Below are 72,089 nucleotides of genomic sequence, written 5' to 3' on the forward strand. Positions count from 1 at the left end.
CAGAAATTCCAGTCCCAGGTAAGAGTTATGTTAGGAACCGGGTGGTAGGGCTTGGAAAATGCCTTACTAATTACACCTCTATATCAGCAAGTGGTCGGTTTTGCTTTTCTTTCTCTCTCCTGGGGTGAAGTGGAGCCAGGTCCTGATTACAGCACAATCAGCTAATTTATAGGGTTAGGTTATAGACCTCCATCAGCCAGCCAGGTGTAAAAGGTTCCTAGGCAGGTCTTGACTAGGATAGATGTCTAGAGAAGAAATACATTTTTTGCCATCGCTTTGGAGTTGAACTTGACATTCTTGGGACACATTCAGGATTAATTTGTAACTGAAGGATTTTTGTTCTGTTCAAGGATTTCATCCTCCTCCTCCTCCCCTGTGCTCAAACTCTACCGATCTCTCATTTCATGAAGATGATTTGGTGGAAGAAGAAACTCTGTCACCAGTATTACCTGTGGGCCCTGGGCTTCTATTTGCTGCTGGCCATTGTTGGTCTGAGACTTTCTCTCAGACTGAAGTGTGACTTTGATTTCCTCGATCTGGAGTCCAAGCACTTTCAAAGCAAGCACTGTAGGGACATCTTGTATAAGTCCCTGAAGTTGCCAGCAAAGAGATCTATCAACTGTTCTGGAATCATACAAGGGGACCAGGAAGCAGTGACCAAGGCTCTCCTGGACAAGCTGGAGGTCAAGAAGAAGCGGGAGCCTTACACAGACATTGACTACCTCAACATGACCAGAGACTGTGTGCACTTTAAGGCCAAAAGGAAGTTCATACAGTACACACTCAGCAAAGAAGAGTTAGACTTCCCTATTGCGTACTCTATGGTGGTCCATGAGAAAATTGAAAACTTTGAAAGGCTGCTAAGGGCCGTGTATGCCCCTCAGAACATATATTGTGTCCATGTGGATGAGAAGTCCCCAGAAACTTTCAAAGAGGCAATCAAGGCAATTATTTCATGCTTCCAAAATGTCTTCATGGCCAGTAAGTTGGTTCGGGTGGTTTATGCCTCCTGGTCCAGGGTGCAGGCTGATCTCAACTGTATGGAAGACTTGCTCCAGAGCTCAGTGCCATGGAAATACGTCCTGAATACCTGTGGAACAGACTTTCCTATTAAGACCAATGCTGAGATAGTCCTGGCCCTCAAGATGTTGAAGGGGAAGAACAGTATGGAGTCAGAGATACCTACTGAGTTGAAAAAATCTCGCTGGAGATATCACTATGAGGTGACAGATACCATACGCATGACCAGCAAGATGAAGGACCCTCCTCCTGATAATTTACCTATATTCACTGGGAATGCCTATATTGTGGCTTCTCGAGGCTTTGTCCAGCAGGTCCTAGAGAACCCCAAATCCCAACGACTGATCAAATGGGCAAAAGACACTTATAGCCCCGATGAACACCTTTGGGCCACCCTTCAGCGTGCACCCTGGATGCCTGGCTCTGTTCCCTACCACCCTAAATATCACTTCTCAGACATGGCTGCCATTGCCAGGCTGGTCAAGTGGGAGGGCCATGAAGGAGATGTCAGCATGGGGGCACCTTATGCCCCTTGCTCCGGGATCCACCAGCGGGCTATCTGTATTTATGGGGCTGGGGACCTGCATTGGATTCTTCAGAACCATCATCTGTTGGCCAACAAGTTTGACCCTAAGGTAGATGATAATGTTCTTCAGTGCTTAGAAGAATACTTACGTTATAAGGCCATCTACGGGACTGAACTCTGAGATACATTGTGAGGGAATTGCTACCTGCGGGGCAGGAACACGTACAAACATGCCCAGAGCGTGCTGGGACAGCGTAGGGTGGGAGATCAGGGTTCAAATCCGTGGCACCCACTGGGGGAAGGGGCTGCTGCTGGAGTGGGGGTAAGTGGATCTGCTTGCCTTGCAAATTAGTGCCCTGGACAAACACTGACTCTTTCTCACCCCACTCCCAACAGCCCCTTTGCTGACTTTCTCACAGAGAATGAAAACTAGTTATTTAGAGGCAGGGAGGGAAGTATGTATGGCAGGGGCCCCTGGATTTTATTAGTTAAATGCTCGGTGTCCAGCTTTCCCGTTCTGGGGAGATGCTGTTCCTAATAATTCCAGGCTTGGTAACATGGTGGGGGTAGAGAGTTTGATGGAAAGAGGACCTTCTTGTTTGTAATTTTAAAATAAATAGCTCCTGATTCAAAGCCCTACCTCTGCTTTTTGTCTGGTAAACCAGAAGTAAAAGTGTGAGCCTTTTTCTCATAACTATTGGTGACATTTAAAAATCCCTGGTGGATGGTAAGACATTCCTGATTATTCTTGAATGATCATGGATGGCATGCTATATAAAGAGCGAATTTAAAAGAATATAGAGGAACAGAGCTGATGCTTTTATTATTGAAAACCTTCCTCATTTTGTTTACATTGCCAGATTCATGATTTTTCTGTGTGGGAAAAGGCAGGGGAATTTAACTAATTTGACCACCCTATCCTTAAGAGAAAATTACTGCCCTAATTTTGCAGCTTCACAGCTAAAGCTTAACATTCCATAACAAAGATAATAGCTCTTTTAGGTAACCACATAATTTATTGTTCAAACTGGAACATACTTGGGGTGTGTGTGTGTGTGTGTGTGTGTGTGTGTGTGTGTGTGTGTGTGTTTGGGGGGGGTGGCAAGTGGCAAGATTAAACTAGGACTGCTTAGCTAAACCAGAAAGTCTGGTTATTCCACATTTAGGTCTATTGAGAGTCAAAACTCTTAAGTATGTGAATGGAAGGGTCACTATTTGTGGTTCTTTGACTTATAGTTTCTTAGAGGGGAAGACTCGAAGAAACTATGTGTATATTTACCTCTCCTCCCTCCAAACGTTACCCAGTGAGACTTGAAGCTCCAGAGATAATTGTGAGACAATTGGAAGGCAATTGCTATTAGTAGCACTCTTCTGTGATAGGCATAGGATACTGTATAAAAAGATAGGCATACCTTGTATCTAGTATAATTTATCTTCTGCACATAATCATGCTTTGGAAAAGTGATTTATATACAAATTCATGTAATTTGAATGCTGTTCTCATTAATGTTATAATGTGTTTCTTCGCTTCTGATTATGATTCAATTAGGTTTTGTCTCACTATCAGCTTTTTCTGCAACCCATGTACTCTGACATAGTTATCATTATGTCTGACACAGCGAATTTTCCATTTACAAGTTAGTGTTGCTTTTTGTACAATATTCCTTTGGTAATGGGCATTGCCACCACCAACTTCCCTGTGTCATAATATGGAGTCCTGTTCACCTCACTCTCAGCCCCACCATGGAGATGACCGATGAATAGTCACATGCTTCGCAGATGAGCCCTTGGAAAGACTGTTCCCAGCAACAGTGATCATGGACCTCTCCATCTACTAGCCTTTGTGATTGTCCTTGGACTTCCTCTGAGGGGACTGGATGGGTGAGTGGGGGGAACATGGCCGCTGTGGGAAGTGGGCAGAGAAGCTTCCTTGAATGTCGGTGCTCTGAGAAAAGAACTCTGATCTTTGGCCTCATACTGAACTTCCTCTGTAAGTTATAATGTGAAATAAGTTTCATTTTTTTTTAATATAAATAAACAACAAATTAAAATGTGAACTTGTCATTTTGGGGGAACAAGCTTGAATTTCCCAAGCACTGAAATCGTCTCTAGAAATACATTCTAGTGAGTGGAAGGTGCTCTTTATTCAATAACATAAAGTTTTCATATCAGAAGGGTCAAATTTCTCCCTCATTTGCGTAGTGCATTTTAGAAATCATATAATTTAATCACCACATCTGTTGATTTTTCCTTCCCTCTGACTCATATCTGTTTCTTTAACCTTTCTCTGGAGAGGTAAAATCTTATAAAAGATTGAGCAACTGTATTTGTATTACCTCTCAATGTTTGAATGACCTTTTTTGATTTGCGGACTATTGGTAAACATTGTTTTAATAACTATATTTTGCACACTTTGCCTATGATCTTTGATCTCTGAGTGAAATTTCTTTAAGAAAAGAAGAAAAGGCAGTTGATAATTTTGTTGAGGGAGATTATGTATTTGGATTAAAAATGAAGAAAAAAAACCCCCCACTAAATACATTGCCTGCCCTAAGTACCTTAATTGAACTGAAGATTTGTTCTTCCATTTAGTCAATCATTTATTACAAAGATGTTGAAAATTTGACTCCTGTCTCTATGTAGCTACAAACACACGATAAGCCCTGAAATAACTCATTAATTCATTCCGCAATTATTAACTAAGCTCTTACTATTTACCAGGTATTGATCTTGACACTCGGGATATATAGCAATCACCAAAACAGAAATCCCCATGCTCATGTTGTTTGCATAGAAGCAGGGAAAGGACTATAAAGAAATAAGTAATACATATGTATATTAGAAGAGAAATTGAAGGGATAGGGACTATAGCAGAGCAGGGCGGGAAGGGAGGATGCTTAGTATTTTAGGTAGTGTGGTCAGGGAGACCATTAATGAAAAGGTGACATTTGAGTTAAGATCTGAAGGGGATGAAGGAATGATCCCTGAGGATCAATGTAGGGAAGAGCATTCTAGGCCAAGACTTGCAAGGCTCTGCAGCAGGAACACACCTGCCATGTTTGAGGAGCAGCAAGGAAGCAAGTGTAAAGGGAGCAGGGTCAAGGAGGGGAGGAAAAATTAAGAGTACGAGAGAGGGTTATTATGAAGGTCCTTGTAATGCATTACATGGACTTGTCTTCTCTGAGTGATGGGCTGGTGGAAGTATCTGACCAGGGGACTGACATGGTCTGATTAACATTTTCATACTGTGTTGAGAACAGACCGAGAGGAGGGCCAGTTAGGAGGCTATGGCGGGCATCTTGGTACTACCAATAATGGACCAAGGTAGCTGTAGTAAAAAATGGTGTTTTGAAGGTTCAGTTTGAGGCTTTGCTGACAGATTAAGCTTATATGTGAGAGAAATGGAGGAGCCAAGAATAACTCCAAGGTTTTTGTCCTGATGATCAGTCAGAAGGATGGTTACCTTTAACCAAGACAGGAAACCCATGAAAGAGTGGGTTTTTAAGGGGAAGATCAAGAGTTTGATTCCAAACATAAAAATAGAGATGTCTGTTAGACATCTGAGTAGAGATGTTGAGGAGACAAATGTGACAGGAATAGGAGTTCAGGAGACAACTGGAGACATATCTGGTGTTCATCACCTTATAAATTGTATAAAGCCATGAAATGGGAGAATTCCAAAGGAGTGAACATAGAAAAGAGGCCCTCCAAATAAGTTCTAGGGCTCTCCAAAATGCAGAGGCCACAGAAGTAAAGGGGAACCAACAAAAGAAAGTTGGAAAGGAGCCACTAGTAGTATGGTAGAAGGAAACTGAATGTGTAGTGTTCTGGAAGCCTAGAGGAGGAAGTGCTTCAGGAAAGAAGAACTTGGTGGCTGTGCCTAAAGCTTCCGAGAATCACTTAAGATGAATATAACTGCAGAACCAGCTCAAAATGGTCCTGTCTTTCTAACAAGATCCTGAGTTGCCTTTCAGAAACAACAGGAGAAGGTATAAGACCAAAGCTGCAAGTCATGGTGCAGAAACACGTGCAGAGAGAGGAATAAACTAATCTCCAGCTACATCCAGAATCAAAGTTTCACATGCCACCTCACCATGGAAGTAAAGGACCTTGAACATTGGCACCCTTTCAGAAGAAAACAATCCATTGTTTAGGAAGATCTGCGGCTTCAGCCCCTTATCTTATGCGGAAAGGCCAAGTTCCAAAGCTCTCCAATTAAAACCTGCATTACCAGCACTTCCACATCCCTGCCTGTTTCCCCTAACGGTCAATCTTTGCCTTTAAAAATCTTTGATTGTTTCCCATTCTCCTTGCTTGGTATCTTGCAAGTAGAATGGCTCTAGTCGCTCCATTGCAAACAAATCTCAATGTTCAGAGTTTGGCTTTGCTGCACATTGGGCAGGCGAACCCCTCTTTCAGTCTGGTAACATGAGGATGAAGTGACACTTGGATTTAACAATGTGGAGGTGACCTCGGTGACATCAGTTTTGTGGAATGTGGAGATAACTTGATTGGAGGTGGCTCAAAGAATGTTAGAATAAATCTAAGAAAATGTTAGAAGCAAGTATAGATAAGTCTTTTGAGTTTTGCTTTAAGCCAGGAGGAGGAGGAAAAAAATATAGTACATGAACGTTAAGAGAAGGTCGACTCAAAAATGAGAAAAGTGATAGCATGTTTGTAGGTTGTTGGAAAAGATCTAGTCAAGAGGAAAAGATAAGGGAATGAGATGAGACTTGCCAGAGTGATACCCTTCCAAAGAACGAGAGTGATTATGTAGTGCACAGGAGGAAAGGTGTATCTTTGATGGAAGCGTGAACTTCAGACAGTTTAACCACAGTAACAGAAGTGAAAGCAGGGTTGGTGGGCCTAGATGTACATAGAACACGCAGTGTGTTGGTGGGAGTTGGTGAGGTTTTATCTTTCTCTTAACATTTTCTCTGGGGTACATATGTATCCCAAATAGCTCAGTAATTTTTACAGACTGAACACGCCTTTGTAACTAGGACCTTATCAGCAACCAAGGGCTGCAAAGATAACCACTCTCGTTATGCCATAGATTATTTTGCCTGTGTTTAAATTTTTTATAGTACAATATGTTAAACAACAACTTTCAATGCCGAAAGCTTTGCTGAAAGAAAGGGTTTACTGAGCCATATGCTAACCAAAGGAAAGGACTAGGTCCTGGAACATGCAGTCTAAATCACCAGCCGCAGGGCTAGATGGAGAATCAGATATGTCTGCTGTCCCGGGGCTGACGGGGCTCTTTCATACAACCAGTTTTGGGAAGAAAGATGTAAACCGTTTTTGAAAGAATTTGCACAGCTATAGATAAGAGTCAGGAGAAGATGAAGTTGGGGATATTCTAGAATAGGTGCATAGTTCATAAGGAAGAGTTTGGTTGTGGGCAACAGTCCAGAAAGTTCATGCATAAGCAGGATGTGGTGGCGTCCGGTGGTCAGCTATTTTCTCTAGATGATCGCGGAAATAGCCGCCTGGAACTTAATTCAAAGTTCCCGCATACATTCAGGAATGTAAGCAGCCTTTCTGGTTTTTGTCCCACAACTGTTAACTCTTGTTTCTTCTTCCACCCTCTAGCCTGCTGTAATTTACCTTAGGACATCTCAGAATTTTCCCTTGTCCAGTACTATGTTCTGTTTTGTTTATGAGTTTCATTTATGTTGCCATGTGTAGCAGTAGTTCAATGATTCTCACTGCTGTGTAATATTACATTATACGAATATATTATAGTTTATTATGTCATTGATGAATACCTGAGTTGTTTCCAGCTTTTGTCTATTATCAGTTGTGCTCCTATGAACCTTCTTGAACATGCATTATCATAGGGGACATATGTATATGCTACAGTTGGGTATGTATCTATGAGTGAAATTGCCAGGCTGTGAAGTATACATATGTTCACATTTGGTGAATATTGTCATATAGTATTGGTTGTGGTGATTGTGGTTTTAATTTGCGTTTCACTGAGGACTAATGATGTATAGTTTTCATATGCTTATTAGCCATTTGGATATCGTGGAAGTTCTCTTGATTACCATAATTTTGTTCATAACGAGCAAGATAACTTTATGAGATGAGAATGGGGAGGTGATATTGGAGATTTGAAAAGAGGAGAAAGTATAAAATAATTTCAGACTGTAAAATGGAAAAGAAACTAGACCAAGAAAAAGAAAAAATATGATGCCAGGCAGCATTAAGGACCCAGTAACATTAGGGAAACTGAGTTTAAAAAGTAATCGACCATGCATCCACAGAGAATAGGATTGACCCATGTTTGTGATTTAGCCAAGCAAGTATGAGAGGGGCAAAGATGTTGAGGTTATGTGCAAGGGAGTGATCATAATGATGGGCCATGAGAAATTTAATCTGGGTAAGGTGGGGAGGGGAAGGGGTGATGATGGGGTGATTGATATACAGAGTGTCCTGTCCACATTGCGCTGGGACTGCTTTGAAGTGAGGGATTAGTTCTATTTCAAGGAGTCAGTTAAAAGGTTTACAGAAACTGATCCATGGAGTTAACCAAATAATAAAAGTGACAAATGGTTTTCCAGACAGGCAAATGGGATTACCAAGTGTATGAAAATACAGAGTATGTTCAGGGGAACTGAATGTAGCTTCTTGTGAGAAGGGCAGGTGACCTGCCTAGTGTTCTGTTTCTGTCAAGGAGTTTGGACTTTATCTGTAAGCAATGAGGATCAGTAGAAGGTCGTTTCAGAGAAACCCTTTAATTTGAAAATCTTCAAATATATACACAAGCAGAATGGCATAATGATACTTCCATGTACCCATGTACTGAGCTACAATCATGATCAACCCCTGACCAATCTTCTTTAGGATATACTTTCACTACCTTTCCAACCTCAACTGGCTATTTTGAAGTAAATCCCAAACATCATATTATATTATTCATTTATTCTTCAGCATCTCGTAAGACAGGTAACAGATATTTTTTAAACTCAACCAACTATATCATACCTAAAACAGTAATAATAATCCCCTAATTAATACTAAACAAGTTTTTAAGTTCCTCTACTGTGTCATGTCATAATTATCTTTTACAGTTTGGTTATTTTGAATCACGACCTGTAGGGTTGAAAAATCTGTTAAAAGTTGTTTATATATTTCTCCTTTCATCTTTTGTTGTTGTTGTTGTTGTTGTTGTTCTGGCAATTTATTTGCTAGGTCTCTTTCCTCTAATAGTTACCCATATTTTGGATTCTGATGATAGAATCCCAGCAGTCTAATTTAACATATTCCTCTGTCCCTAATATTTATTGTAAACTGGTACTTAGATTTAGAAGCTTGATCTGATTCAGGTTTGAATTTTCATTAAGAAAATTTCATAGTTGGTATTTTGTATTTCTTATTGCTTCATATCAGGAGGTACATATTTCTGTTTTATTGTTTTTAATGTAGGGATCATTGAACTGTGGGGTTTGGAAGTTGTCAACTTGATTATAAATTTCCCATAATCTTTTCACCTAATTGTTTTAGTAGCCATTGATGATCATTATTTAGTTCTATTACTTCATAATAATTTGCAAAATGGTGATACCCTAATTCTACAGTGAAACTTTTTTCTATAATGAAACCTTTCCTTATCAACTGCATTGTTACTCTAGAGTAGTTATTTTCCTGTATCAGTTTTCAGAACAATGAATTACCTAATAAATGAAATTGTGTGTGTAGAAGGGGCATTGATATCATCTTGAACTCATGAATTGTTTGAAAACAGAATTTATATGCTATGATTCAGTGCAATTATTTTGGTGATGCTAAAAATGGTCCATCTTCGAGTTTTATTTCTATGACTACTGTACCAAATTACAACAAACTTGGTCTTAAAACAACAGAAATGTATTGCTTACAATTCTGGAGGCCAAAAGTTCAAAATAACCAAATAATAAAAGTGACAAACGGTTTTCCAGACCAAAATCAAGGTGTTGGCAGGGCCACGCTCCCTCCAGAGGCTGTAAAGGAGAATCTGTTCCTTGCTTTCCATAGCTTCTGGTGGCTGCCAGCATTCCTTGACTTAGAGCTGCATCACTCCAGTCTCTACCTCCATGGTCACATTGCCTTTCTCCTGTGTTCCACATTCCTCGTATAAAAACGCAGGGACGGCATTTAGGACCTATTCTTATTATCCTATACTCTCCTCATCTCATGATCCTTAATCACACTTGCAAAATCTTTGCCATATAAGGAAACATGTACGTATTCCAGGGATTAGGACCTGATATCTTTGGAGGCCATTATTCAGCCTATTACAGCTAATAAGAGCCCTTTCAAGTTGGCTTCTGTGTCCTTTTGACATGATTCCAGTAATTTTGGATAACTTCCTTACTTTCTGATACAAGAAGCCTGACCAAGATTATATTTCTCATTCCTTACCCTTAATCAGCTATTCTCACAGGAGTTTTTTATTTTCAAAACGCAGATGGCATTTATACACCACAATTTGGGCACTGGGGATGCTAATGGGTTGTCATTGAATCAAAGGTCCAGGAATCAAAGTAGTGGGGGAGAGTGAGAATGACTCTTCTTGGTGTAATATCTAATCACCCATTCACGGAATTTGCGCTTCCTGTACCTGCAACTTTGAGCTCTGCTCGGTTGGATTCCAAGGGAGGAATGTATCCACTGAGAAACCAACAATGCTCTCACAGAACTGGAAATAGAGGCTCCCATTCAGGCATTTTGGGTTCCGGCGCTACTGGACCAATGGGAAAAGGGGGTTATTGTATTGATTGGGGTACTTGGTTCCAATTATTGAGGGAAATATGGCTGCTGAAACAATGGAGGGCTCTCTGGAGTGACTTCATGTTCAGTTGTAAAAATTAATGGGAGGCTATAATGGCTCACTAAAGGAAGATTCACTAAGGACTTAGATAACTTCAGGAATAAAGTTTAGCGTCTCCCCACCAGGTGAAGAACCCTAATAGCTAAGGTGGTAACTGGAAGCAATGGGAAAATATGGGCTGTGAAAAAAAATTAGTGATGGCCAGCTGATTTATAAAAATAAGGACTATGCCAGCTGTTTATTCTTTTCTCAAATACTTATTTTTATATGTTAATCATTTCCCTCTTTATTCTAGTGTTACATATAAAAGTTCCAGTGATGACTAATTTGCAATTTAGTCTTAAGATTATAAACGATCCGGGGGTGGGTCTGACTTAACTTGAAGGGAAATTAACATCATCCAGATGCTCATAGTAACTGGTGGAACTTTGTGTCTTTCTTTTGGGGGAGAAATGAAGCATATTTTGTACAAGAGATAGTTCGTTGTTGTGTGTATCAGGATGGGCAAACGAATGGGTGTCTATGCCGAATAGTCAAAGGGGAATGCCAGATGCCATGTTATTTCAGTGTCACATTAACTTCTGTATTTCCTTCTTCACTGTGCTGCCAGGAGATCCACAAGCTACATTTCCCAGATCCCTTGCAGCTGGATTTCTGTTTAGTTCTACCTTGGAAAAGCTATAATGGAAGGTGAGAGGCAGAAACCATTTTTCTTATACCTTCTGGTAGTGTCACAAGCAGTGGCAATGACAACAGTAGGTGCAGTGGGAGCTAAAGTGGCAGCAACAGCTGTGTAGTATAAGCCAATTGGCTTCTGATCAGGCAGCTTGGTTCAACAGTAACAGCCTCAACGGCATAGTGAATCATACTCTTTTCCTTTTTGCTCCCTCCAGCAGTAGGGATCTTAGCTGCTTCCTTAGCTACTATTCTTTAGATACCTAACCTTTCCTCTTTTGCTTCCCCAGCCCTTTTAACATCTTGGTGACAAACTCCCTGTATTAAATTCCTTCTGTTTGAAATATTTAGTGTGGTCTACGGCTATACTCCTTTGAATGTGTCCGACCTCGTCTGAAATATTTAGTGTGGTTTCTATTACATATTGGACACTGATATACTTCCTCTAAGGTAGGCACAATAGGGGCCTCCAAACACACTGAAGGCATAGTTCTTTTCTTCAAGCGTCTACAGACTATCAAGACAGGTAGATAATTCAGTGCTAAGTAGGTGATACAAGAGCTCCGGGAAGATTGAGGGACATGGGAAATAGAAGGGTGAGGAAAGTTTCACAGAAGTGATGGAGAATGAGTATAGCAGACATCTGAGAGAGGCAGGGAGAAGACAGCATTTTTCCCTTAGCATTTTTTTTAAAGATTAAAAAAATTGTAAATATAATTGTAAAATATAATTAACCATTTTTAAGCATACAGTTCATTCACACTGTGTGCAACCAAACTCCAGATTGGTTTCCGTCTTGCAAAGTCAAAACTCCATACCCATTAAACAACCCCTTAATCCTTCTACCCCAGTCCCTGGCAACCACCATTCTTTCTGTCTCTGTAAAATCTGACTGTTCCAGTTACCTTACATAAGTGGAATCATACAAATTTGCCTCTTTTTGATTGGCTTATTAATGTCCTAAATGTTCATCCATGCTGAAGCATATCTGAATTCCTCTTATTAAGGCTGAATATTTCACTGTATGTATATATAACATTTTGTTTATCCATTCGTTCATTGATACGAACTCAGGTTGCTTCTACTTTTCAGCTATTGTGGACAACACTGAACGTGGGTGTACAAATATTTGAGTCTCTGCTTTCACTTCTCTTGGGTACATACTCAGAAGTGGAATTGCTGGATCATACGGTAGTTATATTTTTTAATTTTTTGAGGAGACTCCATACTGTTTTCTACAGTGGCTGCATCAACTTACATTCCCAACAGTGCACAAGGGTTCCTTTTTCTCCATATCCGGGTTCCTTTTTCTCCATATCCTTGCCAAAACCTATTTCTTGTTTTGGATAATAGCCAATTTTACCTGTTGGCCATTTACAACATCTAGGGAAAAGGTCAATTCAGATCCTCTGCCCATATCTTGATATTTTTTTGCTATTGAGTTGTATATATGCTTATGAGTTCTTTATATTTTGGAATATTAACCACTCATCAGATATGGTTTACAAATACTTTCTCCCATTCCATAGGTTGCCATTTCATTTTGTTGATTTCCTTTGCTGCGCAGCTTTTTAGTTTGACGTGGTCTCACTTGTTTAATTTTGCTTGTGTTGTCAAGTACAAAAAATTATTGCCAGGACTGGTATCAAGGTTCCTACCTCCTATGTTTTCTTTCAGAAGTTTTATGGTTTCAGGTCTTATTTATGTCCAAGTCTTTAACACATTTTGAGTTGATTTTCATGTATGGTTACGATAGCAATCCAGTTTCATTTCATACAGCAGTATGGCTGTCCAGTTCTCCCATTTACTGTCCCTTTGCTACTATATATCCTTGGTTCTTTTGTTATAAATGTCATAAATTGACCGTATATGTATGGGGTTATTTCTGGGCTCTATTCTGTTTCGTTGATCTGTGTGTCTGTTTTTATGTCAATACCATACTGTTTTGATTACCAGTTTTGTAATATAGTTTGAAATCAGGAAGCTTGATGCCTACCACTTCGTTCTTTTGTCCTGGCTATTTGGGGTCTTTTGTGGTTCACCTTGGGGAACAGAATAAGTAAAAGCAGAGGGAGAAAAGCACAGAGAATGTGTCCAGTCAGTCCCTTAACTCAGCCAGAGGATGTGTTACACATGCATCTCCAGACGTAGAAAGAATAATCTCAGTTCTCAGCCCAGTTTTGAAGCCAATTTCTCTTGTAACGGAACATTAGGAGGTTCACAGAATCAGAGAAGAGTAGGACATTCAAGAGAAAATACTGCTGAGTCTTTCTGCACAATGCTCTTTTAAGCTAACTCCACTAAATCCTTTGCTGTTATGTTGCTAAGTTCCTTTATCTTTTATAAGGTAAAACGCCTTGCTCCACACCCCATGCAGATTCTACCTAAATACTAGGAAAATGAGATTTTATTATTACATCACGTGAAAAATAGCTGAACTAAAATAGAGGGTATTTTTAGAATGGGTCCATAAAGCAACGCCTATAAATTCTTCTGGAGTATTTGAACTCTCCTTTACCACATACTGTTTTATTGAGTCCAAATTTCATTGCTATGCTACAAATAATTGTTTCCCTAGTTGAGATGTATATGTGCACAAATATATGTACATAACAATTACAAATTTTACTATTAGTAGCAATGTTGACACACTCAAAAATGATGGCAGCACACCTATGACACTGTGACTGATATCTACCAATAGATAAAATTAGCTGAAGATTGATCACAAACAAGCCAATGACTAATCTGACACTAAACCCAAAGAAGCCATTCTTTGCCCACTACTCAGGTGTTAAAATAGCATTTAGAAACACGTCTAGAGAGGACTGACTGACTCTTCAATGTTACAAAAAGTTTAGCTTTTACTTAGTCTTGATGGTAAACTAATGGATTTTCTCTTCTGCATTAACAGCCAAGTAAGCTGTTATCACTGGAGCCTGTGGCAAGGTGGGAGAGCAGAGTGATGTGAGCTCATCCTGTGACTTTTTCTGTAATTCCAGTAAAGTACAAGCACCACTGTGGGATGATTGGAACACCTACATTGCAAAGCAAGTGTCAGCTGTGTGATGTGTATGCAAGTAATTAGATCAAACAGGAGAAAATGTCCAGCTATGACTTCTGCACTCCCAACCAGCTAAAAGCAGAGGGTGTACAGACGGCTAACCTAAGTCTGAATTGGTTTCAACAGACAGAATGCAGTCTATACTGTAGGCATTACATGCCAGTTAGTTACCTGGATGAGTACCTGAGTGCGCATTGGAACAGATTCAAGTTCTTCATGTCCTTTGTTGTGTTTTTTCATGTACTTAAATGACTCCTTTGTATGAAGTCAGAAGAGGTCAATATGGGTTACACTGTAACATAATTGGGTTAATTTTGAAGGATGGGTGAGATTTTGATTCTGAAAGGCATGAAAAATGGAAGAAACTGCGTAATTGACAAGAGACTCAGACCTGACTAGTTTCTCAAGTGTAACTGGAACAGACTATAAGATGGTTGGCAGGGAATGTTAGTAAGAGAACACTGGAATAGATTATGCAGAATGGGCTGCAAGGATGAAAGCTAGTTTGTGTGTTAATGGCTATACTGATATACTGAGGTAACCCCGCAGGAGCACCCAGAGGATGGCATAAGCCATTATTCTAAGTAGTAGATCAAGGCAGGCAAAAGCATCTTACAAGAAGCTCCTCACTTAGGGTCAATGTGTTGCTTCTGTATCTTTTGCAAGTACAATCTATTGACATCAATTACAGGATTTTAAATTCCCAAACAGGTATACAACTCCAGCCCTGTACTTCTGGAAGACTTCAGTACCTGTTAATTACATGAAAAATGTCTACACAACTTATTTCTTAAGAAACAGAAGTTTCTACAACCATTCTAAGTTTACTATCAACGTGCTTGTCTCCTAACCATGATGCTTAACTTTCAAAGTAAAATGCCTTGATTTTGGTTAATTGCAATTAAGAAAATCCTAATTATGCAACCTTAGGTAATTTAGAGGTTAAGTTGCACTTTCTAAATCTGTAAAAAGGGAATAATGTTCACAGTTGTTGTGAGGATTACCCTGAATATATGCAATACATAGTACTTGGTCTCACCCATAATAGTAACGTTGGCTATTATCTGACAAAATGTCTCATTTCTGTGTTGCCAAAGAGATCAGACTTGAGCAACGGTGCTTAAAAATAACACCTGTTATAAAACATGCTTCAACAACTGAGAAAAGACTAAATATTTAAATTTTAATAGGTTTATGAAAAGCAATTTTGCTGAAGATTACTGCCAACTAGTATCACTCATCAGAGGAAAAAAAGGTGATTTTTCATCTTTATGAAGTAGCTTCAGTACACTGAACCAGGGTTTAATTGGGGTTGACCACAGGATGGGGACGGTGATGGGGGCTGTCAAACACTAACCTAAATGATAAACAGGGCCAGGTCCTTATTAAAAATAGTTGATCCTGATTAACCTGTTGTAGCTGCTGAATTCCAGTTACTCGGCTACCTTGTGCCTGACATGACCTCTAATTTAGAAAATTAGAAACTAAGAAATTCTTCATTATATATTCCTAGATGACAAACAAGGGAAACTTTCCCCTTTCAATTACACAAAAATATGGCATACAGTTAGGACTTTTTAGTACAAGTCTAATGACTGGTAAAATGTAGGTCATTTAAAAATGTATAAAACTTGACTAATATGGCCAATTCAAAAATAACATGTTGAGACTGTTTTATGTTATGGAAAATATAGGTTTTTGGTTTCATTTTCGTTTGGAAGCTGTCTAAAGATTGTCTAAATTGTCCTAATTCAGTTGCACTTGGTAGGTTATTTTTTTTACACTGATTACCCTTGGTTTTATACTTTTAAAAAAGGCATTTTCTAAGTTAAATTTCATTCCAGAATTTGGTCTTGTTCTTGCTGATGCTTTCATCATCTTTTACAACTAATAAAACTAAAAATAACCTGACTTTACTGAAATGAATGCATTTTCTAATTTCCTTGGCAAGGAACATGGTGCTCTTTCAAAATGCTTATCTAATATCTTCATATTGTTAGCTTAATAGTTCTACTAGTTATTACCCACACTGAGTTTTAAAATAAGTTTATTAAAGAATGTTATTAGGTATTGACGTTTGATTTGTTATTAAAAAAAAGTTCTGTTTCTTCATGCTGTATAATAAAGGTAAGAGGCTATAGAGTTATAAGCTTCCTTCTACTGGATTCTCTGATAGCATAGCACAGTGTAGTCATCTCTGCAATGTTAGAATAAATAAAAAAAGTCTCTTCTATGCTTCTCTTTAAAAAGCGATGAATAACAACAGAGGATGGCATAAAAAAGCCATTTTTCTATTCATTCTGTAGTATTGGAGCCAGTATCTAGGAAACAAAGGAGAGGAAAAGTAAATTCAAGGAGCAATTTAATTTTAAATTTAAATATTTTAATATTTTAAAACAGGAACAATGGTGGTAATGAAATTTTAAGGGGTGGGGAAGAAGAGGAAGCAAGGTTGAAGAGGGAAGCTGTCCATGAAAATACCTTGAGAACTTAAATAAGGCAGAGGTAAAAAGACTGCTTAGCTTTCCATATTATGCTAGGAAAAAAAAACAAGTTATATACTATATTTGGTTTATATAACTGCTAACAACCATATTTTAAACCAAAAGGAGCATAACATATAATCAGAAGAGAATTGTACTTAATTCCTGGTGAGAAAGACTGACATTCTAGCTATCATTTTTTTTTCTTTTAATTAGGAACTCAACTTTATTTCAGAAAGTGACTTTTAGAAAAAATAGGCTTATTTCATAGTAGCAATGCATTTATCTGGTTATTAAGAAATGTATTTTTTTTTAAATCACTCATCTTTATTGATAAAATAGGTTTCTGTGTACTACATACCTTCAGACATAAATTTAAGGTTCTGCTTAAAAGTATAGGATGGAAAACTGTTGCTATATAATAAAGTGAATGTCTTTAAACAACAAGATCTTAAAATAATATCTAATTAAGACTAAAAAGAACTCAAATGAAAACAATAAATTTGTTTACGAAAATAATTATCAAGTAATGTTTTATAATAGAGCTGCCTCGATTAACTGGCTCAGACTTAATTTTAGCTGTGTGGCTTTTCTTCTTCAATTCTAACTTGGGATAGAAATTTAATGAATATGCCATTAAATTAAGAGAGTCTTTCCCTAAAACCAATTGAAAAGTTAAAAAATAAAAACTGCCATTTATTTATAAAATATTAAGGCCTCTAAATGGGAAAAAAAAATCAATTTGATGTCTGGGTCAATAACTCTCTTCTACTCAATCAGCCCCAACCAACCACCACTTATACCAAACTTAAGAGGGAAAAATTCTGAAAAGTAATTTCAAATTTTACCAATGTATGAAATTACACATAAAAATTGCCATGTAAATTCAACAAATTTTACACTTGAAAGTATATTTTCTATTGTGTTAATTTTCATATGTAGTTAATATAAACGAGTATAATATAATCATATTTGACACTCTTAATTACTTAAGCTTCTACCTCTAAATGCCAAACCATTTATGTTTTAATTCTGGAAAGAAAAATTTCTAAGACATAGAGTACATGTTAACAAAATCAAAGCTTCTCTTGACTTCTTTGAAGGCTACACTTTAATATAACTGGAGCAAGCTCCTCAGAAGCCATTTGCAATAGGTAAGGCTGATTTGCTATTTTTCATCCATTTAAGTTTGGAAAAAACAGATAACTTGTATCTTTAAGCAAGAGTACTACAATCTGAAGACCACCAGAAAGGAACTCCTATTAGTAAAATACATATGTTTATACAGACTTTTTGATATTATTAAAGTTTACTCAGGGGACTTCTTTACTGATATGTTCTTAGCTGTTTCAAATGATTGAAAACGACACTATTAGTCTACATCTGTGCTGTCCAACATGGTAGTGACTGGCTAGCCACATGTGGCTATTCAAATTAAGTAAAGTTAATGTAATAAAATTAAATAGAAACTAAAACATTAAGTTTCTCAGTTGCCTGGACACAGTGGCTATTAGAAACTGCACACAATGAACACTTCCATCAGTACAAAAGTTTTGCTGAATAGTATTGGGCTGCATCATTAACTCATTTTGATAAAGTTACAGGAGTTAGAAATCCATGCTCAAATTATAAAGTCTAAGTAAAAACTTAAAAATCTCAGGGTTATGATGAAGCCATTAGCATAAATTATAAGAAAAATATGAATAAAAGTATACATTATCTGAAACATAGAAATGTTATTTTGTGATCCAAGAAGTATAAAATAACATTGTTCTTTGCTGTTATAACAAAAAAAGGTCTAAGTATTTGATGACTAGATTAAAAAGTTATCTATGCTTTAAAGTTCTTAAAAGGATTAGTTAACCTTCTGAAAGGTACAAGTCATTAGAACATCGCTGGTTTCAGAGACTGCCTGATACCTGGAAGAGACTCTTTAAAAAGTGCCGAAGGTATAATTTTATACAGCCATTAAAATCTGTTTAAGAGAATAATCTACAGAAAAACAAAATATACCTAAGCCATCAAAAAGAACAGTTAATGACATGTGTGAAAAATGATATATTTGCAAACGTGTATATGTGCACATATATGCTAGGTTATACAACAAAATATAAAAAGTGGTATCTCTACTGTTACAAATAAATGTCTTTTCTGTGCTTTTATGTCTTCTACATTTTTTCAGTGATTAGATTTTTTTCTTTTGAAACCCAAAGTATACAGAATGAAAAAACCCCGACTTATAACCTGAGAAAGGTAGGGAATTACTTTTTACATTTCTCTTGCTTTTCGAAATTCCCCTTCTTGGACAGTGACAGTCTTCTCTATATTTAAGATATAATTGAAAAACAGAAATAACTAATCTAGAACAGAAAGCAAAGATGTAGTTTTTGAAACATTTAAGGACCTGAATGAGTTCCTTGGTCTGCTGTGGAAAACACACCTATACAGATGGAACAGATAATTACTATTATGACTGATAAGGTTCTTTTGGTTAATTAAAATCTTAAATAATCACTTTTTAAACATAAAATTTATAGGTATCTAGAAACACAGAAACCATAGGATAAATTGTCAAAATTAAAGACTTTCTTAATGAAAAAGGTGGTTGTGAAAAAGCCTGATAAACCCTTCAAATTTGCAGCTGAAATTTTTTCCCTCACACAAATTTAATCTGTGGAAGTAATCTGTCATATGAAGTATTTATACTAAAGTCAGTAAGTAGCCTGTTTGAGATCTGGAATTCAGGTCTCCATCTTGGAGTGGATTGACTGGCTATTTTCCACCTTAATTTCAGATGAAGATTTTCAAAAGACTTATAGAAACTTTTTGAAAGACTCATAAAAACATTTCAAGTGGCTCTGATTTCACAGTAATTAGGTGAACACTTACTTTTACCATCACAGGCTACAATTTTCACTTTATCCACTTTAATAAGTTCTGTGACCTCTCTGAATTCAACATCATTCAATACAAAAGTCCACACATTATCGCAGAATCTGTACGTATTTAGAGAGCCCTTTAAAACAAAACATTTAGACATAAGATTAAGTAATTTTTCCTCACATTTTTCTCCAAAGCAATTTAAGACAACTTAGCCACCAAGTACATCATTCTTAAAATAGTATGATTATTTAATACTTAGCTTGCTTAAGATTTTCCTTAATTTTCATTCTAACAGAAAAAAAATCTCTAGATAAATTTGCTAAGGGAAGAGCTAAAGGTTTTCAGCACTCTAAGAGTTTACAAATTACTTACCTGAAATCTGAATGGAAATTTGTATTTTTACTGCCCTCATGTGGCTAAATTATGAAAGTTCATTTGATTTTTTATGTAAACACAAAAAAATATTATTGTGTACATTAATTCTCTGCAGTTGTACAAAACCAACGATTTTCTAGACACATTAATTTTAAGCCTGTGACATAGCTCAGGTGAATTACTACATTAGCTACTAAGACTATAATATTTTTGTCCTGTGTGACATTCTTCTAATTAAAGTTTTTGTTGATATTTTGTTTTTAGGAGCAGGAATATGTCCTTGAACATTAAATGGAAAATTTTGAAGAGTGTGGTGAAAGTCCAAGTATAGATGTTAAGAGAATACAATCAAAACCTGAGATATACATGTACACATTCATGTTTGAAATCTGGTATTTGACATTTATATGCCTAAAACCTTCAATTCAGAAAAAAGCATCTGTACGAAAATGTTCCCTGTAGTGTTACTTACAATAGTAAAAACTGGATTCTATCTAACTGTTCTATCAAGTGAGAATGATTAAATGGCTGTGAATGAATTTAATGAGCACACAATGGTGATACAAATATGATCACTGCCATCAATAAGCCTAGCTTAGCAGGGGAGCTCATCAAAACAAGCAACCACTGCTACAATAAAGTTACTGGATAGAACAGAATGGGGAGTATAGGAGAGCCACCCAAGGGTATGAAAGACAGAGAGGGTAGAGCGGTTTCTCTCCCAAAGGGAAGTTGGAATCCTGAAGAGTGAGTAACAGTCAAGGGAGAGGTGAGACGAAGACAAACACTGGAATATGGTAGTAAGCTTCAGAGAACAGAATGTGTCATTAATTTTTTTAATACTCAAGGATATATGAAGTTTTAGTACTATAATTCAATCCTCTTTCAAAATTAATTCAGTTCAAGTTTCTTGGTAAATACATTTGAACTTTTTTACTAATAAATTTCAACATAAAATTATTGAAACTTTAGCTCTCATACTTGAGATTATTTTTCCCCTATGACATTCTTTCTACTAAATGATCTGTTACAGGGAATTCATGAGAATTTAAAACAAAACAATTTAGCATGTTATACAAGATTATTTTAAAAGGCCCTAATCTTATTGCTAGGCCAGTAAAAATTATAAATAAAAAATGTGTATTTAAATGTGATCTAGCAGTATGGCTTTGACATTTAGATATTATTACCAATGTATTATTTCTTTTGCCTTTGCCATATGCCCCTCCAAGCTAAAAAAACAGAAGGCTATTTGCAAACATTCTAGACTTAAATTTTATCAAATCTGCTGTAAGGGGGGTAGTGAAAGCCTGAGCTAGAACAGTCACAAAAGAAAAAGTAAGAATAGAAAAGTAAAATCTGGTCAAAATCTGAGTATTTATAGCTTTCAGAAAACAAACATAAGAAATCAAATTTTCTAAATGAGCAGAAGTTTATTAACATGGGTCAATTTAGAATTAAAAGATCAGGTTTGAATGACAAACTGGGCAGATTTCATGTATGGTTATATAAAAACAAAAGCAAATTAATTTTGCCTGAATCATTACTGTTAAAAATTCAAGAATCCACTGATAAAATTTTAGTTTTAAAAATACACTTTACTTCCTATAATGCTTAAGCATGTGAAACTGGTACGATACTTATTTATAAGAATATAAAATACGTGCCGACTTATCCCTTCACTAAAGTATGAGTCAAATGGGGCCTTTTATCTGAATACCCAACATCGAGAACAATGCCTGGTATGTAATAGGAACTGAAAAATATGTCCATTGAATAAATAAAATTTTCTTTCATGTTTTCATCATGAACAACTACCAAAACCCCCAAATACTGAGGTTCTCTTAAATGAAATTATCCTTTATGTTCTTTTCATATATTGATTTCCATACTTTATACTTTTATTTCTACTTTATGACTATGCATAAATATTAAATATAACCACATAATATATACTATGACTTCACAAGTATCATAATGTAAAATTCTTTCTAATCACCATGATTCTTTCAATGAGCCTTTAATCTGAATTATCATCAAAATGAGAAAGATAATTTTGTTCAGTTTGGGATTACTGCTCAAAGTATAAATGACTTAAATGAGACCAAGCTATCAGAACAGACTGCTACCTACCACAAGTCCAGGTCTTTAAAAGCCACGTTATCTAAGATGCAAGTGGGAGGCAAAATGAAATTTCTAGAGGTAACTCCTTACTTCCCTGGAATGGGTGACAGTCAGTGTTTGAAAAACATATATGAACTGTACTCTGTCACTTACCTTCATACCTGCAGATAATGTTTCAGCTGTTTGAAATCTCAGTATTTCTTCAGGGAAGGTAGGTAAACATACATAGGCTGATTTGTGAAACAATGGAATAAAAATCTAAATAGAACTATCTCATATTAAGTCATTTCGAGTATAATTTAGTTCTTATAAAACATGTTCTAAAATTTGATTAAAGCCATCTCTGCCTTTTATGACTAAAACACTGATATAACAACCATTACTGCAGGCTTCTAGGCTTAGGAAAACATCCTTACCCTGAAATTCACTCTGTTCCTGACCCTCTGAGCCAATGCTGAATTTATAGCTTTATCAAACTGAAGTAGAACTTGAAGGGCAAGTTGGGGGGTGATCTGTTGAGACTGAGAAAAAGGAAAGGTCATCAATCAGAAGAGCACTAAAGACAAAATAAAAATGTGAATTATCGAAAATTTAATTTAACTGAGGCTAACTAGAGCCTCTAGCAACCATTATTTTCCTTTGCCATAACAAGAAGCAAAGACTGACAGTATTTTCTTGTACTATCTTGACACAAACATAATTTTGAAAAGAAAACATGCAGTAATGTACAATGCCTGGACAAAACTCTGTCTCTATCATTCCTTCATATCGTCTGGAAAAAGGCATTTGATAAATTGAGGAAACCAAGTTTCTTTTAAATAAAAAAACAGGACCAATAATATATTTTTAAAAATATAATAAACCTTATTAAAGCTCATTAACTATATGAAAACAAGTGGAAATACTTAATGTGTTCTTAGATAAAGTTCACATGAAAAGGTTGTCCTAAAATTGAAATATAAATTCTAATTCAAATCTCAAGACTATGAAATTGTTCAAAATTATCTTAAAGCTAGATAGAATATGCCTTTCTCATATATGAGAAAACCAACACTAATCTTTAACAAAAATCTTTGACAATGTAGATATATCTAATCGTATCATTCAATCATCATTGTATTTTATGCTCCATAGCCAGGATAGTAAAATGCACAGGAATTTGAGATTATCAATATGAATACTGGGTCAAATAGTCTAAGACATTTAACCTCTTTGCCCAGGATAAGGAATTTAATGAGAATTATTACAGACTCATTGAAATAAAAATGTTGACTTTTAGTCTCCTACCTGTATGAGCTCATCAAGGCTTTCCTGAAGACTGTTTCCCAAAGTAGTATTTCTATATAATTGATATGCCATGGTTTAGGAGGAAAGAACTGTTTTTCCCACTCAGTCTTGCATTGATGTCCTAAAATTTTAATAATAAAAAGAAAACACTATAAAGAATGTATATAATAGTTTACTTCATATATTCTAATATATACTATCAGAACTCTTAGTAATTGCAAATTATTATGTAATTTTAGAATTATAAGAAATAGTTAAAATGAGTTTTCTAATTTTTTGTTATTTGAGAAGCACTTAAATTCCTTTATACAAAGTATAATGTTGTATTTATTCAAATGTATGTCTTCACCACTGCTTTCAAAAGTTTGTCTTTTTACCTAGCCTAGAATTTACCATGTATCATTCCTTTCTACTTACTGCCAAGTCACTGATTTAAACAATCTTCAGCTCAAGTTTGAAGGCCTTTCCCTTTATTTTCCTGTTCTCTTAAAATTTAATATTTATAAAGTACCTACCAAAAAGATAGCACTGTGATAGGTACCAGCGAAAGGAAGACAACTTTATACATGGCTGACCCTAAAAAAGTTATACTCTAGGGAGGGTAACAGACATACAAAAAAAGTTAAATTCAATAAAGAATAAGAACTGATAGGGATATACAGTGTACTATGGAGGCCGACTGTTGACTGCATGAGTTGACTCACAAAAGTTTCCTGATTCTTCAAGCTAGACTTTAACCAAGCAAGGGAGGAAAGTCATCCTAGGCTGAAAGAATAGAATAAATAAAGCCATAGAAGGATGAAATAATAGTTTGTGTGATCTATAAATTGTTATATATTACTAGGGTCTAAGTATGAATAGGTAGTGGTAAGAGATGAGACAGAAAAGATGGCATGAATGGACTTGTTCCATCAGGAGAGGTGCAGAGTTTTATAGCACAGGTAATGGGAGCCACTGAAACATTCTAGGCAGGGAAGGTCAAACTAGCAGCCATATGAAAAATGCACTTCAGTGCAAGATTAGAAAGAGATGGGCACTCCAAGAGGGTGGCAGTAGTACAGATTTAACACTTACTGGGCTTCTACTGCACGTCTGGTATATAGTCCCTGACCTCATGGCACTTTCAGTTTAGAGAGAGACAGAAGGAGATACAGTCAAGGAGTAATTATCTGGTAAAACTCAGGAAAAATAATGGTCAGTTGTTAGTCTTCACATTATACACCTTGTGAGCCTTTGACATACTAGATCATTTCTAGCTTCTTGAAGCCTTTTCTTTTGACTTCTGGGACCCCACGCTCCGTTCTCCAAAACCTCCAATGCCAGCATCCTACCTCAGAATTAAAAAGTTCTTCTAATGGATTACTCTAACCACCTCTATGAACTTTTCTTCTTCCACTTACTCCTTCCTTCATTCTGCTCCAGACTGGCCCCTTGCTATTCAATATGGCAAGATGTTCTTGCTTTTAGGGCCTTTGCACTGGCTGTTTCTTTTGCTTTGCATGTTCTCATATGTCTGCATGGCTCACTCATTTGATTCAGATGTCTGCTCAAATGTTGCTTCATCAGAAAAGACTTCTGTGACCAACCTATACAAAATAACTATCTCCCTTCCCCTTACATTTTATTCTCATTCATATCATTAACTTAAGTTGACAAACATATGCTTACTGTTTCTATCCACTAAAATATTTTCCATGAAGTTATATATTTACCATTTAGAACAGTGCCTAGTATGCAGGATGTATTCAACGAATTTGTTATAAGTAACTTGGTGGTATTTGAAAATGCTGCTATCAAATATTATAGATGTATCTGAGTGTAATATAAAGATTTCTACTTTACTGAGGAAACTGAAGCAATGAAAACTTCCAGACTCTCAAAACTTCGTCCATCCGCCTATCCAATACCTATACCCATATATCTTGCCTACCTAATAGTTGTCACTAATAACTGCACTATCTATGCTGTTACCTAAATACGGTCCTTCTATCTGTGCATCAGGTCCTATCCTCTCTAGTATACTCAAGGATATTGTTCCAAAAATATAAGTATTCCTTCTCTCCCTCACCATTAAATTTCCCACCTCTATGGATCAGTCCCATTAGCAATCAGGTAGGTACTTCACACATCTTTAAACCAACTTCCCTCACCAGCAACCCTCTTATTTCTCAGTTCCTCTTCGCAACAAAACTTATAAGAGTTGCCTGTACTCAGTCTCTCCTTCCTTTTCTCCCATTTTCTCTTTCACTCACCCCTCATAGGCTTTTACCACCAGTACTCAAATGACACAGATCCCGATGGTCATCAATGGCTTTGCTAGAGTTAATCCTCAATTCTCAGTATTCACCAGACTTAAGCATTTGACACAGTAATTACTCCCTCTTCTTTGATAAAGGATCTTGGTTTACCTTCTGGGACCACACTTTTTGGGTTGTTCTCTTAAATTCACTGGTTCATCTCTCTTAATATTGTTTGTTGGTTGATACTCTTCTCCCTAAAAACTTAATGTCACAAGACACCATCCTTGGTTCTCTACTCCTGTTCATTTGTTAGTGATAACATTCAGTCTCATGGATTTAAATACCATTGCTGATGATCCCCATTCATACACTGGCACAGATCTCAGATCTCTCCTCTGAACTCACTTCTGGATCCAACAGCTTACTCAGCATCTCTGCTTGTTGTCTTTCCCATAGCAGCTGATAGAACTCCATACTTCTATGAGCTTAGGCAAAAAACTTTTGACGTTACCTCCCTACCCCCAACCTCACCTCAACATCCAATCCCTAGCAAATCCTCTAAACTCTACTTTCAAAATGCATTCAGAATCCAATCATTTTTCACCATTTCCATTGTTAGCACCCTGGTCTGTGTCACTATCATCTGCCATTTCGATTGCCAAAATAGCTTCCTAACCAGCTTCCTTGCTTCCATGCTTGCCCCCTACACTCTAACACCAAGTCAGCACTAAGCTGACCTTTTAAAACATAGGTTAGAACATAACTCTTCTCTGCTCAAAACCTCCCATGCCTTCTATTTCATGAGTTTTTACAATAATCTGGCTACCTGTTATCTCTCAATTTATCGACCATCTTTCCATTGCTCATGCCCTTCTCCAAACACACTGGCTTCTTTGTTATTCATAAACCATGGCAGACATGTTCCAGCCTATGGAAGCCTTTGTAAAGGCTATTGTTACTACCTGGAAAACTCTTCCGCCAGATATCCACTTGGTTCTCTTAATTTCTTTGAGTATATCATGTTCTTAATGAGACCTAAATTGACTGCCATATTTAAAAAACAAAGTCCCACCTCCACTCTGGAACTTGCCAATCCCCCTCATCTTGCTATGTTAATTTATGGCCATCACTTTCTAATATGTAACTTATAAAATGTGAGTTCACCCAAAGCAGGAACTTTTGTCTGTTTTGTTCACTGAAGTAAACCATGTGTCTAGAACATTGTATGGCACATAAGAGCCAATTATTTGTTCAATAAATGAATGAAAGGCAAAAATCAGTAAGTATAATGTGTATGGTGGGGAGGGAGGTTAAAAAGACAAAGAGAGGTCCCAATAGGCGATATAATCTTGAAAAAGCAGGAGTACAGAATCTTGTGTTACGCCCATTTGATAAAAGGCTAAGAGTTATTTAAAATAGCTGTAGGTTAATAATGAACTATTAGATAATTTAAGAAAATACCATTTACAATTGCATAAAAAAAAAAAAAAAGAACACACCTAGGAATAAATTTAACCAAGGAGGTAAAAGACCTGTACATTGACAACTATAAGACATTGATCAAAGAAACTGAAGAACACAAAGGTATTCCATGCTTATGGACTGGAAGAACTAATATGGTTAAAATGTCCATCCTACCCTCTGTACCAAAACCAGACAAATACTACAAAAACAGAAAATTTTAGGCCTATATTCTTGATGAACATAGATGCAAAACTCAACAAAATATTAGCAAACTGAATTAAACAATACATTTGGAAGATCATACATCATAATCAAGTAGGATTTATTCTGAAATGCAAGGCTAGTTCAAAATCTATAAATCAACTGATGTGGTACACCATAAAAACAAAATGAAGGATAAATATCATATGATCATATCGATAAATGCAGAAAAATCTGACAAAATCTATTTATGATAAAAACTCAGCAAAAGGGAGAGAGGGAACATACCTCAACATAATAAAGGCAATATATGACAAACCCACAGCAAACACTCAATGGTGAAAAGCTGAAAGCTTGTTCATTGAGATCAGGAACAAGACAAGGATGTCCACTTTCACCACTTTTATTCAACACAGTATTAAAAGTCCTAGCCATACCACAGCAATCAACAAGAAAAATAAGGCATTTGAATTGGAAAAGAAAACTGCCATTATTTACAGATGACATAATCCTACCCTATAGTATCCACCAAAAAACGATTAAAATAAATGTATTCAGTAAAGTAGCAGTATACAAGATATTCAGAAATTGGTTGCATTTTTATGCACCAATAACAAACTATCAAGAGAGACATTAGAAAACCATCCCATTTACAATTGCATCTAAAGGAATAAAATACCTAGGAATAAATATGGAGGTAAGAGACCTGTACTTAGAAACTATGACACTGAAAAAAGAAACTGAAGATACAAATGGAAGCACATACTGTACTCATTAACAGGAAGAAGTAACATCATTAAAATGTCCATACTACCCAAAGCAATCTATAGATTCAGTGCAATCTCAATCAAAACATCAGTGGCATTTTTCACAGAACTAGAAAAAATAATCCTAAAATTTATATGGAACCACAAAAGGTCCCTAAATAGCTAAAGCAATCTTGAGAAAGAAGAACAAAGTTGAAGGCATCATACTACCAGATCTGAAATTATACTGCAAGGTAACAATAATCAAAACAGCATGGAACTGGCACAAAAACAGACACACAGATCGGAGGAACAGAACAAAGAACCAAGGAATAAACCCATGCTATATGAACAATTAATATATTACAAAGGAAGCAAGAATACACAATGGGGTAAAGATAGTCTCTTCAATTAATGGTGGTGGGAAAATTGGACAGATACATGCAAAAGAATGAAAATGGATCACACTTTTACACTGCATACAAAAATAAACTCAAAATAGATTTAAAAAATGGATGTAAGACCTGAAAGCATAAAACTCCTAGAAGAAAACATGAGCAGTAAGCTGCTTGACACTGGTCTTGGCAAGGACTTTTTGGATCTGACTCCAAAAGTAAAGGCAACAAACGCGAAAATAAATAGGACTACATACTACATCATACTAAAGAACTTCTGTACAGCAAAGGAAGTACTCCACAAAATGAAAAGGCAGCCTACTGAATGGAAGAAAATATTTGGAAATCATATATCTGATAAGGGGTTAATATCCAAAATACATAAATTCATATAACTCAACAGCAAAAAAAACAACTTGATTAAAAAAATGGGCAGAGGATCTCAATTTTTTCCAAAGACATACAGATGGTCAACTAGTATATCAAAAGATTTTCAACACTGCTAGTTGACACAAGTGCAAATCAAAACCATTATGAGATAATACTTCACACTCATTAAAATATCTATTATCAAAAAAAACAAGAAATAACACATGTTGGTGAGGATGTGGAAAGAAGTGAAGCCTTGTGCACTGTTGGTGAGAATGTCAAATGGTACAACAAATACGGAAAACAGTATGGAAGTTAGTCTGAAAAAAAAAACCCAAAAAAACAAAAAAAACTAGAACTACCATACGACCTAGCAATTCCACCTCTGGGAATTTATCTGAAGAAAAAACACTATCTCAAAAAGGTATCTACATCAACATGTTCATTTCAGCATTATTTACTATAGCCAAGACATAGAAGCATTTTGTGTCCCTCAAGGGATAAATGGGCAAGGAAAATGATGTGGTATAAACGTAAGTCCTCACTTAACACTGTCATTAGGTTCTTGGAAACTGTGACTTTAAGTGAAAGGATCTGTGATGAAACCTATTTTATCATAGGCTAACTGATATGAAGAAGAGTTAAGTTCCTATGGTATTTTTTTTGTACCAAAAACATCACCACTCTTATAAATAAAGATGCTAAACACCCTAACGTTAAACGTTGAAATTAGTGTGAGATATACATACATTTAACAAAGAGTAATAAAAGCAAGATCATTATTTTCCAACCCACTTATTCCAGTTCAGGATCACAAGTGGCTGGAGCCGATCCCAGCAGTTCAGGGTACAAGGTGGGAACCAACACTGGACAGGAACCCTTCCATCACAGAAGTACTCACACCCACATTCACTCAGACTAGGACAATACAGACATGCCAATTTACCTAACGTCCACATTTCTGGGGCGTGGGCAGAAACCAGAGCACCTGGAGAAAACCCACAGAGAGATGGGGAGAACACGCAAACTCCCCACAGACAGTGGCCCCTGTCGGAAATCAACTTTTTTCCTCAACATTTTAAGGAAATGTCACTCAATGTCCTGCTGTACATACCATGGAATACTCACTATTCAGACCTAAAATAAGAAAAAAACCTTGTCATTCACAACAACAGGGATAAACCTTGAGGGCATTATTTTAAGTGAAATAAGACAAATACTATATGATCTCATTTATAAGTGGAATCTAAAAAACAAAACAAAAACAGATCAGATACAGAGAGCAGATTGGTGTTTGGGGGAGAGGCAGTGTCAAAAAGTACAAACTTCCAATTATAAAATAACTTCTGGGGATATAATATATAGCATGGTGACTGTAACTAATAATATTGTATTGCATATTTACAAATTGCTGAGAGATTTTAAAAGTCCCCATCACAAGGAAAAAAGGAAAATAAGATGTAACTATGAGGGGTAATATTTCGTAATGTATATCAATAATGAATCATTATGTTAAAATAAAATTTTATATGTTTATTACACCTCAATAAAAGTTTTAAAAAGCTATGCTATTTAAACGTTTGTTAATATTACTTGTTTTAATGATCTTAGATTCTTAAAAATTACTTCTAAAATGTTCAAAATTTTAGAAATGTTATCAGCCATATAAATACAGTACTCTTTCATTTTGCAGTTTAGAAAATGAGAAAGCTCCACATTCCTAAGTAACTCAAAGTCCTCGTCCTTTTTAATCAACCACGCAGTTAAACTCATTCTATCAGAGTTCATACTAAGCTGGCAGGCGGACTTCAAACAAGTGAAACAACGCAAGAATGAGATACACAAGGAATGCGCTCCCTCTGATATTCCGCAATCCCTCCTACCTCCCAGCCCTAGGTGCTTTTGGACATTCACCTGGCTGAAAATTCGGCGCTGGGCTGAGGTGCAGGCCCACCCCTAGCACCGTTCAGCAGGCCGCCAGTGGACCATAACCTCCCGCCGCAAGACACCACCGTTCCTGCCGCCTCCCTTCCCTTCCCGGGTACCAGCTGCTGGGCCGTCCGGCAGCGAAGTCGGTAACGGGATGACCCCGGGCCCCTGGAAGGAATGGCCTCGCCTTCCATGCAGCCCTCGAAGACCCAAATGATCGCAGCCCCAGCTCACCCTGTACCTGTGGGTAAGGCGCTTCCCTCAGTGGAACAAACAGAAGCAGCACAGCCGGGAGCGCAGTAGGACGTACCTAGCTCCCTCCACCTCTTACGCCGCCGCAGAAACCGCAGAGCTTGGCCAACGACCCGGAAGTGTTCGCAGAACTTGGAAGTGACGTCACACAGGACCCCGGGAGACCCCACCCACAACCTGCGCCCGCACGCCACTCAAGTTTTCCGAGGGGAGGGCGGAGTTTTTGAGATCAGGATGTGCGTGGGGCCGCAGTTTTCAAGCTCTAGAACAAGTTAACTTTTCGAGTAATAAGGAAATTATAATTTTTAGAGACTACTCTCCACAATAAGGTGCACAACTACGAAATGCAAGACGGTCACGTTTTATGCCTGAGGTGTAATACTGTTGAAGACCTCGCGATGCTAAATTGAAGACATATTCTGAAAATATTACAGCAGGTATTTACCATTCCAAACAGTGCTGCATTTCATTAGCCCAGCAAGCTTTTAGTTAGTGATTCATGAAGAATTTTAATTTGGGAAAATGTATATTTAACACTTGCACCTAATGCAAGGCAAATATTTCTCTACATAAAAATCGCTTAATGGCACAGCTGTTTGCCATTATGTAGCTAAATAGTGATTAAGCAAATGCAAAAACAAGTGCTACCAGGTGGAACCTCCAGGCAGGTTAACAAGTTATTTATGCCATGTTTTCAGCGCCCTATTGAACTCATTTCAACGTTGGATTCTCCACTAAAATCATTCTAAATTATGTAACACAAAGTTTGGTTATAGTTAAGATAATATTTGTAACTAAACTAGGCGAACTTTTCACCCCCAGCATCCAGATTATAGAAAGAGAAACAAGAGTAAAGGTCTAAAACTGAAAGGTTTACAAGATAACTGTGTAAAAATTTAGCATTATGGATAGAAAAATGTGATAAAATGAGTCAAAAACAAACTTTCCAATTAATTTATTTAAATTCATTAATGTTGCAAAAATATGATATGCAACAGATCAGGACACAAGTTATTGTATTCGTAACAAGTCAGAAGGAAAATAAAATATTACATCTCCTTAGTAAATCAAGACAACCCTAGTATTTATCACAGGGACCACATCAACATCTTGCACAGTCATCAGAACTGAATTTCTCACACTGCAAAATGACAGCACTAGGCTAGGCAACATCATCTGAATACTAGTAAAATGATCACAGTACATTAATTTTGTCTAAATGGCAACATGTGAACCAATGGTAAGGAAAATATTTGAAGTTTTGAAATATATATCAAAGTGCGTTAGTATCTAACAAACTCTGTATTGTGTTCTATTTGAATGACGCCCCAAGGGCTGTGGAAGTTGGTGGCCCTGAACACCACCAATGTTTACTAGCTCAGTTTATGTAAATAACTGTTTAAGGTGCAGAACTTTAGGAATTCCATATACAAAAAGTGCAAGTGGAATAGCTAATAATTTCCAAGTTCCTCCTTAGTCACACTGAATATAAAAACAAAAATTTCAAAATGCAAATGTTTTAAACCTTTTGTAGAATGTTTTAGAATCAAACAGCTTTCTGAAGAAAACACCTTAATATAATTCTCTATTATTTTGAAAGCATTAAACCCTTGCTTTTCACTTGGTATCTACTTTGTTATTAAGTGCTTTATGTGAACTTTTCATGGCCTTTTTAGTTCTTAAAACATAAGAAATTAAGTAGTTCTATCACATACAGTTCCAATGAAGTAACAGTTCCATTCAGTGTCACATTTTAGTGTCACTCTTTACTGTTCAACACATTACTTTATATTCAATTACCATTTGGAACTTTAAAGGAAAGTTACATTACAAGGACTCACCATCAATTTGACTCTCATACATTCCAAATCTTGGGACGGGAAGAGGAGTGAAAAGCTCCCTAGGTAATTCCTCTGTACTTGAGAACATAAATAAACTCCCAGTTCCCTAACCAGCTGACCTTCCTATGTAAGTCTAAATTCTTGACTCTCTACTAGCAACTCAAATTACACAATTCCTATTCCCTATGACAAGAAAAATTCTAACAGAATAGTTGGTTTAACTTAAGCACATTAATTCCTCTACCTATCCCATCCCTTTGATATTTGTGATCCATTTCTCAAAAAACTATATGATGGGAAAAATATGGGCATGAAAACAATGAGAATGGGATAGCAATCTCAATTTTCAGCCTATTCCCTAAGTCCCTTCTGATTGAGCGCTGTTAGCAATTTTCCACATATAACACGGGAAAAGGAAGGATAAGCTACTGTAACCTTATATACAACCTAACGAATTTTATCAGGAAACTAGCCTGTTTTGCCTGATATATCCTAATGCTAATTTATCTATCAACTGAAATCTAAATAGCCAATTCCTACATCAAATCACTTTCAAATTCCCTGAGCACGCACATAAGAACAGCAAAATAGTATTGATATATACACTCATTTACAAAGTCTCTACCAAAAATCAGATCCCTTACCTTGTTAAACTCTGGAATAGCAGTTGAAGAAATTCTACCTATACTTGTCAATCAGTAAATTTCAGTGTTCAATGCAGTTACTAAATAGTGATGTCCATTTTGGAAGACTACAAAATAACCTAGTCCTAAATGTTAATCTGAGTACTGTAAATGCTGACCCTCTCTGTTCCAACTTGCTTCTATATGAAGTGACAAAGCAGAGGAAATTAGAAATTCTCATTCTAGGTATTATCACCCTTTCCCCGCTTCATTATGTAGTCTCCTTATTCACATATTCTGTGCGTAGCCTGCAGGTTTTCCTGCTAAATACGAGAAATAGTACCAAAGTCTGCCATACACAGTACTCCCCTTAACAGGGACACATTCACTGGGGTCTTAGGTAACTGCTAATTCTTTACCCTTTTATAATTTTTTCTCTTACTTCCTTTCCAACTACTTGCTAGGTTCTACTTAGAATCATATTTATTACCCAATCATATTTACTAATCATGTTTATTAATAGTTTAAACTGTGAGGTCAATATAGCATCTTTCCTTGGTGTGTTTTAGGAATATGACCAAGCAGAATACAATCAAATTACTTTAAATTACTTTAAATGAGAAACTTCTGACTAAAAAGAGGCACTCAGAGCCCAAGTAGAATAAACAAAAAATGAAAGATGCATCAAATTAAATCAGTTAAGTTGGATCTATGACCTCAGCAGAAAGATAAAATACAATTATAAGTACTTTCACCTCAATCAGTAGTGGAAAATTAAAACTGAATGGTATGGGGAAAATGTTACAACAGTACAAATTACAAATAACAAACTTCAATAAATGTTTTCCCTCTAATCTACTAGTTATGATCTTAAGTCCTATAATTATGAAACATTTATTATGGGGCAAATCCCTATACCAGATTCCATTAAGGTGTAGGTTAGAGCAGGTTATCCTTTGAAGCTAGTGATTTGCAGCACATCCTTTCGTTATATCCCAAGTGTTATTACTATTTCATCTGAATTTTAATGTTTTAATAGAATATACGCTACTTCTACTTTAAAAAAAATATTTAAGAGAACACGCCACTTTTGTAACAAGTTGTCTCTGTAGTTGGGAACAATGCTTGCAAAAGGAAAGGTCGATAAACCCAATAAAGTGTTTAAAGAAACAAAGAAAACCACGATTAAAAAGCTCAGCCTATTTTGAGGGAGATGAAGACTTATAGATAAAAGACTACTCAAAGTGCTCTACAAATATAGACTCTAATCATAATTAAATTCAACGATTCTTTAATTCATAATCTTCATCTGGTTAAATTAGAAGGAATGTCTAAGTTACTGTTAGTTTGCTTGTTCAGTACAAAGTGTTTCTAACATTTAAGCAGTAATGGTTTTGACTTTATTCACTATGATTTTAGTTCAGGATCTGCCTACAGCTGCTGGATCCAAGGGTGCAGAGAAAGTCTCAACCTGGGAACCCTCCATCACCTCCCATAATTGGACTTAAGTTAGTATGCCAAGTTTATGACTGAAGAGGACAAAAAATAAAGGAAAATTCTTTCATGATAGAAGCTTTGTACTAAAAATGGCAATGGTTAAAACATGTATGTTCAGTTTAGGATAAAATAAATCTTAAAAGCTTAGCTCTTATTCACTTCAACTATGCTACTCTAGGACACTTTTGTAAATTACCTTATAGGAAGGGCGGGAGTATGGTCTGATCCTCAAATTAGGAAGGTACTAATTTTACCAGATGTATGAATCACACGAGTACATGACACAGTATTAGACTGATCTGCTGTTTTAGGATGGTTTTGTGGGTAAATTAAGTTCTCTTTGGGGGCATAAGTACAATTTATTTCAATGTAGAGTCAAGGTATTTACCAAATTAAACAAAGAGTTTATATGCTTATATCAAATGTGTCATCCAGAACAGTGTAATAATGATGCTCCAAGACTTATAATTTACAGTACTGTCAATATGATTCAACAGAAAATGTGAAAACACACCATAGTTGACTAGGTCAAACACCTATCAAGTTGAAATAACTGATATGGCAGTATTTTGGTAAAGTGCTCACAATAAGAGCAATTAAAAAAAGCAGCTCCTGTTTTCCAGAGAAAACTATTGACAGTGAATAATAACTCATCACATTCTCTGACTACACTGCACTCATACAAAAATTCAGGAGAGTGATACCCTGGACACAGCTTATTTCACATTAGTGAACAAACCTAAGATTTTTATAAAGTTCTGACTTTTGGCCAGGAGACAAAATGTCTCATATATACATATATATACAAACCCTAATTCTTACCCTCTTATATTCTCTAGTTTTAAAAATGACTTTTCTGACTTATCTGTAAGTTTAAAAAGGGAAAAGTGTGCAATGCACTTGTACTTGTGCTTCTGAATTAAGTAACAATATACGTTAAGTGATAAAAAAAAAATGCTTAGGATGGTACTAATCTACTTAGATTAAGTACATGAACTTTGGGTATTCATGACAACCAGTTTAACTGTCCCTCACCTTATGAGCCACTTTATTTTTTAAGTTACCCAGGAAATGTAGTTAACCATATACAAAATGCAAAAATTCTAACATGCACTTTATAAAATCATGGTCTTATTTACTTGCATATTTTTCCACAAGATAGGTATACATTAAAAAATATTGCTCAAAACATAAAAATATATATTATCTCTCTCCTTTACCATTTAGGCATATAAATATTTTACTGAAGAAGACGCATCATTCAATAAACATATGCAAAAACTGCTTTATATAAAGTGTGGTTCTTTGCTTTTAGCAATATCAAATATAAAATGATTACAATTGGCTAGTTAATAGCTAAATTCAAGAGATTTTCAAACCAATACAGCAGTGAACAGTATCTTATACAAAAGTCCATTAAGAAAAAGTCAAGTCAATTTTGTAACAGGTTACATAAAAATCAGGGCCAATAAATGCATTATAAATGCAAAAAAGAGCATTGCTTCATCAGCACATTCTTCAATCTTGTTTGGACTAGATGCCAAACTTACTGTTCACTTTTTGGTTCATCTTGTTTTCCATTAAGCTCTTGGTCAACTCTGTTTAATGAAAAACAATATAGATAATAAAACACCAGCAACTGAACAATTTTCTTTCTAAAAATAATGATTACTTTTAGCATAGAATATTATTCGGTTAAAAACAAAGCTTTGCAAAGAAGCAGACATAGTATAAAGGTTACCAAACACTTCCCCAACCAGAAAAAATAATTTTTAAAGTCAAGAGGACACTGGCAAGAAATGTGACTGTGGTTTCTTTAAAGATTATAAAACACTTACATACAAATGCATATACACTTTATTAAAAGTTAAAATTACAGCAGAAAGAAATGTTGAATTGTAACATAGCTAGGCAGGGATCTAAGTGATGAGAGTGGCAGGAAAAATAATTCTCTCAAAAATGATTTTGTTAAGTGAAATATTAAAATGTCATGATAATTATATGCACATAATGACATTTCAATCAATGACAAACTGCATATATGGTGATGGTCCCATATTATAATGGAGCTAAAAATTCCCATTGCCTAGTGACGTTGTAACATCACAGCACAACACAGTACGGTATAGTAATGTCCTGGTCCTTAGCATTCACTCACCACTAACTCACCCAGAGCAAATTCCAGTCCTGCAAACTCCATTCATAGTAAGTGCCCTATACAAGTGTACCATTTAAAAATCTTTTATAAACTGTATTTTTACAGTACCTTTTCTATGTTTAGATATTGTTTAAACATTTACCATTGTGTTATAATTGCCTACAATATTCAGTAGTTATGTGCTGTATAGGTTTGTAGCCTAGGATCAACAGGCTATACCATACAGGCTAGGCTATACCATCTAGGTTTGTGTAAGTGCACTCTTAAGATGTTTGTGCAACCAAGAAATCACCTAACGACACGTATCTCAGAACACATCCCTGTGGTTACGTGATGCATCACTGCACTTCATTCGACACTCTGTTTTTTTATCTTATCACCAGTACTGATAGAGATTTCACCTTAAATTCCCCTACACATAGCCTTTGTTAATTTTTGGTTTTAAAAATGTGCCCCACTATTTTCAAAACTTGAATGTTATCATTTTCAAGCTGACAAAAATTTATAATTATTTTTTTAAGACTAAAGAAACTTTGTAGAAAAAGTAAGACGTGCCTAGAAGATAAATGTAATGGTTCTACTTAGGGTTAAACAAAAAGAAAAAAAAAAAGAAAAAGAAAGATAAAATAGTAGTGGTGGGTTGCAAACAATATATTTCAATAAAAAAGTACAGTCCTACTAAATTACTTATTAAATTACTTAACAGGTAATTAAATACTAAGAACTTAGTAAAAAGGCTCAATGTAGCAGATTTCATAAATAAATGCAATTCATTTTGAAATCCATGAAGTAGGGGCTTCAAAATGTTCTACAATTACAGATATTTTAAATTTCAGCCACTTGTCTGGCAAATGCACACCAATGCCTAGAAAGGAATGAGAAATTAGCAAGATCTAAAGTCACTGTCCATATCTCTATGTTAAAATTGTTTGTTAAACTGTAAAGTGTCATATAAAAATGTAAGCTATGATTCGATCACATGATCAACTGAATTCCTGCTTATCAACAGAGCTAAAATATGTCCAAAGTTAAGACTATTCCAGTTCCAGTTACTTAGAACTGGTTCCTTAGAATGGTCAAAATGATAACTACATATAAATCTCTCACTTTAACTCTTAAGATTGTATTAAACTGTATTGCTAATTGTCAATATTTTAAAAGTCCATTAACAATTTAGATCCAGATCCTACACTTTTTAAAATTACTATATAAAATGTAACTGTTTTATACCCTAGTCTTTCATCTTCTATGCCAAGGTATTAAAAGATAATAGTTTGTTATGCTCAAAGCAGAAGTACTCAAAATTAAATTTAAGATGGAAAGCAGAGTGTTTAACTATTAAATGGCACATTAAAACTTTCAAGTATTTTATCACATGTAGAATTTGACTGGTTAGCAGGCCATTTAAGCATACAAGGAAATCAATATTGGTTAGCCAAAGAATACATGCATTGCAAATATAATCATCAACCCCAGAGAAATAAATTGATTTCTTAAAAAAGCACTCAAATATTTCGAAAGACCAAATTACAGATTTAAAAAAGTACAGTGAAAGAGATAAAGTCTTCAAAGTAATTGGTTTTTCAAATAGTATTCTTAGTAATTTCTCTGGTTTTACCATCGGTATTTATACCAAAAAGGAGGGAAGATGGGCTGTGGCCTTTAATTCCTAATTGGCATTATACATAGTGTTAAAACAAAGTGAATCCAAGCCATGTTCAGCACCAGGAACTTTGAATTCACTCTGTATTTGAATTCTGGGGCATATTTATATTTACAAATGCTGTTATCTTTGTCTACAAGCTAACCAACCAATAAGGAAGAGTTAGTCTGTGCAATGCATATGGACTAGTCTAAAATGCAACCCAGTCAAGGTGTGCATATACCTTTTCTGTTTCTTTTTTAACTTTTCTTCTTCATACCTTGGTAGGGAAGAGTTATTTCAGTAAATATACATGTTATGAAGATGAACAAAAACTTTAAAAAAAGGCACTGAAATGCATATAAGTTTGCAGGCAAAACAAAAATTATTTAATACACTAATGTAGAAAGTTAAACTTGACTTAAGAAATCTGGCTTTGAACATCAAACAGACTAAAACGTCAGATTAACTAATAGACCAAAGAGACTTTGTTCTACATTATAACACTGTGATACTCAAGTATTTATGTTAACAGCCTCCACCAAGTTCTTTTAAAAATTAGATGGATGTAAGTGAATTTTGTAAACAGAATAAATTCCCACCACTGGAAAGTATTAAGGTTATGATGATATAAATGCCATTTTATTTCTCTAGTAATATGATTATTCAACATCATCATGAGCTTACTCAAATTAGGAGAGCAACATGCTCAAGTCTGGAGAATATTCTGTAGTACTAACCAAAATCAGGTCAGTACATCTCTTAGAGCGTAACAAGTCTTTACAAATATAAATGAATCACAAACAGAAAAAATTCTTCTTACTTCTTTAACTGATATCCTGAAGAAAATGGTGACTTAAGGGGAAGGTGTTGGAAAATGGCTTCTTCCCCTTTTTCTTTGTTACAAAAATAAGAGAAGTTACGAAATATTTAAAACATACGAAATGAGAAAAAATGAGTATTGAAAAATATTTACCTCTTGCACATCAACATATAAGATCCAATACAATTAAAGAAATAAAAAAAAACATACTGTTTTATGCATTCTGGTATGCCAACATATTCCATGGGGACAAGTTCCGCTAGTTCTGCCAAATTAAAGACGTATCTAATTTTTTGGCTGAATTTTGAGCTATGAAAAAAAATAAAAATCATTAACTCAATATTTCTGACCAACAGAACTGAAAAGAAATTCATATAGGGAGTTGGTATTTTTGCTTCTTTAAAAAGTCAATGCCCTCAGAAAATTACCTAATAAATGGTCTTGTAACAGCCAGAAGAGTTCTGATAAACCAAGATGGATGTACGATGATTAGAGATTTTAGGTTTTTCCGTAACCTGAAATAAAAGAAAAAGTTAAAAAGCTCTACAAATTCTAATGCTAGAAGTTAAGACATTAAATAAGTATGTGGATGTTTATGTACAAAATTAATTGAAATCCCTCATCCAAGAGTTCCCATTTGCATGTGCAATGTGATATTCCCTTAAAGACATGAAAATGCTTTTTATAGGTATGCTATTGGCACTTGAATTGTGATGGTCATTCTTACTGCTATAAAATAAACTTTACTTCATTTGTCTAAATCTATGTGTATCCTGTTGTTAAATGTCTACTAGCATATATTCACTTGTCTTCAGCACTGTCAACCAATGGTAAGGACCAATACTGCATAGAGAAGTAAACTATTTTCGTTTTTCAGGAGTGAGGGCAAACTGGTACTAATATCTTCAACACCATGAAAGGCGCTGTGCGAAGGTAGAAGTAGAGACCACCACAGGAACAGGCAGCATGAATCAGATCTTGTATTTTTATAATGTCTAACACTTTTATTAAAAACTGAAGGCATTATTCTAGATAACTTAAAATGACCAAATAAAAACTGTTTTTAACACACGTAATTTCACACTTAAATAAAGTACTCATTAAGGATTTTTTTTTTTTTAATCACAAGAACTAGCCATCATCATGGTGAGGTATGAAGAGAAACCTATTAATAAGTCTGAGTTGATTAAAGTAGTCTGAATTAGCTGCGGTCAAGTCAAACCAATTGGAGGATCAAAGCTCCTTCATTAGCAAGGGTGACTAACTCAAAGGAGAATATACTTCAAGAACTCATTCCAAAGAAAGATTACAGTTAAACAAGTCCATAACATAAAATGTGCTAACACTAAAAATTAAGCAAAACTCAGAATGTAATAAAATAGAAATGTACTAAGTTCTCTATCCTTTCTCAAAATGTAAATTATAGGAAAACGTTCAATGTGGTAAAAATAAGGAGAAATAAAGAGCTACTATGTATGTTTTAAGGAATTCAAGTTATTCTTTAAAAAACATCAAAATTACTAATTTCTTTCATAACATTCTAAAATATTATCTCAAAAAATAGAAACTTGCAATAAAAATAATAAATGTGATCTAGGAAGTGTACACCAGGTGCCTTTATGTGGCAACAGAAAATAAAATTTAATCTAATAAGGCCATTATAAAAATTATTCAGTTTAGCTTTCAACTTGTATTTACAGTACCTTCGATCAATTTGCTGGTAGCATTTCCTGAGCCATCCCAGACTGGGCATTTTTCTTCGAGTTGTTGCACCATTTAAATAAACTATCATGTAGTTTTCTGCTACTAAAAGCTCCAAAGTGCCAATAACATACCTGTAAAAAAAAATTAAACTTAAGCCTTAAATATAGATTTGCAGGACAAAACTAGGTTATCCAAATTATACAGTTTCTTTCTCTCCCTTCAACAATAGCAAAAACAATTAAAATTTTGACACAGCATTAGTTGGTATAATGACCACTTTAAAAAGGGTTATGTTTTATTTATTTTTAAAATTAATTATGTATATTGAGGAAACTGAGTTCTTATCTCTTAGAAATACATATTGAAATGGTTATAGATGAAATGATATAATGTCTGGGATTTGCTTTAAAATTACAGTGGAATATAAATTGTAGGAATGAAATATAAATTGATAATTGTGGAAGTGGATGATTAGTATACAAAGATTCAATACACACCTCTCTACCTTTGGATATGTGTGAAATTTTCCCCAATAAAGTTTTAAAAAACTGCACTAACTTGACTCTGTGAAAATACAACAGAACTGAGTCAGCTTAGTTACATTTGCCTTCTTGGTGGTAAAGGTAATTTAGTTGTATGATTTGGGGATGAAAATCACTTCTTTATACTTAAAGTGTCCTTGAATGTAAAATAAAGAAGTTGGAACAGATAATGTAAAATGCCCATTCCAGTTTTAAAATAACATTTTTTTCTGTCAAGCTGGAGAACAAATAGTTTCATAATACCAAAATAAGTACTTAGTAAGAATCAGAACTGTGATATTTATAATTTTTACCCAGCTAAAGTTCACTTACTTAAATTGGACACCCAATTAACTCAGAATTCTATCCAAACCTTTTTTCTGAACACACACTTACTTAAAGAGATTGTCCATCAGGTATCTATAGTTAGGTTGACCACTTTCAGGCATAAAACAGACAGCAAACACAACAATGGCATTTAATCCATCTCCATAATATCCTGAAAAAGAAACCAAAGATAAAGTCACCAGCATGACTTTACTCTGAAGGTTTTTCAGAGGACATCTGAATGGCTGATAGAGTATAGTGGTTTACTTTCCACAAATTTCTGGATCAAAAAGTTATTTTTTTTTTTTTAGATCTTTAAATACACTCTTCTCAAAAAGAGAACAAAGAAATTTGAAGAAGAAAAGGTGGGTATGAAAACTAGAAACCCATTTAAACCAGCATAATCAGAAATGCAGACTTATTTTAGCAAGTAGACAAATACAGTGATATAATCCAAGCAGACACAACATAATATCTGCAATAAAACATTTTTATGCAACTTGAATTTTAAAGTGGGTGCTTTTTAAAAAGTAGTTTTACATTCGACAATACCTATTTTGTAGATTTTAGGGTATTAATACTCAAGAAAAAAATCACACCTCTGACATAATTCTAAGTGAAGAAAACCAGTGCTAAAATGTGTATGTTTCAATTACAAGCTCTAGGTATTAGAGATTGTGTTCAATAACAAATATTTTAGCTTTAAATTTCATTTCTATTATTTACAAACATGCACTGAAAAGGTTTGGATATTTGAAGTATATTAGAACCTTCATTACCCTTTTTATTAATCCTTTAGTCACAAAACATATCATGATAATTCAACAGGATAAAATGCTCTAATTATTTTTCCATAAGAAAAGAAAAGAATCATTTCTGAAAAATATTATGTTGAAATCATGAGGTACATCTCACAACTTGCTTCCTATGAACCTGCTGAATTAATCTGTCTGTGGACTTCCTGATCCAAATTATCTTTTTTTTTTTTCATCTGAATAAGATTAAATTAGGCAGAATAATATAACTACAAATATTCAAGTGATTTGCTTTCAGATGAATGAAGACTACAGAAACAAGCAGGGGACTGTATTTGGCAGAGAATAAATTAAGTAGAAATGACTCTATGTGAAAAAACCATCTGCTGGACCTATGTCCTGCATTACGAAGATTTCAGATAAAATGACATGCTCTACAGAGTGAGTTGTATTTTGATTACTACTATAATTCAATTCTAGTGCTATTTACACAATGCCTAGGTATACTTCTATAGAAAGCACCGTCAGACTGATAGAAGTTATAATTGTACTTCATAGCTTTACCTACTTGATTTGTAAATTTCTTAAGGCATAAAGCCTTCTATTTTTATATATCCCCCAAATATACAAAGTAGGTACTGCATAAAAATGTGGAATGAACTAATTCTCTACTTTGTGGTAAAGATGAATGATACGTTCTGGGTTTTAAGCAAATTAAGAATCATAGTTTAAAAAGCCAGCTTTTACTTATATCCATTAACGACTGTCCAAGAATATTCATGGCAGTTTTAATCCTAATAGCTCAAACCAGAAACAACTAAAATGTCCATCAAAAGATTGAATAAGCAAACTGTGATTTACCCACGCAATCAAATACCACTTAGCAATAAAAAGGAATGGACTACAGATGCATGCAACAACATGGATGAATCTCTCAAAAAATTCAGACTGAGCAAAAGCAGACCAACAAGTGTACACTATATGAGTCCAGGTACATAAAGTTCTAGATCAAGCAAAACTAATCATAGGGGTAGACATTAGAATAGTGATTATTGGAGAGGAGGTAACTGTTGGGAAGGAGTATTAGAGAATTTTCTGGGGCAATGAAAATTTTCTGTATGTCTATGGGTGTAGGTATGTATGGTTATATGGGTATTTGTCAGACCTAAAAAAATCAAAATCTCATACACAGAGACCAGAACAGTGGTGACTAGGAGCTGAGGGAAAAGGGGAAATGTTGGTCAAAGAATACAAACTTTCAGTTAAAAGATGAACAAATTCTGGGGATCTAATGTACAGTATAGTGATTATAATAATACTGTATTAAATACTTGAGATTTCCTAAGAGAGTAGATTTTAAATGTTCTCACCACAAAAAAGAAATGGTAATTATGTGACCTGATGCAGGTGTTAGCTAAGGGTATGGTGATAATCACTTTGCAATATATGTGTATCAGGTTGTACACCTGAAATTTATAATACAATGTTATATGTCAAATATACCTCAATGAAGCTGGAAAAAAACTGCAAATGTTACAAAAAAAAAAAAAGGGTTAGAGCATTTCACTGTATATAAATTATCAATGGATAAAAGCGTAGAAAGTAAAGTCCGAGTTTTGAGAGAGATCTAGGAATGGGGTGGGAGAGGGACATTTTCTTATGCACATTTACACTTTTTGAACTTACCGTATGCATGTATTAACGATTTATAAATGTTGGTTTTATCCTTTTACCTCAAACGTGTTATGTTTGTAAAATGACATGATAAATGTTTATTATGCTTTAAATTATGTAACGTCAAGGGAGAGTTTCTTTAAGCATTTAGGTTTCCGATATTGCTTTAAAAAATCTGAATCCTCTTTGGCAACTCTTACCTCCATGGCTGATAACTTTTTTATAGGGTTCAATGGCCTTCATATCAACCCTGTGGTCTTGCTCTCCAATTCTGAACATACGCCAGCGCCGCCCATCTTCTTTTTCCTCTGCTGCTGTGTATTCAGTAATTGAGCCTTTCCTAATAACTTCAGTAGTTTTGGGTTTTGGAAGATCATCTGTCAAAATAAAAGGTTTTTGAATCCCAAATTGTTATTTATACCATAAAAATCAAATTACATGTTAACCACTTTACTATCTAATTAGAATGTTCAGAGAAGTTTTCATTATAGCTTCTGTGGAATTTTAAGTATTTCTTCCACAATAAAGGAAAAGGCTTGCTTTTGATGAGGCCATTTTATGCTTTTGGAAATCATGGTTCTTTAACTTTTTGAATTGCCTAATTCAGAAAACACCTAATTACAGTGTAATGTATATCCACGAATTCAGAAAAGATAATTCATATATGCATCAAAATCTTAGTGCACTGGCCCTGCAATGCCTTTTCAGATCCTGTTTATAACAACACTGTCCTTGACAGCTATCAACACTATAATTATTTAAAGTAATTATCTGGGAGCCACCTTTTTGTCGTTGAGCACATAAATATTCTCCAAACATTATAAAACCAGATAGAACGTGGTTAACTAATCAATGATTATTTCACATTTGATCAGTTTTATAAAGCGAAAATTTATTGATAATATTCTGAAGTATACATGCAAAAGTATATTTTAAATTGATATTAGCCAAAGCATAAGCACCAATGATTAGGTGTAATTTATATTTCCAGATTGCATTTTAGCTGATTTTTAATGATGTAATGATTTTCAAAATTTTAGTATTGTAGTCCTTACCAAAAGATGGGGGGAGGGGAACCTACTGCATGTTAGTTGTTTGTTTCCAAGATAAAGCTGTTAACGGAAAATATCCTTCCAGGAAATGACTACAGCAGCATTAAAGAAAGAAGAGACAAAACACATAGGCAGAAAACTATTTCAGTATCTTTATAAAATACTGCTTATTACTGGACTGCTCATTGAACCAGTAAAACAGGGAAGGAAAAAGGAATAAAAGATACGGCATTATCAAGGATCTTACTCTTTACTGCAGATAAAATACCTAGTGCTTAAATACTGCTTTAAAGTAAAAATCATTTTAAAGATGGACTACATATATATTAACTACACAAAGATACTGTAGACAATTATCTAATTAAAGAAAGCACGCAAAGCAAAACACACGCCAATCCTTTGAATTCCAAATAATGAATAAGGAATATAAGGTTTGGGAGCTAAGAGTATACATTAATTCATGTCAGTTGTTTACAAAGTGCAGCACTATTAGGAAAATCCATTTAAAAAATTACCCTGAGAAAACTCCCTTTGGAATTCCCTTTCTGCAAACCCTTAACTACTTTCAGCACATTCCCTAAATTATATGTTTCTTCAAAGATTTTTTTCTTAGCTGATCAACTATTAGAATATGCCATAATTATCAAGCGATATTTTGGGAGCAACCATGAAAAAACATAACTTTGCAACATTGGACAATTAAGAAAAAAAATAAAACCTGTGTAATCTGTCATAAACAGTTCAAAAGCTATGGGAATAGTCAGGGTTAGCAAAATTTTGTATCTTAGGAAAAAAATGAACTTTAAAGAATAACATATTTCAACAAAACCCCTTAATCATTGATTTTAGTTGGTTTCATGATCAAGTTTTAAGTTTTTCCAATTATCCTAATATGAGAATGCCATTATAAAAACATGTATGTATCCAAAGACAAACATTAATAAAGGTCAGATAAAAACAATGAAACATTTACCTTCCCATTCAAATTCATTACTGTTCTCTGACGGTGTGTCTAAGCCATCTAGGTCAATCTCCCCACTTTCATCCAAATCATCTGACAACACAGAGCCATCACTAGGGTCCAGGGTCAGGCTAATGTCTGGAGCCATTAGTTTCTTTCTTACTTTATTTCCATTAACTTCCGGTGAGCCTGGAATGAATCAACAAAGTGAAGGATATATTAGAAGGAATGCTTAAATATCTACTTCATCCTTAGGAAAAATAACATTAACTAAACACAAGCCCAAAGCACTAATTTACAACTTCCGACTTTGATCACTATTGCTTCTATATCAAGGCAAGATGACATATCCCAGCAAGGATATGCCTTTTTAAATAACAGAGGCAGACCTTATAGTCACCTCTTAACTACTGAAAATGATCTCCTCACCTCTTTAGTGTGGAAATTTCCAAAATCCAAGGACCTGTTTTTGGAAAGTTAAATTTCCAAAAAACTTCCAAAGTATTCTAAAAATGCTTTCTTCAACATTCAACTTATTCTTTGGCTCCTTATGATGAAACAAACACTGAGTATATTTTTTTCCTAACAAAGATTTGTGCTAAAAAATAGCACAGTTAAAGCCTATCATTTTACTGAAACTAAAAGTGTTAAGTTCTTACCAGGCTGGCTCTCTGGTCCAGTTACAGCTAATATATCTGCTTCAATACTATCATCTTCTGGTAAAGGTCTAGAAGACAGAGACATACCAAGACATACCCTTTTCAACCAGGAAATTAAAAAAAACGAACTGAAGTTCAAAGCTCTATTAAAAATAGCTTATAGAAACAATTACAAGGAAAACTGAATAAAGCAGTTTCTTAAGTACTTTACAAACCACCTTGAAAGAAAATATTTTCAGACTGTCAGAGTTGACTACATATTTACATAACTAACACATAAAAGTAGATATAAATTATGTAACTGCTTTTAAATATAAACAAATGTAAAAATTATAAACCTAAAAAACAAATATTTGGATACATGAATTTAATGTGATGTATGATACAATGTATGATGGAGCTAAACTGTTACTTACAATGGAAATATGGTAATGATGTCTATAATTCTTCTGAGTTCAACATTTCTATAAAACTATTATCATCATGTACTATGCAAAGAATGACTCAATACTCTCACTAGCTGTCTACATTCCAATTGCTGAGAGACCTTACTGTGCCCTGGATGGTTTTCTGATCATAATGGCATAGAAACCTCATTTAAGTATAAGGCCAACAAACTATCATGCTGTATGCCTTAAGCTTGAGAGTGATATGTCAATTATTTCTCAACAAGATTAGGGAAAAAAACCCAAGATCTGCCTTTGCTCTTTTCTATTAACCTACCCTGGGCCACTATAATTAATTGTAAATACAAATGTGTTATAGTAGCTGCCCAGATGATCTACAAAATCCTTGCTTATTTATTTAATATGCGTTTCTGAAAAATAAAAGCAGAAAATTAAGCCCTATATTCATTTATTAGGTGACACTGCAATAAAGAAATTTTGGAGTTTTATTTTAAGTCTGTTTTCATTTAAAAGCATCGCTTACATTGGAAAATCTTCATCTTGCCATTCTTCCTTAAGTTCTACACCTTCCATCCTCAGCTTAGACTCGATGTCAACTATAAACTCCTGATAATTCGGAGAGCCAATGTCCTGTGAAAAGAGAAAAATTTATAACCTATTTTCCGCTTTATTTTTTACCTGCTGAAAAGGTGTAATAATCTTATACCTTAGTTCCCACCTTCATCTTATCAGCCATTCAGCTAAAGCTCAATGGTGTGGTCATGAAATAAATTTATTGGATTGCTAACTATCACTTTAAAAAAAACGAGAAAACAGAGTAATATATACTCGTATTTGTTTTTAGTTGCATCTATGTACATGTGTCCCAAGTTGTGATTTAAAATTTATTAGATATTGTGAATTATGTAAAAACAAGAGGGAAGGGCAAAGAATAAAATTAAATAAATATGTTCTCTACTATAAACTTATAATTAAACTTTCTGTCCTCTGGATAGAAGTTGATTCTAGAAATTGAACACTAGCAAATAGCACGTATACTCTTATGATTCAGCAGAACCAAGTAGTATGCTGTCAGCCTAATTTAGTGAATATTTTTGTTCATGCAACTACCCGTTATAACTTAAGCTATATATTTTAGTTTTAGTTTTTCCAAGGAAGAATGTGAGTGTTAATATCCTCATTTTACCAAGTGAGCAACCTAGATATTGGTTTAGTTGATGGAATAAGAAACAGAGGTTTAAATATATTATTAAAGAAAGAGATGAAGGGATGAAGAGAATGACCGATTCTTTTCATAGTAAATCTTCCTAAACTATTTGACTTAAAAAATTGTGTATGAATAACTTTTTAAAATACTTATCAAATAAAACAAATGGTACAAGCCATTCACATTCACTTCGACTAGTCTTCTCAAACAAAGATGTGGTCATGTTTTATGGTAGTCTTATTTGCTATGTTCTAATACTCAAAAGATGCACAAAGTTGTGTAGGAAACATTATATTCTAGAACAACAACAATGAAATTACAGTGGAAATTTTCTAAAGTGCTAGATTTCACATGCTGAACTATATGCATGCCTTTGCTGAGACTGGGAGGCTCTTTCCAGTTCAAATTCTTATATATGCTTAAGAAAAGGTTTCAAACACCTCAAATGGTTTAAATTCTGGAGGATCCAATTGTTAGCACAGAAAAATGGTGAATGCTGTCTCTTCCTCAACCAAAACACTTGTTTTGAAAAATCACTTAATTTTTATATAGGAGTAAGGCATTTTTAATACTCTGGGAAAACAGCGAGCCAGAAAGTTTTGAGCAATTAATAAAAAATACACTTAAAACAATCTCAACATATTTCACAGTTCCTCTGTTTCTAGTAGCCTATACTTTACAGTAGTTAATATACATTTTCAATGATCACTCCATAGGTTATCCTGACAGCAACTCTTCCTCCCTTTAGGGAGGAAAATAAACAAAAAAGGAATACCTACATTAATAAATAACCTTTTCTATTTAAAATACAGAACTAGTAAGGAAAAAAAAAAAGTATGGCCAAAAGGCCCAAATACTTAATACTTACTCTAGAGTTATGCTCAAGTGAGACAAAAGCATTCTATTGCTAAAGGTTGAAAACTGACAGTCCCTTCCAAATTTTTAATTCACTATACTTCCCAATGTTTTCTCAAGTCTTTGATACTCAATCTAAAGTGAAATAATATATTCCCTAGATTCAATAATCAGAAAAGCTTTCTATTATTTTGTCTCACCCTTTTTACTGGGTGTTGGGAAGATATCAGGATGTTCCAGGTATCATTCTCAAATGTCCCACATACTCAGAAATATATTTAATATTTCAAAAATAAAAGCAGTGACTGAAAATTCCTACTGTTATGTTCTCAACACCCAGCACAGTGCCTGGCACATAATGGGTTTGAAATACTAGTTAAATATCTGATTGTAAGGTATGACACAAGAATTATAAGCTTTTGGTTTGCTCAACTTCTTAGGTTTATTTTTATTAAACTATATAAATAGGCTTCCTGTTACATTTTACCCCTCAAAAAATGTAATGAAAATATTTGGGGCAACCCACATACACACACTATCAATTTCTGTTGGTAAAATTATTCTTTGCTTTTAATATGTATCCTGTGAAATTCTAGAAGACAAACCATGTTTTTTAGCTGCTTTACCACTTGATCTAGAAAACAGCCCCTCCAAACACAGAAGGCTTAAGTACTTCAACTCTCTTAGCCTATGCATTCAATTTTAACATCATACTAAATCATGTGATGTTAATACACTACAGCGTATCGACATGGATATTTAGTTTGGGGATAATTAAATAAGCTAGTTAAACAGAACCTAGGAGCAGGAATAAAGATAGATTCACCCTTGACCATTTCATCATGAACTTTAGGGAGAAAAGTCCACTAGATAGATGTAAACAGTTGAAACAATTGAAAGAGTACTGTTCTTGGAAGCACTTTACCATCAGCAGCTGTAAGAAAGGAAGCAAACAAGAAAGGAGCAAAATAAGCACAATTATTTTGAAGGAAATCAGGATATTGCTGACTTAAAGCTAACTGTGACTGTTTCCCGTTTTTTTTGTTCACAGACTATATAAATCAGAATGGAGAAATAACACTTAAGATGCTATTTGTTAAAATAACATAATGCAACAGGAATAACCTGAATTCTCAACAGACTTGTGGTAGTTGTGGTACATTATTACTTATGCCAGTTCTCAGTGGAGGTCACAGATATAAATTCAAAATAGTTGCTCATCTTAGATTAAAAATCAAGGAGACAATGGAGACAATTTCTTCCTGACACAGCTTCAGAAGGGAGGTGTGGTGGTAAATTCAACCAAGAAGGGTATTTACTCATGTCGCTTAGCAATATGAGCAAAAATAAATATTAAGATCATATTTAGAAATGTATGAATTATAATTTTACACGGTAATGGTAACTTACTATTATGCAGTTTAACACTGCTGCTGAATAGGTATTAGTAACCCCATTAATGCTGAGATCAATTATAGCTGGCAGAAGAAAATGTCCATGCAAGCTTTTTACTTCCCTATTTAAATGAAAAGGATTCATTCTAAATATTTATGTTCACTTTTTCCAATGAGGTTGGCAACACTGATAGCACGACAGGACGATAATTTAGGCCATCCTATTACGTTTACTAAGGTCACCAAAACACTCCCGGAAAAATCCTATGAGCTTTCTTGAGAGCAAGGTCATGTAGGTTTTTAAGAATGAAACAACACAATGTAATCTCACACCTGTTAAAGTGGCTACTATCAAAAAGAAAAACAAACAAACAAACAAAAACCCAAAAACAGGTGTTATCCAGGCTGTGGAGAAAAAGGAACCCCTGTGCACTGTTGGTGAGAATGTAAATTGGTATAGCCACTATGGAAAACAGTTTGGAGGTTCCTTAAAAAATAAAAATTGAACTACTATTTGATTCAGCAATTCCACTTCTGGGTATTTATCCAATGGAAACAGAATCATTACCTCAAAAAGATATATGCACTCCCATGTTTATTGCAACATTATTTACAATTGCTAAGATATGGAAGCCACCTAAGTGTTTATGATGAATGGAATATTTGGGTATAACAAAGGAAAGATATCTTGCCATTTGCAATGACATGGATGGACCTTGAGGGCAGTATGCTATGTAAGTCAGATAGAGAAAGACATATACTGTATGATCTCACTTATGTATATAATCTGAAACACAACTGCAAAAACCAAACAAAACTGAGCTCATAGATAAAGAGAACAGATCAGTGGTTGCCAGAGGTGTGGGGTGGGGATGAGGTGGCAGACAAAAAGAGTAAAGGGGGTCAAAAGGTACAAATTTTCAGTTATAAAATAAGTCCTGGGGAGATAATGTACAGCATGGACATTATAGTTAATAATACTATATTACATATTTGAAAGTTGCTAAGACAGTAGGTCTTAAAAGTTCTCATCACACACAAAAAATTTTTATAACTAAGTGTAGAGATATCATTTCATAATATATACAAATACTTTATTATGTTGTACAGCTGAAACATATAATGTATGTCGATTATATCTCAATTAAAAAAATGAAATGAGGTACTCTATCAGAAATGTTAACACAAAATTCAAGAAAAATTACAATGGTGCTGACTTTTCTTAAAATTGTGACAATAAAGCAAAGGATAATTATGCCACCTATAAAAGGTACATTTATTAAATTGCCAATAAGGAGGTGCTGAGACCTTTAAAATGATCAAAGTCTAATTAACTAATCTCTAACATTTTGTTGCAGGATTACATATATTATAATTTTGGAATATAATTGTTATATTATACAAGTATTCTGCTTTATAAGATGTAAACTTAATAAGACACCTTTCAATCCACTGTCAACCATAGTTTGTGGGATCTGGCCAAATATACCACTTCCTTTCTTAGATGCCTGTCTTCCTCACTGCTCCTTTTACCAGCAATACTCCAGATGGAATGAACAGAACTACTTTCCTAACGAGTGCTTTTCAGGTTTACTAACCATTTGTACATTCATCACCTCTTATGTACTAACCAACAATTTCCTGAGGCATAAAACACTGGCGTTATTGTCCTCATTTTATCTTATATAGGAAGCAACTGATGCTAAATCCTGGTTCCCAGACCTAGACTGTTTCTAATACAGCACAGTGTCTTCAGTTCACTGGCAACTTTATAGAGTCCTGATGCCAGGTTTGGTTACACTTAGCTTCAAAGGCCCTGTAATGCCTAGAGATGATGTAGTTCAAGTTCCATGTTTGCAGAAGTGGACCTGCCATACTTCCTGTTTAAGCCCAACAATATTAGGCTGTAAGAGAGGAGATTATGAAGACTAAGAATAGAGTTTAGAGAAAATGTAAAATGACAAGAACAAGATGTATAAGATCAAGATAATAGTCTGCAGAGTAATTAAATTGGGTAACTTAAGTTGCAATTTCGAAGAATTATTCTTTTACAAATTGCAGAAGTATAAAATATCAGAGAAAGAACGTTTAGTTTTAAAACATTAAGAAATTAAACATTAGGAGAAACAGAGATCCTAATCAAAAAAAGATAAGGATGAAAAAAGGCAACACTAAAACGCAATCACACACTTCAACTACAAGGGAGGCACTATGACTGCCTAGATGAACACGACAAAAACTGTGCTCTCAAAGAGCTCCCGGGACACAGACAAGGGAAGTTCCGAAGCAACGTAATAGAACCAAAGAAAGTTTTCATGTAACATGAGTTGATCTAGTAGGTCTCCAGTGGCATCAGATGAACCCAGGAAACCCAAATTATTTTTGCCAGGTATTCAGACAAAAGGTTGTGTCTGAATCCATGCAGGAACCCGACTTTTCTCGTAGGAAGGTCTATTAAAGCCCTGATTACAAACGCCGCTTCCGCGTTTATTCTCCAAGGGTACGAGGCACATCAGTCCAAGCTTCTTTGTTCTACACCAGGACGGACGCTGGTCATAAACAGGGGACCAACGAGGCCCAGTCACCACACCCAGACCGGGGTATGCAGGAGAGCGTACAAGGGAGCAGGTTCCATCCGGAGCACAATCACCACAAACGGAAAAGGGGTGTGTGTGGGGGAGGGAGGGGGGAGGTGAGGATGGCAAATGAAAACAAGAGCCGAGCCAAGGGCGGGGGCCTAAGCAGGGCGGGGATCCGGGAAGCGCCTCCCGGGCAAGTTCTATAGCGCCCCCTCCAAATAATAACCCCTTGGGTTACCTTTCTTCGGTGGTCCAGGGGAAAGCGCCCCTCAGATGCCCGCCCCCCGGTCTGTTCCCAGCCCAGACCCGCCGTGTCCAACCTTCCCGGGCAGCACTCACTCCGGAGGAAGCCTTGGCTCCCTCGTCTTCTTCGCCCCTCCAGCCCGGCGACGTGGGGCTGACGGCCAGGTCGCAGAAGATAGCGCCGAGTGGAGCCTGCTCCCCTCGGACAGCGGTGGAGACCCGGGCCCAGTATCCTGGCCACAGCTGCAACGGTAGCGGCAACGGCGCAGCTGACCCGGATGCAGAGAGCGGGCCCGGGAGGAAGTGACTACATCCCGACCTCCTCCAGCCGCGGCAGCCGGCGGAGGCGGGAGCGTAACGTCTCCTGGGAGCCGGGGAGTCCCCCTCCCCGCCCCCTCCACCGTCGCGGACTCCTGTTTGCGCATGCGCGCGCGCGCGGCTGCCCTACTTTCCCGCTGGGCTGGCGGGGTACCCTCGACGCCTTCTTGGCGGCGTCTCTGAGGCAGCAGGCGCTTCCTCGATATAGTCTTTATGTTGGTTTTATTGGTTGCTACGATAATTATATATTATAAAATGGATGAAGTGAGGGAACGAAAAATATCCGAGGCCTCATTTTGGAGAACTGGACCTCAGAAGAATCCAGAGTTTGGTAAAACACGAGGGTGAACAGCTTTACTCTGCAACAGTGCTTCTCAAACTATATGTAGGCCAGAGCGGTCAATTTATTATTTTTAAATTTTTCAATTAGTTGTGGACCATGTTTTTGTAAGATAAAAATATTGGAAACATTTTATCGTTAGAGTCAGTAGTCATCAATTTACCTGTCAAATTGCCATAAAATTTTCTAAATGCTTACTGTCAGTTTCTGTACTATTCTCGCTGTAGACCCATAACAAGCAGTTCTTAGAAGGGCCCAGGTATATGGATCATACTTTGAATAGCAACCCTACTCTACAGCTTAAAGGGAATAAAATTAGTTTGGAGAATATCACAATCCTTCTCAAAAATCTCACCCACTGAATTTCTACAAAGGCTCAGCAGTCAACTATTTGAGTAAGGCATTAGGGAATGATGAGGCTTGAGAGGAACTGAAAAGCCCCCAAATTAAAATCATTGACACAAAATGTAGCTTCGGGGTTTACCTTACTTTGACATTTACTCACTATTGGTAGATGGTTAAACTCTCTGTATCTCACCTATAAAATGGGAAAAAGAATAATACCCACTTCATAGTTTTTGTGAGATAAAGTCCTGTATAAGAACAGTGCTTGGCATAAACATATGTAAGTGATAGGTATTATTATCTTCCCCCATTATAGAAATTTTGCTAAAGAGCTGGCAGAGAAAACAAACAAAACTGATCAACTGATAAACAGCTTTAATTAAACAACTTCTTGGGCCATGCTGTTATAAGCTATTTCATCTACAGTTACAGATTTTTAATAGTTTCATATTTTGTTTATTTCAGTCCTGCAATGACTAGTATTCTCCACAGGGTGGCAGAAAATCATTTGATATACAGTTATGTGATTTTTGCAATTTTTAGTTTCTTTTTCATTTCAATAACTTTATTGTTTAATAAGCTTGATCAGTGTTTGCTTCGGTTTTGAGTAAGTCATTCTAGTATTTGTCTTTTTAGTTCATCTCATTAATTATCTATACTTGCAGTTGAGACATTAGCTAAACTACAGGTGAGGCAAAAAAGATAATCAGATTTTTGTACACATATAACTACATAAATAGCACATGTTTTTATAAAATTGCGATAATTTGTACCTAATAGTTTATAATCTTTTTTTTTACTTAAAAATATTAACTCTTTCAGGTCAATAAGTATATTTCAACAACATTTTTAATATGGACAATTTCCATATCAACAATTCCTTATTGAACATTTAGGTTGCTCCATTTTTTATAGTTAAAAATGACACTTCATAGAGTGTTTAAAAAGTCAGAAACATAGGACTAACATTTTCAAACAATATACTAGTTAACATTTTCAAATAATATGCTCAATATATTTTCTTTTAACTTTTAGGTGAACTACCTTAAACAATGGGTCCATTTGTTAATCTGAAAAAAGTATAGAAAAGACATGATTTTCCCTGTGTTTCCAGGGAAAATACACAATATTTAGTGTACTTTTATAATAACTTTTTCCTATATGCCTCCTTGAGTGGGCAGATATTTAGCCTCTTAAAAATTTGGAAAATAACTCAGAAGGAAAAAGGGTGGCTTTCAGACCAGAAGTAGAAAGTATCATTTGGAAAGTGATCGATTAGTTCATAGCGACCATTGACCTTATCCTTGTGGTTTCTGCTTTCGGTGTTATACTTAAATAGGCCCTCCTCACACTAAAATTTTCAACTAGCCATAGTTGTTTACAGTTTTATCTTTAAAAAATATGAATATTAACTCCAATTGGAATTGTATGTAAATGTTTATCACATGAGATAGGGAATCTGATTTTACTAAACTGATGAAATAGTTTGCCTAACAGTATTTATTGAATAGTGGCTCTTGAAATGGACTAGGTTTCAATCAAATAAATATTTACCTTCAGAGTTGTCTTAGGTTACTCATTTCATTCAAGTATCCACAAACCTTTTGACAAGCCTTTGTATCCATTCACAAGCCATCATTGGAAAAACCTTTATTGAATAGTATTGTGAATCAATACTGTTGGGCCCTGAGGGTACAGATGAAAAAGGCACAAAGTCTATCCTCACGGAGCTCACTGACTAGTCAGGGAGAGGGGCAAATGAAGACAGAGAATAATTTGGTGGTGACCTGGGTACTTTCAAGGTGCTAAATAGATTAGGGGGAGGGTGCGAAGTGGGGACAGTAAAGGAAGATTTTTTGAAGGAAATACAAGAAGGATCTTCCAAGCAAGGGCAGTGGCATATGCAAGTGCACAGAGGCTGCTAGGAACTAACTGTACATTGTTCATCAGGACTGGAGCACAAGCCATGGGGGAGTAGCAGGTATGCAAGGCCAATAACAAAAAGAAGTAGCCGAAGGCCAGATTAAACGGGATTTATTTAATGCTAAGGATTTATTCAGAATCATATAATGACCAATATGGAAAAGCAATTAATTATTACTTTATAATTGTGCTCCAAAAGAAGAGACTGAAACATGTCTTGCACGATGACTGCATCATTAGGATAAGTCCTAAACAACTTTGAGAGGAACAACACTCATTTGAATATGTGCTTTACTATCTGTGTTAAAATCATTCATGTTACTTTGCTATACTTCATACATCAAAACAAAAGCAGTCAGCCAAAATAGACTTTGAAGATGTGCTGAGTCTTCCTGCTCCCCACTCCCACCCCAACTGTGGACCAGCAGTAAGATGAGAAATGATGAAGACTTGAGACAATACTAAGAAAATGCTTGTGTAAATTCAATTTTCAGAAGGCATAACATACATTAAACAAAACTCTTGAATGTTGCTATATTCTCCACTGTATAATTTTACAGATTGTTATCTTGCATGTGAGCATATAAATTAAGTGATGTTTGGCAGCTCACTCATAATTTTTGAAAAAAATATGAAGTATCCTTTTTACATGGGCTGAGGATGTCTTTGCTGGTTGAGCTTGAGGGTAAAACTGGATATAATTATATGTTCGTTTAATTATTCATAACTTGAGTCTGAAATGAATGTGTACATATTTTTCACTCATCCACTTTATAAAATTCAAAACTAAACCCAGCAGCAGTTTCGTCTTTGGCATGATGGCAAGTTTCTTTCCTACAGTGAATCAGTAAAAGAAATCGTTCCAGACAGAATTTGTGCTTCCCTATTTCGGAAAATCAAATTGTACTGCACACGTATATTACACATCACCGTCGTGTGATGCTCCACATTTCAGAATACATAGAAGAAAGTAGCAGCACACATTTCTAAGAAATATTTCCATATGCAGAGTTACATTATGGCCATTCAAAGGGAAGACTTAGGCTTATTTGCCAGAGAATTTTAGTTCACAGAACTTTAAGGATTCAACGTGTTCAAGGAAATAGCTCAGTTATGGGTTGATGTCATGTGAGAGCAAGAGTCAGATCTAGGTGTGTTGAGGATGAGAGGAGATGTAAGTTAGGAAAGACGAGTACTACCTTAGATTACTCGTCATACAAATCTTACAGTTCATAATCAAGTCCTCTATGAAGACACTTCTGCTATGTCATAAAAGGAAGGCCAAATATGAATAAAACTACCTGAGGTTATACATTTTATAATACAGAAGCATCAAATTTGGCAAAATCATAGCAATAAATAGATTGGAGATCATGGTTATCATTTGGAAAAAAGATAATGGCCAGAGATCCATCTACCCTGAATAGGGGTCATTACAAAAGAAATCACTCCACTTATTAATTAATCTTTTGTAAAAGTACTGAGACATAATATCACCATGCTTGACTTATAACTAAAATAAAGATTAATTTTGAAGAGGGATGTTGATTTCACTCTCCTCTCCTTTAAGATATGAAAAGTTAGTAGCAGTATAACCATCTATATTTAGAAACATACAAATAATAGCTTCTAATTAGGAAAAAGCAGAGTTTGATTGATGGACTGATGATTTTTACCAGTGATAATGCTTTTTAAATTCTTTCTTGGCTAAGTAAAGAAAAGAGAGAATTGATCAATCATGATTCTGCAATCAATTATAGTCTTTGCATCAAGATTAATGAAAAATTAAATATACCACTGCCATTCACTGAAGCACTAATCATTTATTCTGCATCTTTAGAGTCCAAGAACAATTTTACTTGTTTCAAAAAAAAAAATGCATTTCAAATACATGAACAATTGTTGGTTCAATTGGGAATTTCATTCTATTTCATGAAACAAAGTTTTTACATGGCTCTATGTAAGGCAAATGCATTTTTATTTGATATGATACAAATATAAAATTTAAAAGGTAATATTATCTAATTCACTATTGCATGGGCTGCATGTTCTGCAAACATATTTCCAAAAATACTCAACTTCCTAGAAGTGACTACTTCAATGACTGTGAGAATCTAGGTGATTATATTTTAAAATATTGGAACTCTGTAAGTAGATAAAATACACTAAACTCAATTCTTAATGAATTTCAGTACAACTGAAGAGAAAAGATTAGGATTGCAAAATTATTTTTCATTTACTCGGTTCCTTTATAAGATAAACACTTTCTTCTAATATAATTGCTAAAGCAGCAAATTATACTCATTAAGAAAAAGAACACTTTCTGGTTTCAAGTATTTATGTAATGGGGAGAGATAAAATGACAAAAGTTTAGCATGAATTATCATCTTTAAAAGATCCTTAATCTCTAAAATTCTAGATCTTTTCGGAAGTGGCACTAACTTTTTAGTAGTTTCATTAATATGATGGACTCTACATATATATATATATATATGTAATCTGACAATGACCTCACCCAGGCAGTATTTATAAAACTTACAAAAATTGTATTTAATATGCCTTGTGTGTGTAGTTTGGGATATGAGAGAGTGAGGGGTGAATTTGAATCAATAAGATGACTAATGCCTGAAATTACATTATTAGTCTTTCTTTAATTAGCTTATGACACGGATTCATGTTTAGATGCAATTATTTTTCATAGACGGGTTTAACACATAAACCTAATGCTAAAATGGAAGGCTGGAGGCTGGAATGGGATTAGGAGAGACAGTCTAGTCTTTATGCTACAGTCTCTGTGACCTTGGACAAGTTACCTTTCTTCCCCAGACCTTCAGTTTCCTTGTCAGTAACTTATGAAGTAAAAAAGACTCATTTTCCCTAATTTAGCGTTTTGCCTAAAGCTGGGCTTGTCATTCCCTTTCCTTAAGTTTTAGGAATTCACTAAAATGTTATGTGGATGTTAAAGTACAAACATCTGAAAATTACACATTTTACATGGTATAGTCTATCTTTTGAAAAAATGACATAAAAAAGAAGACAATCCATACACACACATAAGTCTATGCCAATGCACAAAAGGCATAAGTAATGGAAATTCTCTAGGACTAGGAGACAGGCAATGGCAAATGAAGAAACAGACAACAGTCTCAGGGAGTCTCAGACATTGCCTTGAATTGATCGTTGCTTTTAAGGGCCATTCTGAAAGTGAGGAATTTTTTTCAAAGTTTTTAGTTTATAAGACTTTTACTTCTTATAACAGTTTTTGCTTCAGTTCTTTATCAGACCCGGAGGTATAGGGGACACAGGCCGAAATGAATCACTTGAAATTTGTTCCTCTTTTTTCATTTTAATAATTCTTTTTGTGTTTTGACTATTAAAAATGTCATTCTCCAGCAAACCAATTTCTTAGCATAGTTATGTATTTTTAAAGTATTAATAAAAATGTATACTATATTTTTAGGTTCTTTGTAGCTAGGGGATAATATATTTTCTAAAGGTATCTCAGGGGCCTCCTAAATAAGAGATCTTTTTGATAAATTAATAAGTCTATCCAAAAATAAGCTTCGTATTTCCATCTATTTTAGAAAAAAAGTCACAGGTTGTGATCTTTACTACCCATCCTCTCCCGCATCCTCATAAATTGGTTGGTGTTTAATTTTTGATCTAGGAAAGAATAATTCATTTTTATCTTCATTTAATTTTAATAGTCAGGAGTAGTGTATAGAGATTGAATAAATTTAATCCTTCTGCAATTAGTGTCAAATTAATTCATTCTGGATGTGGATAACTAAAGAAATACAGACCCTCCCACACACTGACAGAAACCTTTATCAGGTTTAATGTTTTATGTAAATGATCCTACTTGAAAGGAAGCTTGTCTTGTTTTTCCCTCCTCCCTTTCTGTTCTTGTTAATTGTTTTTAAACTTAAATTTTCTCTCAGCATTCTCTGAGGACCATAGTCTTCACTGGATCAACTGTATAATTTGCCTTCTTTGGGTGGAAAAATTAAATTTTCTCCCTAATAAAGTTCATAATCACGCAACTTCTGTGGGATGCTCCAGTGAGGATAATATGGTCAGACCTCATGAGGGTGATCTGGATATGTCTTGTGTACAGCAAACAGATAGGATTACTGTAAGTAGCTGTTGATTTCACACAATGTGATCCATCTGTATCATCCCAGATTTGTTACCCAGAGATATGTCCTGAACAGGGAATGTCCCCTTTATGGAGAAGTTGACACACAAAAATCTTCTAAGCCAGTCAGCATCTAAAACATTTAAAATATCTTCTTATTTCTTTCCTTTAAAATCATTGATGTGCATATAGATTTTATAGTGAACCATCTTCATATGGGAAGAATATAACAATATAATATACTTCTCTTAATTTCTAATACAGCCATAAATGCACACTGGATGTTACTAAACATGACTCATCAAGATTTTTTTAAAAAAGATTATTTAGTAAACTCTTGTCAAGTCACTGTTTAATGTTACTTTCTATATTTGCTGTGATAAGCATTAAAATCTGTATATTGGTTGATAAATCATTGTTTAAGAGTGTCTAAAAGGTTCAGTAAGTGGTATAACATTGCCACAGTATAATAAATGGTTATTTGATAATGAATGAAATTGTTTGAAAATACTGTTAAAATGTCAAGTTTAAACATATAGATCATTACTCAAAAGGAAGGCAAACATAGAAACCATAGTGACATCATAAATATACTGCAATAAACACATTTATTTATACCGGGGAAGTTGTAGGTACTTTGAATCAATGTGTACAAATTGATATATGAAGTTAATTTCAATCTGTAAAAGTAATTGCATTGGTTTAACTTATTTAACTCTCCTTACAATAATATTTATTGCAGAAAAAGAAGGTAAAGAAATAAATGATGATGAATAGATAAAATACATAGGAAATGGGAAATGTTTTACAATTTAATTACACTGTCATATAAAATTATCACACAAATACACCAGCCTGACAGCAGAAATACATTAAAACTCTATTATCCAATACAGAGACAGTTTTTTGTTGGTCTTTCTTTCATTTGCAAATTTAAAATAATTTTATTTTTTTCCACCAGCATAAAATGTCAAACCATGTCAAAAGCAAGGATAGTAAGTTAGAAGAAAAATTATTTTCTAAAAGAAATGTTCTGTTTTATACAATATTATGAAGATTGACATACAATTGTAGGGCACCAAAAGCAACCTCATCTTTCATGATTGATATAGTGAAGAAATGTAAACTCAGGAGTTCACAATAGAAAATAAAGTTAATTATTTTTTAGACTTGTGCAGAATTTATAAGATGTAAAAATAACTCAGTAGATGTACATCTTAAATGGCATAATGTTTCATTTGGGGATAAATATATATGGCAAAGATTCATTGGTTTTACAAAACCAGCTCAGATATATATTTCCTAATATTTACTAGGCATATGCCTAGTGGGGGTTAGGGGACAGTACTTTGGCTCTGTCCTGGAAAGGCTGCTCATCTAACAGTGTAGATGAGACATGTTCATAAGAAATAAAGCATTTATGTCAGGTTTGGTTACTTATTTGTTACAGAACTTTCCAGTAAAATCCTTAAAACTTGGTATCAGATTCTGTCTCTGGTATCTAATCCTAAAAATTTTGCAACACATTTAATAATAGCTATGCATGTAACATATTTAGGCTATTAAGGGCAAGACAAAACTTACATATTCTATAATGTAAAATATAAAACTTAAGTTTGGAAAAGTGAACGTGATAATTAAACTAGATAAGGGGACAATAAATTGAAGGAATGGATAAGAATTGCAAATAATTGTAGGAAGGAAATGCAATGGGTTTAATGTAATTAATAATATAAAGTGATTCTAAAGCATATCATGCAATTTCTTTATAAGGGCCAAATATTTAATCGTGGACAATAAACTGATGCTATCTAGTCTTTCTGAAACAAAGCCATATTTCTCTTTATCTCTCATGTCTCTCAGTATCATTTCAATGGAAGGTAAATGTGGGTCTTTTACAGTCTAGGGGTTAAACAAGACACTGTAAACGCTCACAATGCTTGGATCATAACGAATTGGATTTATTCTTCTGCTTTGTTATAAAATGCCTAATGGGGAAACATAAATGATAAATGAAAAACCAGAAGAAAGTTTTCATGGACTTAATTGACCAGACAAGGGCTTATCTGAAATTAATTATGCTGTCCTCTAAACTAAAGAAATCTCTGATATTTGGTATTGAATGCATCTTTAGCAGTATAGGTTTTAGAGATATCTTATAATATTATTTGCTAACACATAGGTCTATATATTTATTTTACATTTGTTTATGTATAGGCTCTGTTACACATCATCTTTCTTGTACAGCTTTTTCTTCAAAACGTAAAACAAACAGAGGAAATAACAGAAACAATTTTAGCAGCATTTGAATTGTTTAAAATTTTAAAATAATAAAAAATATACAGTAAATTTTTCATGTATTTCCATTTTTATTGCTGTTAAAAGATTGTTTTTAATAAGTTAAATTTAATAATGAGATAAATATAAACATAATTCTTGTCAGAGAGACAGAGCTATATCTGATTTTTTGTAATGGCATGATATATAGTAATTAAAGTGTGTTTTACATCTTAAAGGTTTCTATGCTCATTTTTACTTTAATTGGTGAATTCATTTATAAAAGAAAAGAAGTAGACATTGAAATAGGTAAAATACAATAATAACAGTAATTCAGACATGACAATGGAAAATGGAGATGCTTAAAAAAAGAAAATTTAGAGTATCAGATATTGATGAGAGTAGAATCATAAAATGTTATTCCTATAATGGTTTTCATATTTCTATAAATTAAATAAATTGACTCACTTCTGAATGGGAGGGTCTTCAAAATGATATGTATATACTGAAAATGTGATCTTTTTTATTGGCTATTGCTACAAGAAAGGGTCATAAGTAATACCAGTCATTATTAGAATTTAGAGGACACCATTTATTATATTTCAGAATGGTCTGTTATATACAATCTTATTTAAGAAAATATTGAACATGGGATGTAGTTTTTAACATATTGGAAATATTATTAATTTTAAATTTAAACTCTTCTATTCTCACAGGGAGTGGAATTTAATCACTTAAAAAAATTTATACCCCAAATTTGAATTTAGAGATAAAACTCAAGAAAGATAACTAATATAGTAAAACAGAAAGGCCTACATCTCCTGAATATATAAGATGCCATCATGTGAAAATGGAATTCTTTTGCTTTTCATTTCTAATGTCCTCTTAGTATGAATGTTTTCACCAATACTAGTACCGTTGTTCTTGCTCTTTCCTGCCCCGCCATGGCACCAACTTCTCATTTGACATGTTTTCCTAAACTGTAATTTGGGTGCCCGGGAAGTTTTGTGTGAGTCTGTATGAAATCGCAAGAATATGGTAAATCCTTGTCCTTTCCTTTAGAGTTGAGTTTTACAGTAGTCCATTTCTTCTTTTTATACAGAAATTACATTCAAGCCAGGTCAGATATAAATAGAAAATTGTCAGTTGTATCTGCATTTTATATCAGCAAAAGTATGAAAGTGGAAATACTGCCACAGACCTTCCTAAGACTTGGCTTGCTGCAGATATTCATATATACCTACAGACAGAGAGACCTCTCAAGATATGGAACGTAGTGGTAAAATTTCCCAGTGTCCTGTGTTTAGAGTGGATCTAAACTCTTTCAGGATTTAAGCAGTTGTTGCTACATGGTGCCAAAGAGAGCAGAAGATGGATGGATGCTACCAGTTGGTGCTAAAAACAGTTTGGAAGATGAGGTACACATTCGTGTGAATATGTTGTCTGGGTTTGGCAGGTCCTCCTTGCCTTCAGACCTCTTCATCACCCTGAATATGTCCTGTTGTAATATTTTCTTCTCTCATTTCCCCCTTTAATACAACTGTTGTTGTTTTTGTCAAATTTCTCTGTGTAAAAATAAATTATTTTACTTAATTTAATATTCATATATTTTGTGCAGAGGTGGGAGGTAGAAAAAGGGAAGATATTACATAATATGCTTTGCCCTCCAGCCTTGACAAGCTCTAAAGATCTAGACAGGGACCTATGTCACTAGATAAATAATGAAGTTACTACAGAGTGCCTGTTGATGTATTATAATTTTTTTCTTTTTTTTCTTAACTCAGGCTTATCAAGGTATAATTTACCACATTTAGATATACAGTTCCATGAATCCAATGATAAATGTATACAGACTTGTAACCACCATCAAAACCAAGATATAGAATATTTCTATTATCCTGAGAGGTTCCCTTTTACTCATCTCCAAGCCTCGCCCCTGGCAACCAGTGATCTACTCTTTGTCCATATAGTTTTGCCAATTTGAGAATGTCACATCAATGGAATCATACAGTATGTAGCTTTTTGAGTTTGGCTTCTTTTATTTAGCATAATACTTTTTGAGATTTATCCATGTTGTATGTATCAGTATTTTGTTCTGTTTTATTGCTGTGATACATAGTATGATACATTCTATGGATGTATCAACATTTATCCACCAGTTGATGGATGTTTGAGATGTTTCCATTTTTTGATGATTAAGAATAAAGCTGCCATAAACATTTAAGTATAGGGGTTTGTGTGTATATATCTCTTTATTTTTCTTGGGGAAATACCTAAGAGTGGAATTTCTGGGTTGTACAGTAAGTGTATGTTTAACTTTATAAGAAATTGCCAAACTGTTTTCCAAAGTGGCTATACCATTTAGTATTCCCCTCTGCAATGCATGACAGTTCCAGTTGCTCTGCATCCTTGTCAGCTTGTTCTGATTTGAGTCAGTCTAATGGACATGTGGTAAAGTACGTAGTAATTGAATTAAATCGTTTTGCATCTATAACATTTGATTCCATGAGGGAATTCAGTGAAGTTTACATAATTAGGCCTGCTATGAGCTTATCTTCTAGTTGAAAAGTTAACACAAACACACACACAAACCAAAAGGAATGTATCAGTAGGAATCTAATATGGTAACAAGAAAAAGATGGAAGGAAGTTCATGATTGATTTAAAACAAATTGTTCAGTTAATCATTGCTATGGTAGTTTACTACATCTGCATATTTTGTGGATGCTAAAGAGTCTAATAGACTCTTCCTGTTACTGGACTTTTTTTCCTGCTTTTTACTGTTAACACCTCAGTTCAAGCCTTTATCTTCTCATCCTAGATTACTATAATAATTTTTAGCTGGTTTTGTGCCCTCTGGATTCTTTCTACTACCATTAGTCTTAATTATAGCCATTAAACTAGTCTACCTAAAGCAGTTTTCTGTTGCTGCATAACAAATTACTACAAACTTAGTAGCTTAAAACAATGGCCATTAATTTGTTCACAGTTCTGTTGGTCACAAATAGGAAAAAGTCTAGATCTTTTTCTAAATGAATGAGGTGGTTGTTTAAACTCAAGAGATTATAGTTTGTTGCAGGCCTGACTCCACATGTGAAGCAAGCAGTTAAAGGGAATTTAGTCTTTCACATTAAGGTCAGAGATCTATTGGACCAAAGAGTCAGGTCTCTCTAACAGGATAGGCTCCTCTAACATCAGAATGGGTCACTCTGGGCTGGGGATAATAAAAGAGCTCTTTGGTATTGACGTTTAATAACTGATTTACTGTGGACCCAGCTTAGCCTCTATTTCTGTATATTCATCACCACCTGCTTGTCTGAATCAGCCCGTGGCCAGTTTTTCTGGGTGGGGCTATCTCATTTCTGTGTGATACTTCTAGTTTAATTCGGTTACCTTGACAGTTAGCCTTGGCATCTACACCACCCATGAGAAATCAGAGGATAATCCAGATTCATAATCAAACTGCCATTTCAGGCATATCTCTGTATGTAGAAAGTGAAATCAAATGTTGAGGCAATTATGAGAATTATTCAGGCAAAGACATTTCTTCCTTCCATATATGGATATTTCATGAAAAATTTTTAGGCCTATCATTAACTAGCTCATTGCTTTAATTAACCACTTCATTATGTAAGTGTAGACACAGCCTTAAAATTATTTGTACTGTTTCTTCCTGTGTGTAAATAACTGTGAAGTAAAAATATTAATTTATGAATGTAATTGTGTAGGTGATCACTCCACATTTACTCAGAACTAGCAATTAGTGCATGCAAATCAGCTAAGACAAGCCTCTCTGATCCTGTTTGGAATACAGGAAGAGTTAATTTGCAAGAATGCCTGCATCTGGCCCATCTGATTCTCAAAAGTCACGTTCTTGCCTCTGAAAATCAGAAACTGACCATATTTGTTGTGAGCTTTACGATCACTGTTAATGCCCTTGCAAACACAAGAAGTAAAATGCTAACAAATCATCATCCATTACCTAATTATATTTACCTAGACAGATAAAGTTGGGGGGAAAGAGTGGATCATATTTTTTAAAAGGCATTTCTCATTTGGCAAACAAAGCTGAAATTTATAGCTTAATTATTCCTCATAGTACCATACAGAGCCTTTTCTGTTAATCATACCCAAGTCCTGAGATTTTTTTTCTCCCCAAAAGGTATAAAATGTCTGTTGATTTCCAATTAAATCAGTTCCCCTTCCAGTGGGGGTAGTGCTAATGGGATTTAAACGTTCCTGAGTTTTCACTGGGGCCCACAGGATAAAAAAATTTAATGTAGATGGAATATCATTTCTTCAGCAACACAAATATCAACTAATACAGAATAGTACAACTGCCTTGGATATCTTAATCATGCAAGCTATTAGAATTAGTCATCCTCATTAAAAATCATGCTTGTGATTGAATAGCAGCAGCTAAGTTGCCTTGATCATTGGATAATATTTGAACACTTATTTCTAGGTTCTCTACTTAAAAATATACTGCTCTCAAGTTTTATAAGATGCGGCCACAGATCAGTGTAAATTGAGCTACATCCTCTGTTCACTGTGATCATACATATTTTTAATTTTTCGTGTGCCTTAGGGAAGCACTCAGATGACAGTCTCCTTAAGTTGAGGGCTACCTTGAAAAGGCATGGACTGGAGCAGCTACGGAAGATGAACGTAGGCATCAAATTCACTTCTCATTTACTCATGAGTTTTTCAATTTTTATTCTCCTGCTTACTAAAGTTTCTTGGTATTTCCGCCAGAGGGAGCAACGTTAATGTTCGGAGGAAAAAAAGCAAGTAGCCTTAACTTCGCAGCTCACATCTTATCCATCAGAGGCTGTTATCTATCTAAATGTCAACCACATGCTAGATATTTTACATTATTCCTTTGTTTTTAATCCCTTTGGTTTAAGTTACATTATTTATTTTTGAAAAGAAAATATATTTATAGGTTTCAAAATTTTAAAAGTCTGAAAGAGTGAGTATACAGTGAAAACTCTCCCTGCAACCTTTGTCCCCCAGACACTCAGGGATTCTTTCTACAGGTACCTAGTGTTACCAAGTCCTTGTGATATTTTATTTTACAGGTACTTAATGTTATCAGTTTCTTTAGAGCTAATTTATCCACATATGTAAATGAATGCATTCTTTCCTTAACCTTTTACAGATGAATGATAGTATAGTCTATAGATGGTTCTGCCTTTAATGATATATCTTAGAGATTTTTGCATGTCAATACAAAATGATTTTTCCCAATCTTTATGATGCGATCATATGCATGTACTGTAATTTATGCACTCAGTTCTTTATTGATGGACATTTAGGCTATTTTAAATCTTTTGTGATCACAAACAATGCTACAGTGAATAAACCTGTGAATATATTATTTCTTAAGCATGCAAGTTAACCTGTAGGATAAGTTCTGAGAATTGGAGTATCTGGGTCAAAGGGTATATGTGCTTATAGGTTATTTCCAAGCACAGCACCATTTCACAAAGGAGAAGGCTCAGAGAAGTAAAAGTGACTCACTCAAGGACATACAGATATTAAACTATGAAGCCAGGATTCAAAAATAACTTTAAAAAAGTTCCACCTTTTTCTTTTGCTTTCTAGTAAGATTTACCCTCAATAATAAATAATACCTGAGTATCCAATATGTGTGTGTGATAAGTTCTTTGTAGGATACGAAGGAACAAAGACATGGCCATTCTCCTCAAGGAGTTTACAATTGAGTAAAAGGAAGGAAGTGGACATATATATACACTCCCACACACTCATTTTCTTTCCTTCTCTCTCTCTCTCTCTATATATATATAATACATGTATAAATATATATTTATAGACACGTACATATACTACATATAAAGTAAATACAAATAATGAACATGAATAAACAGAAAAAATTGAGTTTGTATTTAATGAAAGAAAATGCTTATTAAACTAGTTTTAAAAATTTAAAACTAATACGATGCTATCACAAGGATAAGCATTGAGAAGAAAACGGACATCATTCCTAATCCCATCGCCCAGTGATAACTACTATTAGCTTTGGGGTACATATTCTTCCATTATTCTTATTTATAAAATAAGCACCTATTTTAAATATTGCTTTATAATCTATTTTTTTCTGTTAATAATCTTCTCAGATCATTGAATAGTCTTCCTTGACATCATTTTCATAGCTTCAGGGTTTTCTATTATATGATCTGAATGATAATATATTTAACTAAATCTCTTAGTGTCAGACAAGGTTGTTCCCATGCCCTTTAACTATAATAAACAATACTGTGATGAACATTTTTGGACTGGATTTTGTTGTTGTTGTCATCCATCATCGAGCACTCCCTCTTTCCCATTTAGCATCTGGATCTCTCTTTTGGGGAAATTCAATCTTGTAGCTAGTCTTAGTGAGGAGGCAATTCCCAGTGCTCCCTCCCCCATCTCTGAGAATGAACAGAGATTAAGGGTACCCGATTCTTCCTCAGCTCATTCTCTGCCCCAGCCATGGCATGCTCAACCAAGTAGACACTTACTCCCAGGACTTCAGATCCTGACCAAGTGAGGCACAGACAAGGGAAATGTTGGAGGTCAGGATCATTCTCATGGGAGTGCTGGTGAATGGCCAGGCTATTCCTGCGGGGTAACCTTGGTTCATCTGGCTCCCTCATACGCCAGTTTTCAAGCATGATTCTCTAGCCTCTTGTGAATTTGGTGTGCCCCTAAGATCCTTCCAATATATCCTCTCTTTGATTAAGATAGCCAGCATTGGCCTTGATTGCTTACAACTAAAAATCCTCACTGATGCAATGGTAATTATAAGCATGATCTATGATTACTTTCTTAGGTAAAGAATTCACTTTGGAAAGGAGGGAAAAGAGCATTTCTTTAAATAACAAAATCCTCTTACGTATCATGTGTAAATATATCATGTATGAAATGAGGTACACTTGAATAATTTTAATATTATTTATTGAGTAACTTGTCAATAACCATTTGGTATCTTATTAACATAGCAAGCTGTATATTTGTCAAGAAAGCCCTTGAGCAAACTCAATATGTACAAATTCAGATCTATTATTCATATAACTAAGGGATGGAAGAGGGACTTTTTAGATAGTGAAATAAAAAACCCTAGAATTTGTGCTCATCAACTTTTATCAGTGTCACCTTGGCCAAGTCACTTGACCTTATGGAATTGCTTCTTGGTCTGTAAAATTAGGGTAATAATAATCCCTACATCACAAGGTTGCTGCTTGGAGCCTAAACTTTAGAACATATGCGATATGTGGGAAAGCACATTATAATCTATAAATTTTTAAGTAACATTTATTTTACAATTGCAATAAAAGAATTTCTGGCCTTTTTAAAATTTGTTCATTATTCTACACCAAACATGTTTATATCAAACGGTCAGAGTATTTGATGTGATTTCATTTATATAAATTTGGCTTAGAATCTATTAATTTCAAAAAAAATAATTCCTTCCTTCCTTCTTTTCTTCTTTTTCCTTCCTTCCTTCCTTTCATCCTTCCATTCATACGTGGTTAGTATCAAGGGCATAAAAAGTGAAAACAAAGGCGATAGTCATTTATATAGTTCCTCAATTAAAACAACTAGACTCAATACTTCTTCCCAAAGCCTATACTGTGGATTGAAAATAAAATAAAAAAAAATTAATCAATTGTTTAGCTTCCACAGTGCCCTGCCATTGTGTTTTACTGTCTGTTATTCTAACACAACATGAGTTACTGAAGTCAGTGACCAGGGCTTTTCCTGACAGGTTGCTTTATAGACCTGTCCCTCAAAAGGGACCAGTCTCACAGAAGCAGATTGTCCACTGCAGAGAAGGGAGCATCCACTGCCATCCTTTTGTAGCATTTTCAGGCCTGTGTGGTGGACAGGGGAGTCCACCTGATGAAAATGGACAGTGGAGAGGGGTCAGGACCTGGGTCTTTAGGTTCCGAAACTGTAACAGTCTCCTATTTGTTTTTCTTTTTATCCTTGTAACAATTGATAGTCTGACAATTTCTCTCTAAAATGTCTCTTGAATAAATTTCTTTCCATTCCCACTATTCACGTAACAGGTTAGATTCTTGTCATGCCTTCCTCTGTTCTTACCCTAGTCTTCTCACTGGTTTTCCTGCTCCCATTTTTCCTCCTTTTAAGTTCAGTTTTCACATGGCTGCCATATATAAAATGTAGAATGTCAACATTTATCAAGTATAGCATAATATGTCATTACTAATTTATTGGTTTATTGATTATCTCACTTCACCCCTGGAATATAAGCAGGGACTTAGTTTTGTGCACTGTTGTATTCCTAATCCCTACAACAAGGCTTGGCACATAGCAGGTGCTCAGTAAATATTTGTCGAATGAATGAATGAATGAATGTCTTTGTGTGAAATGACTATTCCTTTCCCCATTATCTATTAAAATCTTACTTGTCCTTCAGGGCATAGCTAACCTTTCCTAATTGTTTCACTCTCCCAGCACTTTAATTCATATTATAGCACTCATCGAATTTTGCTTGTATTTGTAAAAATCTGATACTCCACTGCTTTGAAATAACCTCAAATGCAAACTCTGTGTGCTTCTCACCTTTGTTTCCCTTAGAATGTCTAGCTCTTTAAAAATATGAATAATCAATTAGCATTAAGCTTGTGAGTAATCTTAACTTCTTCAGAAGTTGACACTCTGAGCTCTTACTAAATGATCAATTCCAGTGACCTGAAATTTATAATGGGAGAGATTTCAACTGGCATATGTATTGAGCATTTATATCACAAAGTTAGAATCTATGAGGATAAAGAAAGAATATAAGACATGCTGTTGGACCTTAGGTGGCTTATTGCTTAATTAGGAATAAAGATGATTCCATTGATTACTTCAGAGTGCTTGTTAAAAATTTCAGTGCCTTATACAAACAATCTGAATCAGAATTTCTAAGGGAGGTCGCTGAGAATCTGCATTATTAAGAAG

The 72,089-nt window shown here is 34.9% G+C and overlaps 3 protein-coding genes across 9 annotated transcripts in view; 1 reads left to right on the forward strand and 2 right to left on the reverse strand.

The window, feature by feature from the left end:
* The window catches only part of GCNT3 (glucosaminyl (N-acetyl) transferase 3, mucin type), a 3,029-nt gene extending 1,189 nt beyond the window's left edge, over nt 1-1,840 (forward strand). Inside the window, exon 2 of the mRNA XM_016126900.2 lies at nt 351-1,840. Within this exon, the coding sequence (XP_015982386.1) occupies nt 405-1,727 (1,323 nt within the window). The 5' untranslated portion in view covers nt 351-404 and the 3' untranslated portion in view covers nt 1,728-1,840. The remainder of the gene's footprint in view (nt 1-350) is intronic.
* A 14,293-nt stretch (nt 1,841-16,133) lies between these two features.
* GTF2A2 (general transcription factor IIA subunit 2) lies at nt 16,134-31,671 on the reverse strand. Of its 3 annotated transcripts, none has more exons than XM_016126909.2 (5): nt 30,841-31,671; nt 23,256-23,376; nt 22,385-22,489; nt 19,476-19,602; nt 16,134-16,424 (listed from the first exon to the last, which is right to left on the reverse strand). In XM_016126909.2, the coding sequence occupies exons 2-5, from the start codon at nt 23,325-23,327 to the stop codon at nt 16,399-16,401; spliced, it is 330 nt and encodes a 109-aa protein (XP_015982395.1). In that variant the 5' UTR covers nt 23,328-23,376; nt 30,841-31,671; the 3' UTR covers nt 16,134-16,398. The 3 variants fall into 3 exon arrangements, with proteins under 3 accessions (XP_015982395.1, XP_036094657.1, XP_036094658.1); XM_036238764.1 differs by having other exon boundaries at nt 30,834-31,671; XM_036238765.1 differs by lacking the exon at nt 30,841-31,671 and adding an exon at nt 29,617-30,085.
* A 3,480-nt stretch (nt 31,672-35,151) lies between these two features.
* On the reverse strand, nt 35,152-54,082 carry BNIP2 (BCL2 interacting protein 2). 5 transcript variants are annotated; one of them, XM_016126904.2, is made up of 11 exons: nt 53,870-54,080; nt 48,019-48,125; nt 47,089-47,156; nt 46,442-46,618; nt 44,617-44,793; nt 42,057-42,159; nt 41,139-41,270; nt 39,864-39,950; nt 39,646-39,744; nt 38,857-38,892; nt 35,152-36,410 (listed from the first exon to the last, which is right to left on the reverse strand). In XM_016126904.2, the coding sequence occupies exons 2-11, from the start codon at nt 48,066-48,068 to the stop codon at nt 36,359-36,361; spliced, it is 981 nt and encodes a 326-aa protein (XP_015982390.1). In that variant the 5' UTR covers nt 48,069-48,125; nt 53,870-54,080; the 3' UTR covers nt 35,152-36,358. The 5 variants fall into 5 exon arrangements, with proteins under 5 accessions (XP_015982390.1, XP_015982391.1, XP_015982389.1 ...); XM_016126905.2 differs by lacking the exon at nt 38,857-38,892 and having other exon boundaries at nt 53,870-54,079; XM_016126903.2 differs by lacking the exon at nt 35,152-36,410 and having other exon boundaries at nt 36,652-38,892; nt 53,851-54,082.
* Nucleotides 54,083-72,089: the final 18,007 nt, after the last annotated feature.

This window comes from Rousettus aegyptiacus, unplaced genomic scaffold, assembly GCF_014176215.1.
Source record: "Rousettus aegyptiacus isolate mRouAeg1 unplaced genomic scaffold, mRouAeg1.p scaffold_m13_p_3, whole genome shotgun sequence".
NCBI lineage: Eukaryota > Metazoa > Chordata > Mammalia > Chiroptera > Pteropodidae > Rousettus > Rousettus aegyptiacus.

Bases quoted from the DNA above. Each gene is read 5' to 3' on its own strand.
- BNIP2 (XM_016126903.2), bottom strand. From the start codon at position 48,068: ATGGAAGGTGTAGAACTTAAGGAAGAATGGCAAGATGAAGATTTTCCA. The intron at 47,157-48,018 runs GTAAGCGATGCT...TCTGTCTTCTAG, and splicing joins CAAGATGAAGATTTTCCAAT to ACCTTTACCAGAAGATGATA. The intron at 46,619-47,088 runs GTAAGAACTTAA...GATTCATTCCAG, and splicing joins TGGACCAGAGAGCCAGCCTG to GCTCACCGGAAGTTAATGGA.
- GTF2A2 (XM_016126909.2), bottom strand. From the start codon at position 23,327: ATGGCATATCAATTATATAGAAATACTACTTTGGGAAACAGTCTTCAG. The intron at 22,490-23,255 runs GTAGGAGACTAA...CCTTTTTCTCAG, and splicing joins GCCTTGATGAGCTCATACAG to TCTCAACAGATCACCCCCCA. The intron at 19,603-22,384 runs GTAAGGATGTTT...TTTGTTTTAAAG, and splicing joins GGAACAGAGTGAATTTCAGG to GGCTCTCTAAATACGTACAG.